Here is a 72,089-nt window from a genome sequence, read left to right on the forward strand (position 1 = left end):
TAGTAGTTAAAGCCAAAAATGCCTAATCATTGTTTACTTACAGTACTTTGGGACATTTCTTAATAAGCATTACTGTAAAGCACTTTTTAAAGTAATTATCAGTATAATCATTTACATAGTGACTTAATAGTGACTTGCATGTACATGGTTACTATAGAAATATAGAAGTTAAAAATTAAATGGTCACAGCACCTCAGAAGACATTGATAATGAAACTGAAAAATAATCCATCCATCCATTTTCCAACCCGCTGAATCCAAACAGGGTCACGGGGGTCTGCTGGAGCCAATCCCAGCCAACACAGGGCACAAGGCAGGGAACCAATCCCAGGCAGGGTGCCAACCCACCACAAGACACACACAAACACACCCACACACCAAGCACACACTAGGGCCAATTTAGAATCGCCAATCCACCTAACCTGCATGTCTTTGGACTGTGGGAGGAAACCGGAGTGCCCGGAGGAAACCCACGCAGACACGGGGAGAACATGCAAACTCCACGCAGGGAGGACCCAGGAATCGAACCCAGGTCCCCAGGTCTCCCAACTGCGAGGCAGTAGCGCTTGAAAAATAATGAACCCTCATAAACCAAAAGAACAGTAAGAATATCACTTGTAACACAGAACAGAGAATGGCTAGCCTTGGATGTGCTTACAATTTCTTTAAAATTGTGGCCACTTTCCACTATACACCTGAAATAATAATGGTTGTTTCAAAGCCAATTTTATATGATGTCACCTACCACAACTGTTTAAACAGAAAAGAAACAATGATATTTCTGAGACATTTAGGTTGTCATGCACATGGGCATTGCGAGAGTCTCACGGGGACCAATTTATCAGGACACTGGGAGAATTGGAGGGGAGTGCGCATTACAAGCTATAACAATTTCCAACTCAATTCTCATGACAGAGGACATCCTAGCCAAAATCGACTGACATCAGGCCTTGTGCTTCCTCACATCTACCCTATATTATGCTAGCGTGAACTAACAAGGAAATTTTAGATGGTCTCCGAGATGAGACATAGTCAAAAGGCAGAAGAAATGTCAAAACCAAGTGATCAAGGATTAAATAGCAAAACTGAAATGAGAGTCAAAAATCAAGGTCGAATGATTCAAAGTAAGTAACTAAAAATCCTTTTAAAAGAAAATGCTAGAGAGTCATAATAATAATAATTGACAAAAAAGGATTTTGTATCCATAAACTCGGTTGAGGAAATGCTCTGAAAAGGCAACATTTTAACAAGGAGGTCACAGCCTCAGAGAGCATGCCCCTAGCAACAATGGGAGGCACAAAATGGCAGCGCCCATAAATAAACAAGGCAGAAGTGATAAAGATCCAAAATAATTTAACAACTAACGTTAAAAACAGATTTTTTTGCTTTGGATAACTCCCAAAAGGAATGCAAAAACATGCTGCTTGATACAAAAAAATGAAACAATCTAGTTCAAAACAACATACTGCTCTGATTAACAGAAAATAAGACTGAAACAGAAAGCAGACATAAAATGACATACAGAGAGCCTGAGGGGCACATTACTGCTGTCTACTACTGTATATTTAAGACTGTGCTCTGTCCTTCTCAATTAAAAATACTTATTAAATGGGGATTCCCAATCATCTTTAAAAGTTATTTTATTTGTACTTTAACTTCATAAGGTCTTGTCTTTGAAAATCAATAGGATAATTTTGTTTGGCCAACCAAAGCTTTTCACAGCTATGGCATTTAGTACCGTCTGATGCCTGTTTTTAAGGAAGGTCATACATTGCATTATAAAGAAGAGGTAATGAAGATACAGAATATATCTAAAGGTAGCATCTGTCTCAGAGTGCACTGTACTACCTTGAATCTTTCTGAACTCTCAAAAATCCCAAAAATAGCTTGTGGTAGCTAATTTTACCTTTACATGTATGAATCATTTTCTGAATACAAATTGAATGAAACATAATTATCACCTAGCATTTTTGATGGCATATGATGGTAATTACATTTACATGACCATAAATATTAGCAGGTACATACGCACCTTTAGTGATTAAAGTACAGCTAGTATGTGTAGTTGAGATTTTGCTGTTTTGACTTTTCTAGTTTTATATGGAAAACACTCATTTATGTGATCCATAGGTCACAGAGGTCTACAGATATAACAAGCATGACCAATGCAACATGTAACCATGGATAACCAATAAAAACGTAAATGAGATGTGTTTACTTCATTCAACGGGTGATGGATATGTTGACCTCTAAACTCTCTTTGAGCAAAATGCTTATTTCTGAAGACTAGATCATTACTCAGAGCCTATCTTAAAGAAAAGTTGACTCCTTTTTTGTGTTAGTTTCAGTGTACTTTCTCTGAAGTTGAGGCCACTACATAGTGTAGGTGCATTATATTTTATTAGCACCTAAACAGTATGTGCAAATGCTTACTGCATCTTATACCTGTCAGATGTCAATCACACAATGCTATATGAAAGATAATGCATATGTGTGCTGTGAAAATAATACTACATCAAGAGCGCCCACAGTGCATTATAACAGAAAATAATACAGAATGTGCTGCATGGAGAGAGTTACATTATTCTATGGCACATGGCAGGAAGTGGTGTATTTGGCAGGAGCTTAGCTTACTCTTTTTTATGAAACCACCATGGTGGCCTCCTGTAACTGTACACTAATAGAAAATGCTTACTAAACTAGAAAATAACACTGTATTTGAAACAACTAAGGCAGCAAACTTTATGCCCTATGCTTAAAAAATACTATAGTATAGTTGCAGTTGCTTTCAGACTCTGAGGGGTAGTTAATGTAGTAAGGCACCCTGTGTTATTCTGTAAAATGAATACCTGATTACTGTGATATTAACAGCTTTTCATTTAAACACATTTAAACTAAAAATTAAAGTTGGCACATTGTCAAATCTCAAAATGTGATAAATGTTGATAAAGATCTGATTTCCTTGTGAAAAATATAATTCTATACAAGAGGCAATCTTTATAAAAATAATTGTGATGGAAAACCCTGACAAAAATCTTAAAAGGTTTAAAATCCCAACTTGCTTTTCAAGTCTGAGTATTTGTTTCAGGGTGATATCCAGAAGATAAGTGTATTAACAGTCCCCTTTCTGGCACAAAACATTATCCAAAAACGTGAAGACTCTCTCTCTGAATATATAAATTCTGGAAATCCATTATATTTATAGATCTTCTCAGTGAATACAGTAATATAAAATTCCTGAACAGAAATATTCTAGGTCCTTGTGGAATGGTTTATGAATATAATAAATTTTTTAAGATGTTGGTGACTGTATTTCTCTATCACACTAAATACATTCATTGATATACTGATTAATATCTTTTTATTTCAACTCACCAGTTATACATGAGAAACAAACTGGTTTAGTGTTGATGTTCATTATTTCACTGCTATGTTTTGATTTAAAATACTTGCTCAGACTGTGTGGAGTTTGCAAATTCTCCACTACTTTTCATTGATTTTTTTCTAAGCTTTTTTGTTTCCTTCCACATCCAACAGATAATTTAAATTGGCCTTTTCTTAGCAAGTATAGATGGGGGCATCAGCATGATCGACAGGGCAGTGTGGTCTAGTGGCTAAACTACTAGACTTGAAATTACAAGTCCGTGATCAATTTCTATCTGTGTGAGCGTAACCTTCCTATGTTGCAGCTGTTAATAAATAAAGTGTAAACAGTTATATTCCCTAGTCCCCTTTGATAAATCCTCCAGCCAAAACTATGCTTACCAGCTTCCAAAGGTATGTAACGGAGACCATTCTTAGTTGCCACAAAAATAACTGCTGCTTAGCTCATGGCTGTAAAGCCCTACAGAAGGTGATTAGTTGGCACAGAATGTTACTGGCACATAATTGCCTACTGCTCAGAACACATACTGTATAAGACGTGCTGTCTTAGAAATGAAAACTGTAGTATTAAAGACTATGTTCCTCCTAATTGCTGCCTATGAAAGTTAATACTGACAAATGGACTGCATGGTGCCGCTTTTAGACTTCTTGTGAAGGATTGCGCATAACGTAAGACTATAAATTGCACAGTACAATTACCCTTTTATTTAGACAGTTTTGTGTATTCTCCCAATTTGTATATAGTAGTTTATTCTCAAATATTTGTTTGTTTTGCCACTTACAGTATTTTCAATGGTAAACATTTAGTAACTAGTAATTATACATCATAAATTAAATCATGTTAACATGTATACCTTATACTGTACTGCATATAATGGAGGAATACCAAAGGGTTTTACCTTATCTTAAATGTTTAAACATTGAGTGCATTTGTCACTGCATGCCCTTTTCCTGTGTACAGTTCCCCCAAATAATCATTATTGCCAAAAGACACCTTTTCTAAATTATATAGGAAAAAGTGTGGCATGCAGAGGTCTCCAAGCTTAAGTTAATGCAGCTGTTTGATCATACATGCTATTATTTACTGTTAACATCAGTTATGAGCCATTAATTAAAGAAAGAAGTAAGTGATAAGTAGACCAATTGGAGTGCAATTGAATTGAACTGAGATTTTAGAAGAGATACCCACCACTGTGCCTTGTTGTTTGTTATCCCAAATAGGAGTTTGTCATACCAAAAATGATGGACATCACTTTTTGTGGCATTTTGCACATAGACTTTTAGAAACCAGTGATGTTTATTCATGCATCGTCCCTGCAGTAGAGTTGTTTTCAGTCCAGGACTAGGCTCTGCAAATAAAAGGCTCCGATTCCTCAATTTCCTATTGTGATGTAAGTTTTAAATATGTTATAAAATTGTACATTATTAATTACATAGCAAGATGTAAATAAAATGAAATAAAATGTGGAACAGAAATAGGAGTACTACAAAGGCATATAGAAGAAAGTTGTGATGGCAGGTGATTTTTTTATTGTTTATATGCTAATGCAATTTATAAAAAAGAAGCCAACAATAGATTATGCGCTTCTTGATATACACCCAAAACTAAAACCAGGCAGTGATGTAGTACTTAACGGTCTTTGGATTAACTGAAGTTGTTTTTTTTATTCCCGGCACTGAAGTCGCTTGAAATAGTGGAACTTTTGAGAAGCTCACTGTGGGTACAATTGTTTCTCTGAGGGAAATGGAAACCAGCAACAATGTCAGTGACAGGCAATCTAGCCAAAAACTGGAAAAGGGTTAAGCGAAGATTTCTGTTTTCTTCACTGCAAGTGGACCAAGATGGTAAGATGAAAGCTTCCTTTTTCTTTCTTGCTGGTGGTGAAAAAGCACTGGATATTTACTGCATAATTCCTTTTAGTTTGAAGAAAGAAAAAAAGTGAAACTTAAAAAGTACTTTGTGCCCTCAAACAGAAACCACCAAGTTGCAAGTAAAGTCTTTGTACAGCAAGAGTGAAGAATTAGTTCATATGGTAAAGAAAGCATTTCAGAAGAAAATGAATGAAACAAAGCAACAGAAAGAACAACATGTCATACAGGTTGAAATAAACAAATACAAGGATTGTCCTGTATATGGGAAAATCTGCATGGAATGTGGCAAAAAGAATACATTTGCTAGAAGTAAAATGGATGATTACCACAGGAAAGAGAATGAAGTAAACAAAAAAGAAGTGGCTGGTGCAGTTGAACATACTCTCTTAGCAGGTAAAGAATGGATAATACGTTTTTTAGTAAATGTTATTACAATACAGTTAAAGATTAACACAGGCATACAAGTGAATTCAATTTGGAAAAATGACAAAACGCTGGCTAAAAAAAACTAAAATTCATCCAACAACCGTAAAATTAATAGGCCATATAGGCAATTCCTGTAAAAGGAAAATGCCTTGTTACAAGAAACCATAAAGACAGACACTTTCATATAGCATTCATAATTGTAGAGCAAGAAGTTCAGCCAATCCCTGTAATTACTGTGTGTGAGACAGTAGATTAGGTGAAGAGATTTAGTGTGGGGAATGCTGAAGAGTAGCTAAGATATGAAAAGTTCTTTGAGCAATACCAAAATGTGAATGTCATGCCCGTGGTACCATATGTAATAAGAGATAAACTGAAGAAGAGCTCAAATAAACAGAAGAACTGAATGTCATCAAAAAAGTGGTTGAATGTGGGAATCCGCCTACCAGGCATTACTACTTTAAAGGGAAAAAAGTGCTAATAATAGGTCAAAGTGGACATGTGCGGAATAAAAAATTAAAGCACTTACCAGTTTAAATAGTTGAAGTGTGGGGTGCGCTTTCACAATCATTTTTAACTTTGGCTTCGGCAGGCTCACTCAGCAGAACGCTAGCAACAGGTCGGGCACGCCTCCAGGTTAGGCCTGCCGGAAGACACTGCACGTACCCCATCATAAAGCTGAGCATCTCTTTAGCCACCTGCAGTTAGCAAAGAGAAAGGTACAGAGCATTTAGTTAAGTTAGTGCATTCATTTGTTTGAGAAGGGGATCCCAGAAAAAGCTCCTAAGAAAAACTAACTTACTTTCGTAGAACATCAGGATGTGTTCAAGTTTGCGCTTGTACTTGCTCATGCACATGTGAGGCCGTTAGCCTATTTAATACCTGCCTTGCAAGGATTGAGGGGACCACCTGTGCAAAAGGTACCTGCGTCAGTCACGATTGGTGTAAGGGAGCAGCGTGTCACAGGATTGGCTGAAGATTTGATCCCCGAGTATAAGTAGTATTTCCTGCCTTTATGAGTCGTCTTTTGACTTAGTGGTGTGGATAGTGTGATGCTATCATGCATTCATTAGTATACCAAACAGCGACTTGAGAGTTTATTTGTAAACATTTTCTTCTATATAAATAGATATCGATATCTCATGGTTGTAATATTATTTTGATGGAGGTATTTATATAGGTTGGGGTTTGTAGTGCACTTTGTTTTTCTTGTATGTGCACTTTTTTTTCTTGTAAATATTCTTGGGGTTCTTTGGGCTCTGTTGTGTGTACCTCCTTCCTGCTTGTTTTCTTTCTTTAGAAAGACTACCATTTCGTGTATATACATTTTTGTCTTTATTTTTAATTTTGAGAATTCACTGTAAATATAATTCACTATTTTTGATTGGGACATTATTTTGTGTTTTTGTGCACCTGTAAATATAGCCCACTTTTGTTTTTGGAATTTATCACCTTTTTGTGTCTGTGTCTCCATTTCTGACTTCTCTTAAGTCTGATCCCAAACTACAAAACGCCCACTGCGTAATCTGTTTATATCTAAGAGACATCTGTGATGGTGTAGGTCAGCTTCACACTCCCCCTCCTATTTTGGGAGCCCCTTGAACCTGACCCCTTTGATAATGTAACCGGATGAGCCAGGCATATGAGGACACAACATGAAGCAATAGGGAGGTGTATAAAAGCGACAAGTGCTTTTATTCTAAACAAATCAAAACCACAGTGTTCAAATGTGCAGTGCAAAATCTTCCAATAAAAAATCAATAAATAGGTGAGCTGTGGAGGTTAAAAGCCAAATGACTAAACAGAAAATCCTTTAAATTGAGGTTAAAACCAACAGTGCAGGGAACTGTACCTTAAGACATGTGCCCTAGTGCAGTCCACCTTGCAGCTGAGGAGTCGCCTACCCAACACTCATCCTTCTTTCTTATGCGGTCAACGGGTCAGGATCTCTGGTGCTTTCATGGACCCACAGTAGGGGTCCCAATCCAGATCTAGGCTCGGGTACTTCGCTTCTATGGACAAAGAAAAGGCACACCATCTGAGCCTCTGTTGCTGACATCTGCTGCCTTCCCAGACTTACACTGAGCCACTCTCCTCCTGGCTGCTCCAGTTCTCTTAAGTCAATCAGTTGGAGCGAACCATCACCTCCTCCACAACCTCACTCCTGCACCAGCTCTTCCCTGTTTCCTGCCTGCTTCATTCCCTACTTTAACCTCCTTTCCTACATTTTTGTTTTTTTCTCCTTTTTGACTTGCAGACTGTTTCTAATTGCCTCCTTGGGCGAAGCATCTCAATCATGCAACGCAGGAAGCCGATGAAGCAATTGAGACAGATCGCATCCTCAAGTGCTGGTGCATCTTGCCCTAATCACAGCTGCGTGAGCACACACACCCACGAAGAATGAGCTAGTCAATTAATTATACTACAACCATCCATCCATTATCCAACCCGCTATATCCTAACACAGGGTCACGGAGAAGGCTATTATAAGAGAACATTTTAAGTTACCTACAAGAGAAGAAGTCATGACACAGATGTCTAGGACTAAGTGGTTAAGTAAGTTGGACTTGTACTCAGGCTTCTGGCAGATGAAGTTGGTAGAGGAAACTTCAAATTTTAAACACTCTATATGTCAGAAGACAGATTTAGATTTCTGCAGTTCCCGTATTGGAGTCCCTCTGTGCCAGAAGGTACACATGATGTTTGAACATCCCTTAGGAATTAAGATAATGATGGATGTCATAATTGTTGGTGGGTCTACTACAAAAGAGCATGATGCTAGTTGTGTGTGGGTCTACTAGAGAAGAGCATGATGCTAGATTGGAACATGTCCCTGACATAGCTTGTAACATACACATAAAACAGAACAAAGAAAAATGTGAGCTTGGACTATTGCAAATCACATTTTTTGTGGTGTCTCTACTGATGGTGTGAAAACTGATACAAAGAAAAATTTAGCAAATGTAAATATGGAGGATTCTGGTTCCAGAGATGATGTTGGATGCTTCTTAGGTATGGTCACATGCATATCTCAACTATCTGAAAAGTCCACTTCACTGAAGTCTGTACTTGAACAAAAAATCCCCATGACTCCAGGTCCTTTCAGGAAGATGTGGAGTAGCGGGGCCACAGCTCCTGTCAATAGGGCCAGTGTTAAATAAATAATCGCCGCGCTTGCAGTTTAGTGAGGGGGCGTAGTGGTTGTGTGGCTGAAGCGGTTCCAGGGGAATTCGTGATGTGGGTGTTTCTCACCTAAGCGCACAGGTGAGAAACCATCCGCATCCGTAATTGTTCCTGGGGGCTGAGCGAACAAGGAGCTGGAGTGACCGGTGATGAGGGACGGCTGGCCGCGTAAGGCCGAGAAGGCAGCGGGAGTCGGGAGGCTTGGGTGATGGATTCCCCAATGTGAGCGTCCTGGCCTTTGGGGAACCCAAGTCTCGGTCTGGAGAGTGCAGAACCGAAGCTAGGGATCGGGAAGCCTCCAGACCAGATGAGTGGAGAGAGATGGTCAGCTGCTGGACCCAGATGGGAGAAGCAGGGTAGCTACCAGGTAAAAGAAGACACCGGGCTTTGTGTTGTTTTAAAGGACTGCTTCCAGCATTGTTTTAACCTCGTTGTTTTAAAGGATTGTTTTTTTTTTTCTATTTTTTTTAACCTCCACTTCACAACTGTTTTATTGGGATTATTTATTTATTGAAGAAACTGTGATGCACTGCACTTATTTATTTTGAATACTGTTTTGTTGTTTTTAATAAAAGCACTTTCCACTTTTTGCACCATTCCCTTGCTCCATTTGTTGTGCAACACTGCCGAGCTCATCAGTAACATTACCGATGGTGCTGGGTTCAGAGCTCCCTGAAGCTCCATGGGAGCGTGGAGCGATCCTGCATCGTCACAAAAGAGAGTTGGTGAAACATAAAGAATTCCATTATTAATAAACCAGAGATGAAGTTCTATATCCAAATAAGCAATGTATGTTTCTGCACATGTTTCACAGCCTGGCTTAGAACAGGAACTTCTTCAGAATCATAAAGAACAGTGGTTACCTGTAGACTATGCGTCTTGTACGATGACAAATGCTGAAACCAGGTTTACACAAATAGGAAAAGAACTTCTGGCAATTACTTTTCCATGCCAATGTTTCCATCACTATGTATGTGGACAAACTTTTGTTGCTGAATCAGATCATAAACCACTGCTTAATCTACAGAATAAAGCATTAGGTGATTTTCCCAATGAGAATCCAAAGGATGTTCATCAAGTTGCAGAAGTGTGATGTCCAGTAGTCCTACTGACCAGTTCAGTACAAGTATGCAGCAGATGTGCTCTCAAGAGCAGTAGACAGAACTGTGATTAGAGACAAAAAAAACGAAATTAATGCAAAACCTTATGTGGATTTAATTATGACCTTTCTTCCAGTAACACCATCAAGATGATAGCAAATATGACATAAAACTGTGAAAGGTGAACTATTGCATATTTTGAAAGCTATGATGTTGAATGGGTAGCCTCTGCAGAAAAATGCATGTTCATCTTCCACTAAGAACTGCTGGATGCATAAAGGGAAATTAACAAAATGGAGTGATATCACTGCACAACAAAGTTTTTTCTTCTTGAACACTGTTGGGTGTTTCTCATACATTTTTGGGTGATGATCACGAATATTACATCAAAATTTACACATCACGTACCATTTCGGAGAAATCTTCAGTTTTGTCATGATTTTTTCTTATATTTGTATCTGAACATTTTCGCTCCCGTAAGTGACTTATCAACAACGGTTTGTGCAGCCTGGGCTTGTCCATGCATGGAATCAGGCCACGTTGGAAGCTGTTCTCTGGAAGTTGACATCCTGGGCATGCCTGGACAGGTCTGAACGAGCGTGACGCTGTCTCAGCCTACTATAAAGGTGGCTTGCATGCACTGATCCTGCTCATTTGGTTAATATAGGTAGTCAGTGTGTATGTATAGTATCAGTATAGTAAAGTATATTATCTGTAGCAATATAACAGTAAGTAAGCTTGATGCTATAGACGTTTTGGTGTCAGGCGATATGTCTCGTCATTGTTGTAACAGCCGCGATACATTCTGCTGGTGAATATACACTTGCGCCTCAGAGACGTTGGATGACTGCTCTTGTGAAGAAAGCTTATCATCTGTATTTCGGCTGCAAAATTGGTGATCAAGACAAGGAATGGGCGCCTCACATTTGCTGTGCGACATGTGCTGTCAGTCTGAGAGCCTGGCTCAGACGCACTCGAAAGATGATGCTGTTTGCTGTTCTCATGATATGGCGAGAACAGAAAGACCATGTGACGTACTGTTACTTCTGTTTGACTAATGTGTCTGGTTTCTCTGCCAAAAACAAGAAGTCAATTGAATATCCTAATCTGCCTTCAGCAATGAGACCCGTGCCACATGGCAACAGTCTTCCAATTCCGAAACCACCAGAGGATTGGACCTTAGACGAACCAGATGAAGAAACTGCAATGCAGGGTACTGACAGTGACATTGACACGGATTTTGAACCGTGCTCATCAGGCAATTCACATCTGATAACACAGTCCGAATTGAACGATTTGGTCAGAGATTTGGGTCTGTCAAAAGCAAAAGCCAAGCTGCTGGGTTCGAGACTGCAGAAATGGTGTTTGCTGTCACCAGGTATGAAAATTTCTGTGTTTCAAGGCCGACATCATGATATAACCAAATTTTTTGCACAAGTCGACAGTCTCTGTTTCTGTTGTGACATTGAAGGATTGTTCATGGCCTTGGGTTGTGATCACAACCTGGAAGAGTGGCATCTCTTCATTGAATCGTCAATGTTAAGCCTGAAAGCTGTTCTGCTACACAATGGCAACGTTTATCCTTCAGTACCTGTTGACTATGCAGCACACATGAAAGAAACGTATGAGAATATGGAACTGTTGCTGAAGCACGTCCATTATAGCTAGTACAACTGGAATATCTGTGGAGATCTTAAAGCTGTTGCTCTGTTACTAGGACTGCAGCTCGGCTATACAAAGTACTGTTGTTTCATCTATGAATGGGACAGCCGTGCCAAAGAGTCGCACTATTCTCGATTCAGCTGGCCACTCCGTAAAAAGTTAGTTCCAGGACAGAAAAATGTGGCACATGAATCCCTTGTTGACCCAGCAAAGATATTTTTGCCTCCTCTTCACATAAAACTGGGACTCATGAAGAATTTCGTGAAAGCACTGACAAGGAAGGCGAAGGTTTTTGTTATTTAAGACAGATGTTCCCAAGAATAACTGATGCCAAGATCAAAGAGGGCAATTTTGTTGGCCCCCAGATCAGACATGTTATGAGTGACAAGTGGTTTGAAGATCTGTTAGTTGGGCCGGAAAAAACTGCCTGGAAAGCCTTCAAAGATGTTGTTGACAATTTTCTGGGCAATTACAGAGCCCCAAACTACATTCAGCTGGTAGACAAACTTCTCAAAGCATACAAGACAATGAAGTGCAACATGTCACTCAAGATTCATTTCCTCCACTCACACTTGGACTTCTTCCCCGCAAATCTCGGTGCTGTCAGTGACAAACACGGTGAAAGGTTTCACCAGGACATTGCTACGATGGAGAAACAATACCAGGGCAACTGGAATCCGTCAATGCTTGCTGACTACTGTTGGACACTGCAACGTGATGCACCAGACATTGAATACAAAAGAAAATCAGGAGCAAAACACTTTTAATTCTGTTGAATTTAATAGCTTATGCGAAACATAAACGTGACTAAATACATTATTGTCAGTAAACATATAAATGTCTATTTCTCAGAGTTCCTACGTGATACAGTAAAACCAAAACTATATTTGTGCATACCCAGTAGGTATCAGCAGAAACTTTTCAGGAAGCAAGACTTTTCAAAAAAATTGGTGTGCAGTGTATTTAAATGTATAAGATTTTTCATTCCAAAGGGAATATGTGAAGACATGCTGAAAAAGATTCTGGAGGGGTGATTGGGTGAAGAAAATGCAAGAGAAGATCTCAAGAGGTGATCTATAGGTAGCTTATGAACTTATATATGACACATACTGTCAAAATAATGTTTGTTTGACTCATAGACAATTGTAAGAAAATAAGCCATTGCTAACTAACCCTGTTCATGAAAGACCATTTGTGAATGTAAATGCAGATCATTTTAAATACAGAGGCAAGATGTACATGACTCAGGCTTTCCAGAGGGGCGGACCTTGTTCACATCTACAGGCAAAGAGGTCATAGCATATAGGTAAGCATTGTTTGCAAGAAATTAAGTGCCTGATCAAATATTCTATGGACAAAGGGCAGCAGTTTATTTTTAATGAATTGAGATATGTTTTATTAGACTTGGATTTTATTCATCCAAGTTTAAATCCACAGTATCCACAATCTAATGGCAATAGAAGGGTGTGAAGACCTCTACAAAAGCTCAGCATTTTACAGATGTGTCTCTCTTTCCAATTGAATTATTCCTGCCCAAATGCTAATGACAATCTATTAAAATGAACTTACCCTTCAAAAGAGACCTTCTAAAAACTACTTATGCCATGTATATGCAATGTTAAAAGAATATCCAGAAGGAAAAGCAGAAAGCATCCTTTGATTAAAGAGCAAAACAAACTTTCTGAGCTATAGACTGGACATTTTATACACATATGAAACTGCAATAACAAACTGTAGTTGTAGGAAGGAACAACTCAAAAGGAGGTGTCTCCAATGCCTTCCCTGATTAGAACTGGCCTTGGTCAAGAAATTCAGACGAATCATGTGCACATTAGACCACCCTACAATCAAAAAGATGAGGAGGTAGTTGCTTGGTTGAGGTTGAATATTTTTTGTGTGAATTGTTATTTTTCCATTGTTTTCTTTGTAATAAATTTGAAGTAAATGGTTGTATCTGCTATGTTATTATTATATGTCTGAACTGTTAAAAGCCACTGTAATGTTTTAGACGTTTTGGAGAATAAAATTTAAAAAAAGAAGAGGAGGAGTCCACACAGCAGTCATGTCATGAGTTCCCTTTTTCCCATATTTTAACAGTTTCTGAGACAAACCAGAGTGTTCTGAAGACAATAGATAGATAGATAGATAGATAGATAGATAGATAGATAGATAGATAGATAGATAGATAGATAGATAGATAGATAGATAGATATTATAATAAACAAATACAAGAATTACTAAAAAGAAAGAAAACTTCGAACTTTGTTAAAGCTAAAAAAGAGCAGTCAAAGTTTCAGTGAAGCATTATGCAGGCATATTGCTGTTGGTATAAAGGAACACCAGTGGTGTTTCTTTACACACTTTTGCTAAACAGTTTGCTTGCCGAAAGTACTCAATGCTTGTCTGACAGAAACAGGAAGTGCAGCATTGTTCATACTGACACTCAGTTTTATCTTCATTCTTCTTCTTCCCTACTACCTCCAGCAGGTTGATGTAGTATAGTCAGTCCGTGGCTCAGAAAAAAATTGTTATTTTAAATAAATAAATAATTGGACGCACTAATGCTGGGGAGTGGAGCTGGTGTGAGCAATTATCTGAAAAGACGGCTTGTCTCTGGGTGGGTGCGAGGTGGTTTATTTATTTGAGGAGGATTTTGAGCACTTATTGAGCACTTTGTTTTTCTTGCAATGTTTTAATAAAAGCACTAGAGCACTTTTCACTATCCTCTTGCTTTGTGTGTGTTTTTCCCTCATCTTCTGGGCTCATCCAGTCCTGACCATTGAAGATGTTGGTTTCAAGAGGCTCCCAAAGCTGAAGTGGGATTGCAGGGCCAACCCACACCTTCACAGTTGAGAATACATCCCATCGCTGACCCTGTCTTTTATTTAGCTTTGTTGATTCAGTGGGCCTATCTTGAAGCAATGTTAGAGTCCCAGTACACCACAGCGAAGAAAATTGTGCATGCCAGTACAGATTAGTAGAACATATAAAGGATGTCTTCATAGAATGAAAGAAAAAGACCTGCAAAGCAGATCAAGTGTCCTGAAAGGCTAATTGAAACATGTTAGCAAAGGAGCATGAATGCTGAGGGCTCATGTGGAAGTGATGTACCCTAAAACTGTGTTTCCTTGTATAGGTGAACCTGAATGTTGATTATATTTTGTAAATAAACATCTACGTGTGAAAGTGTGTCTGTCTGTCCGGCCCGGAAGTGAGAGGAGGAGTTGGCGTAAGGGCTCCACCTCTGAGGATATGCAAGTGAGGTAAGCACATCCGCAAAACAAAACCTCTGAAGAAAGACACTCACTTAGACGCTAATACACAAGCGATGCAAGCATGTTGGCAAAACGAATCCTCCTAGGAGAGAGATGCCCAGAGTAGTTCCTTTCAATTACCTGGCATCTCAATTTCATTTCTGACGATTTCAATAGTTTCTAGGACCCCGGGCTTTTTACAGCACGGGCTTACACAACTAGTAGTGTATAAAATTGTTTTAGGATTACCATTTTAGGAAGGGTGATGTGATGTTAATTTAAAACATAAAGCTATAAGATTGTACAGTATTAATTACATAGCAGAATGTAAAAGAAATGAAGACTGTTTATGTGCTTCCTAATATATACAGAAAATGTGCCTAAAACACCTATATGATGGAAAAAGCTTTCAGAAAATAATAGACAATAGAATTGTTGAATGATTATCTTGCAAAACAGAAATAGATTAATATGTAATTTTGCCAATTTCTAAAAAGTAAATTAATGTGAATCATTATGTAGCATTTGAAATAATGGACACATATTAACAGAGTGTTCTTTTATTTCTTAATTGATATGCCCATCTGCTCTGTGCCATAACCGACATGGAACATTATCCAGTAATGACTGTAAAATAAGATTTTGACATAAATACAAAGTCAATAAACTGGGCCATCTGTTTACTTGTCCCTTGATTTGAGTTAAAACAGTTATAACTTTCTAAAGTAATCACAAAAGAAATATATTAAAAATTGAGTGAACAATGTATATAATATGGTTTTATAATTTCACCTGCACTTACTTTAATAATATCTCTATATTTTAGGTAGCATTTTTACTTATTATTAAACAAAAGGGAAATTTTATCAAATAATTTTATTATTTTGTTAATACAAAGGGACTGTTTATGGACCAGCTCTGCAGGATATGGAAGATCAGGGAGATAAAGGAAGATAAATTGCCAGGGGATGGTAAAAAATATGGCACAGAAGGGGAACATGGCAATGTCGGATTCTTAATAATTTACCAGACTGAGAAGTGGCTGCAGGAAATTCCATGACTACATATTTGCCCTTTTGTTATGTCTTATGAAGGGCTATGTATGTTCTATGCACTACATATAGGTTAACTAAACTGTATGTATGTGAATGGCTTCATAATGCTGGGGCACCTAGGAATTATAGTGGAAATTCTATTAGGAAAGGTCCATAAGTTCCAGAAATCCATTTTGGAAGTGGTTACTGGAATGATCCTAGTAGTGGTCTCCAGACTAGGCATAAAGGCTTCTACTAACAAAAAACTACAATAGTTTAATCAGAACAAAGGTTGAATGCAAATAGTAGAGAGGAAGAAAGGCATAGAAGCTAGAAATGAGGACTGTGAAAATGTGGTACTTAAAGGTTGCAACATAGACCAGCCGCCCTACTATTTAGATAGTGAACTCTCCTATACACTTGGGCCATTAAAGGCATCAGAGGGTGTTCTTTTTTAGTTTGTGTAAACCTATTTTATAATTTCTGATTTGTTTTTATTTTGTTAACTGCAGACATATGTTGTACAGTTTTGGTTGATTAACTTTTATTTAGAGTTTGTAGATGACTCAAGGAAAAACTAATCCTCCTCCTTAAGCATCATTGAAATTTATCATGATATTTATCATTTCCTTCTTTAGGCATGGCAAGGAATACAGATGGATCAATGTATTGTTATAGATTTTGGAATACATCAAGACAAATTGGGCCAAGAAAACATTTTCATTCTTCTGAATAAAGTATGTTCATGTACAGTATTCCTTAAAAACCTTCCTGGATTGCTACCAAATATAAAACAATTGTAACATTTTCAATTAGGGCTGACAGAATTGATAAACTGATCAGATGATAAACTAGCTGCTACTTTGAGTTGCTAGGGCAGAGTTGTATGTTTAGATTATATTTAAGGGTTGTATGGTAGCGTGGTGTTTGTGGTGCTGCCTCACAGTAAGGAGACCCGGGTTCATGTCCCGTTTCCACTGGGTGGTCCGATTTCTTTCCACAGTCCAAAGACATGCACCCTGCCATGGACTGGCACCCTATGCTAGCTGGATTAAGCTCAGGCACCCCCTGTGATCCTGTTCAGGACTAAACGGGTTAGAAACTGACTGACTGATTATATTTTTTTGGCAAACACCTCTCTCAATAAGTCATTGACATAGAATTGCTGTTGATGCTGATGATTATCATGTAGTGAAGTACCAGAAAATAACAGATACAAAATAGGAAGGATATTGCCAGAAAATACCCATGAAAATAATAATCAGTATCTCCCTTAATGCCCATACCAGTTACAAATTTCAGTGGTTTTTTTTTTTTTTATCCATGTTTACTTCACATATTTTGTACAGTTTTCTGGTGTTGTATATAATCAAGCCTTGACACAACAAAGAGGTTTGGGGCAGTCTCCCGTATACTTGAGAATTGGCTGCAAATCCAAAAAGTTTGAGAAAAATTGTCTTTTCAGACAAGAGTCTACAACAGAACTGAACAGGTTAGGAAACATGACAGATATACAGTAAAGCTGAAAAGCAGGAAGAGGAGGGATCTTGGGACCAGAACTGGAAATGAGGTCATTAGGAGATATCCTCTTCTGTTGGTATGGAAGTGACATTTTTTTAAAAACATTTTATTGAATTTATTAAAATCAAATAACATTCCATACAAACAAGTCCAATTTTACAAAACTAGGTTTGAATCAAATCAACCCCCACACATAAGAAAGAGCTAGGCCAACAGAGTAAAACTTAAATAGTAGGAAAAACAAAAAATAAATAAATAGAATTAAAAAAGGGAAGAGAATCCTCTAAATGTAAATGCTTATTCTAAAATGTTATTGATTAGATCCTGCCAGTTTTAAAAAAAAGTTTTGTATAGATAAATTTTATTTGATATTGGAAAAAATTCAATCTAACATTAGTTACCCACTGACTTAGAATTCTTCCGGTTCAGCAAGATAAGTCTACGTGCCAATAGTAAAGGCAATTACAGTTTGTTCGTCTTTCTTCACCTTTAGCCCATCTGGAAGTACACCAGAGGATTAGGAGACATTGTAACACCAAGGCTGTCTGAAAGGCACTTAAATATTTTGGCCCAAAATGATGTTAATTTAGTGCACACCCAAAACATATGGTCCAATGAGGCTTGAACTTGATTGCAATGTTCACAGGATGGATCTTGCCCTGGAAACATTTTGGACAATTTTTAATGAGACAGATGTGCTTGATATGTAATTTTAAGTTGAATAATTGTATGTTTTGTGCATACAGTATGGAACTAGAGTGAATTCTGTGCATTGCTGCCTTCTACTCCTTTCTGAAATGTTGAGTGAGAGATCATTTTCCCACTGTACTCTAAGATCATTGAAAAGGAGGGACTTTAAAATGTTTTTGTATATTACAGAAATGTTGTCTGAGTCCTCAAGACTGATTACTGTCTTTTCTGGAATAGAAGTAGGTGGGAGGTGAGAAAAATTGGGCAGGTTTTGTTTAGCAAACTTTATAATTTGGAGGCAGTGAAAGAACTGTGCTGCTGGAAAGTTAAATTTGGAGTAATTGTTCGCAGGATGCAAAGATGTTGTCTATGTAGACATCTCTAAGTGATTTAATCCCAAAGGTTTTCCAAACATTAAAACCTGTGTACGTTTGAGAGGGTGGAAAAAGGTGGTTATCATGCAGAGGTGCTGCAAATAAAAGCTTCTCTGTCTTGAAGTGCTTCCTACATTGGTTCTATATTCTGAGTGAATGAAGCACAGTTGGGTTGTTAGTATATAGGGGGTCTTTGGGTTACGACACAGTTCCATTCCTACAACAGTTATGTAACCAGAATTTTAGTGTCGAAACACACCCTGGCCTAAGTCACTTACCTATCCTAACACATTTGTAAAATCATAATCTAGAACATAAAAACACAACTAAGAAAAAGGAAAAGGACATAAATATACTGTACTGTACACTGTACTTTAGTTACAGAAAAAATGACAAAAAAAGAGTTTAAAGAAAAAATTCCTTACCTTCATTCCTTCTGATCTCTTTACAGTCTAATTTCACTTCCATCGTGATGGCTTTCCTCCTCTTTGAAGTACTACTATCTGAAGACTCTGACTTTCGTTTAGGAACCATGATAAGGGCCAAAAAGTCGCCAAACAAAGCAACACAAATGGAACACTTGTGCCGCGTGCAACCAAACTAATTCACCAACTCCCTCACAAGCCATGTACTTCCACCGTGCGCAACCAAACCAGATCGCCAAATCCCTCACTCATACGTGGTGTTATTTAATATTGTTCTGCCGCACGCAACCAAATTATTTCACCTACGTAGTCTGTAAGTACGACGCTAAAGGCGTAAGCCAAAACACTCACATCTCAATTTTTTTTTAAGTTTTTATGGGAGTGAGTGCCATAAACTCGAAACATCGTATGTTGAGATGTCGTAACCCAAGGACCCCCTGTATTGGCGATAACTTGTATTATTGGGGTACAAAGCAAGGAATATAAAGTACTGCAGGATTGTAGTTCTATTGTGGACCAAGCCTGTGTATGTTTATCTATTTGTGTCAATGTCCAGGTTTTTATAGCTTGTGTATTTACCACCCAGTAATAAAATTGAAAGTTAGGGACAGCCATGCAACCTTCTGCCTTAGACCTTTGTAGGGTTGCCCTTTGGATACGTGGATGTTTTGAATTCCAAAAAATGAGGTAATGATTGAATCTAACTTCTTAAAAAAAGATTTATTTGTTTATATTGAAATACTTTGTAAAAGAAAAAGAAGTTTGTGGCAGACGGTTGTGGATCCTGCCCAGCCGGGATGCCTGGAAGGACCGGGAGAGGGACAATACCTCCCCTGGGCCACAGGAGGGCAGACACCCTAGTCTGCATGAGGGCCACAGGATCAGAGCTTAAAAGCTCAACCCTGTTGGGGCTTGTGGCCACCGCCAGGGAGCGCCCAGAGAATTATGGAGCCCTGGACTGCAGCACTTCCTTCTTCCAGGCACACCCGGAGTGCTTTAGGAGATCATCATGAAGCACATGGAGCATATCCAGGGTATTATAAAAGTGTACTCCTCACTCCAGTAGACGAGCTGGAGTCGGGAGAAAGAAGACGGAGCTTGCGTTTGGAAGAGTGAGAGTGGCAGAAAGAAAAGAAGACAGAGAAAGAAGGGACTGAGTTGGCTAACTGAGCATTGTGTGTAAAAAGAAAAGCATTAAACGTGTGTATTTTGGACATTTGGTGTCGTGTTTGTCTGTGTACAGGGGGCTGTCATACCACAATCTTAGGAAGGATATTCATCTTGACAGTGTTAATTCTTCCAGCTAAAGTGAGATGAAGGGTAGACAATCTATGCAAGTCTTGCTTAAATTTTTCCATCCCGACTGCAAAATTGTTTTGATAAAGAGTTTTATGTTTACTTGTGATGTTTAACCCTAGGTGTTTAAACTGATCTGTGATGATAAAAGGGAAGGTGTCCAATCTAATATTGTGTGCTTGAGAGTTCACTGGAAAGAGTACACTTTTATTCAAATTATTTCTGAGACCTGAAATCTTTTGAAATTCTGTAAGTGCTGTTAGGACTGCAGGTAAATTATTTTGTGAGTCTGATATATACAGTACCATATCATCCGCATATAGTGAAATTTTCTGTTCAAGTCCTTCTCTAATAATCCCCTTTATCTCATAAGCATTTCAATAGTGGACTGCCAGTGGCTCAATGGTGATTGTAAAAAGCAGTGGCTACAAGGGGCATCCGTGTCTAGTACCACGTTCTAGTTTGAAGTAGTCTGAATTAATGTTGTTAATACAAACTGAAGCTTCTGGACTGGTATACAGTAGTTTGATCCATGCACAGATGTTTAGGCCAAACCAAAGTTTCTCCAATGTTTGAAAAGGTAGTTCCATTCAACCATATGAAATGCTTTTTCTGCATCCAACGATAATAATATCTACAGGGTGTTAGATTTTGTGGGTGAATATATTACATTAAACAGGCATCAAAAATTGGAAGCTGTCTGCCTTTAATAAATCCAGTTTGGTCTTCTGATATTTCCAAAAGCAGCACTTTTTCAATCCTTTTAGCTAGGACTTTGGAGAGTATCTTAACATCATTATTCAGAAGTGAGATGGGCCTGTATGAGATTGGAATATGTCCTTATTTTGCTTAGGAAAGATAGTAATTAATTCTTGGCGAAAAGTTTGTGGTAGAATTTTATTGTTTCTAGCTTCTGTAAATGTTGCTAGTAAAAGGGAGCTAACTTAATTGAGAATTTTTAATAAATTTGGCAGGGTAGCCATCAGGGCCTACTGCTTTCCCACTCTGAAGTGAGTTTATAGTATCTAGTAATTCTGATAGTGCCAGAGGTTTATCCAGTTACTCTGCACTGAGAGTATCCAGTTGTGGTATCTGTAATGTATCCCAAAACATATTAGGTTGTGTCTTGTCTTCTTTAAACTGAGTAGAATATAAGGACTTATAGTTGTCTCTAAATGTATGCATTATATTTTTATGGTCAATGAGTTTGTCTCCGTCTATGTTGATAATTGCTGGGATTTCATTACAAACTTCCTGCTTGTGGATTTGTTGAGCTAAGATCTTATTAGCTTTCTCTCCATGTTCATATTAATTATGTCTTGATTTAAAATGAGTTGTTCTGTTTCTTTAGTTGCCAAGAGGTTGAGTTCTGTATGCAGAGCCTGTCTTTTCCTATGAAGTGCCTCATTTGGACACCTGGTATGTTCTTGATCTATTCTAGTAATTTCACTGATTAGCTCTGATACCTTTTGGTTTCCAATTTATTTTTTTGGGAAAGATATGAAATAATCCGTCCTCTTAAGAAAGCCTTCAGAGTTTCCCAGACTATTCCTGCAGAGACCTCTGAGGATGCATTTGTCTCTAAAAAAATTGATTTGCTTGGATATAAATTCTGTACAGTTCTCATCTGCTAACAAAAGTGGGCTAAGACACCATCTGCGAGATGATTATGTGGGGCATAGTGATTTTAGCTCCATGATCAAAAGGGTGTGGTCAAAGATAACAATAGCGGTCAATTGTAGGAAAAAAATTGTTATCTATAAAGAAATAATCAATTCTTGAGTAACAATGATGCATTGGTAAGTAGAAGGAATGTGCTCTTGAGTTTGGGATTAGAAATCTTCAGGGTTCTGATAAGTTGTGATCAGTTGCAAACTGTGTAATTGCTTTTGCAGTGTTAGATGTCATCCCCCTGTGGCAGGAAACCTATCTAGGTCTTGATTTAAAACAATTCAAGTCCCCAGCCATTATGATTTTATGAGTGTTCACATTGGGAATAGATGCAAATATGTTTTGGATGAAGTGTCTATCATCCACATTGGGTGCGTAGATATTTATCAAAATCACTTTACAGTTAAATAAATTACCTATGACGATCACATATCTCCCTTCAGGATCAGATACTACATCTGATACTACAAATGCGATTGTTCTCTTATTAAGAATTCTCACACCTCTAGTTTTATTCGTAAAGCTGGAATGAAATATTTGGCCAGTTCAGTCTCTGTGAAGCTGAAACTGATCCTTGCTTAATAAGTGGGTCTCATGTAAAAATACTGTTTTACCATTTAGATCTGTTAGGTGAGAAAATACTTTCTTTCTCTTTAATTCATGATTGACGCCTTTAACATTCCAGCTCACAAAGTTAACTGTTTGATCATGGAGACATTGCTTCTGAATTTTTGTTGTCATTTTGGAGTCTAAATTTAAGATATTATTACATAAGACAGCTTTGACCGTAATTTCAAATTCTTCCTGGAGTTATTGCCTTGAAGCCTAATTTTATGTTGCCACTTATAATTATAAGGATTAAAAGGACATATTAGAAATTGCTTGCTCTCCTTTCCTCCCCCCCAGTTCCCCCACCCCACCATAGAAGTGACGTCTTCTGGGGCAGAACTGGAAGTGCCGTCATGAGAGCCAGGTGGAATTTCCTGCATTTGGTCTGCAGGGAGATATGAAAAAGGATTACTGCTCTCTGCCACCCCCTGGTCTGACCGGTAATTACCTTCATTTGAGCCCTTTAGCTGCCTCCCATGCACATGTGTTTGACACTCACTGTCCAGGATTCTGGAATTATACAACAAAATTGTTCTTTTGTGATGATAGTAAAAAGTGTGCTACTTATTCAATGTTTACAAACACATGTATGTTTTTTCAGATCTTTGATTTTTGGCTTAAATATTGGCATTAGTAGTTTGGTAATATTTTGACTTTGGCAATGACCCTTGAACTAAAAACATCCATCTCCTGGTTCTGTTTACCATTTTCATGTCTATTTACCAGTTAGGCATAGTACTACTTAAACAAAACTTTCTTAATTATCATACATGAGTCAGCTAACATGCTTCTCCACAAACCTCACTTTCTCTCCATTCCCCTTAAAATTCTGGAATTATCTTGGTCACTTCTGCACTAGTACATTGTTATTTTTACCCCCACCATCATGGTGATGCATATAGCAAAGTACATTCGTACAAAAATGGCTGAATTTTCCATTATTTATGTTGCGCTTTGTGTTTGTGCAGAATTTGCAATTAAAATTGTTGATCTTTTTCTCAATCATTATTGTATAGCATATTGCTACTGTATGCTGATTTCATACCTTTTATTAATGTACACAGTAAATTTCTTTATTACAGTAAAATGTCTTTAATTGATGACATGAGAAAAATATATACAAACTGGATAGCCTTCGCTGTTTTGTGGGATGTGTTTGTGGAGAATGGTGATATGGGTTAGTGAACCCTTCTTATTTATTTCAGCTTAAATATGAACATGTCTCTTCACCTCTGGTATTCATTTTCTGAGTGTCACTGTTTAATGTTTACTCCTACAACGTGTGATGCTATTCATTAATTTTTAAAAATGATATTTGTGCAGAAGCTTATGAACTTCTTTAATTATTTTAAAATGATTTCTATGATATCCACCTACCCTATGACTGTCATGATCTGGTTTTATAAGTTTATTTTGTTCCTTGTCCTCTAAAAATTATGAGTATGATTTTCATGGTTTCTGAGGTGAAGGAATTAAGTGGTTATATTCATCTTTGCTATGTTGAACTTTTTGGTTCATGTTATCCAGCTACGCCATCCATCTTATTTTTCTTATAGTTGGCTCCATGTTAAAGACTGGTTGCTAGGATGCATGTCCTCCTTGCTGCGAGACAGTGCACTTATATCAATGCATTATTGCATCACCAGCACAATGTTTTAAAAAGTTGCTACGATGTATACCTACTCATTCGAGATTTTGATTAGTGTAAGAAACACCTTATACTCATTTCACACAGTTAGTTTTTTTTTTTTTTTTAATTACTGGTTGGAACATTGTTTCCTGCCCTCAAATTATGATTTACTTCTCTTTCTTCTTGGCTCTGGTCATGTGTACCGTTTTTGGATTACAATTTTCCTCTCTTTTCTCAGACCACAATTTAGGCCACACATTCTGAGCTGTTATTATGTTCTTAATAATTACTTATGAATGCTTTGAAATCACTTCAATTTTGTTCTTATTTTTTTGTCCAGTGCCCCCTGACTCACTAGTATGAGAAAAAAACCCATATATGATGTACAATTAGACTCATTTTGATGTCTAGGTATGCAAGATATCAGGTTTCTTGGATTTCTCTCCATTGGCTTCTTCTTCTTTCGGCTGCTCCTGTTAGGGGTCACCACAGCAAATCATCTTTCCATATCCTTCTGTCCTCTGCATTTTGTTCCGTTATACCCATCACCTGCCTGTCCTCTTTCACCATATCCATAAACCTTCTCTTAGGCCTTCCTCTTTTTCTCTTGCCTGGCAGCTCTCTCTGACTTTGTCTCTCAACCGTCTAACTTGAACTGACCCTCTAATGAACTCATTTCTAATCCTTTCCATTCTTGTCACACCCAGTGCAAATCTTAGCATCTTTAACTGTGCTATCTTCAGCTCTGTCTCTTGCTTTCTGGTCAGTGCGACTGTCTCCAACCCACATAACATAGCTGGTCTCACTACTGTCCTGTAGACTTTCTCTTTCACTCTTGCTGATATCTGTCTGTCACAAATCATTCCTGACACTCTTCTCCACCTGTTCCACCCTGCCTGCACTCTCTTTTTCACTTCTCTTCCACAATCCCCATTACTCTTTATTGTTGATTCCAAGTATTTAAACTCATCTACCTTCGCCAACTCTGCTCCTTGCATCACCATTCCACTGATCTCCCTCTCATTTACACACATGTATTCTGTCTTGTAATTATTGACATTCATTCCTCTCCTCTCTAGAGCATATCTCCACCTCTCCAGGATCTCCTCAACCTGCTCCCTCCTATCATTACAGATCACAATGTCATCAGCAAATATCATAGTCCACGGGGACTCCTGTCTAATTTTGTCTGTCAACCTGTCCATCACCATTACAAATAAGAAAGGGCTCAGAGCCAATCCCTGATGTAATCCCACCTCCACCTTGAATGCATTCGTCACTCCAACCGCAGACCTCACCACGGTCACACTTCGTACCTCGTACATATCCTGCACAACTCTTACATATTTCTCTGCCACTCCCGACTTCCTCATATAAAAGCACAACTCCTCTCGAGGCACCCTGTCATATGCTTTCTCCAGGTCAACAAAAACGCAATGCAACTCCTTCTGACCTTCTCTATACTTCTCCATCAACACCCTCAGAGCAAACATCGCATCTGTGGTGCTCTTTCTTGGCATGAAACCATACTGCTGCTCACTAATCATCACCTCACTTCTTAACCTAGCTTCCACTACTCTCTCCCATAACTTCTTGCTGTGTCTCATCAATTTTATTCCCCTGTAGTTACAACAGTTCTACACATTCACCTTATTCTTAAATATTGGCAGATGTACACTTCTCCACTCCTCAGGCATCCTCTCACTTTCCAAGATTCCATTAAACAATCTGGTTAAAACCTCCACTGCCATCTCTCCTAAACACCTCCATACTTCCACAGGTATGTCATCTGTACCAATGGCCTTTCCATTTTTCATTCTCTTCATAGCTGTCCTTACTTCCTCCTTGCTAATCCGTTGCACTTCCTGATTCACTATCTCCACATCCTCCAACCTTTTCTCTCTCTCATTCTCTTCATTCATCAGCCTCTCAAAGTACTCATTCCATCTGCTCAACACACTCTCCTCGCTTGTGAGTATGTTTCCATCTTTATCCTTTATTACCCTAACCTGCTGCACATCTTTCCCAGCTTGGTCCCTCTGTCTAGCCAATTGGTACAGGTCCTTTTCTCCCTCCTTATTGTCCAGCCTCTCATACAACTAATCATACACCTTTTCTTTAGCCTTCGCCACCTCTCTCTTCACCTTGCGCCTTATCTCCTTGTACTCTTGACTATTTTCTGCATCTCTCTGACTATCCCACTTCTTCTTTGCCATCATCTTCCTCTGTATACTCTCCTGTACTTCCCCATTCCACCACCAGGTTTCCTTTTCCTCCTTCCTCTGTCCAGATGTCACGCCAAGCACCCTTCTTGCTGTCATCCTTACTACATCTGCTGTAGTTTCCCAACTGTCTTGTTATTCTTCACTACCACCTAGTGTCTGTCTCACCTTCTCCCTAAAGTCAACCTTGTAGACTTCCTTTTTCAACTTCCACCATTTGATCCTTGGCTCTGCCCTCACACTCTCTTCCTCTTCTTGATCTCCAATGTCATCCTACAAACCACCATCCTATGCTGCTTAACTACACTTTCCCCTGCCACCACTCAATCTCCTTCAGATTGACTCTTTTACATAGGATGTAATCTACCTGTGTGCATCTTCCTCCACTCTTGTACATAACCCTATGTTCCTCCCTCTTCTTAAAATAAGTATTCACCAAAGCCTTGTCCATCCTTTTGGCAAAATCCACTATCCTCTGACCTTCTTCATTCTTCTCCTTGACACCATACCTACCCATCACCTCCTCGTCTGTTCTGTTCCCTTCACCAACATGTCCATTGAAATCCGCTCCAATCACCACTTTCTGTCGCTTGGGTACACTGTTAATCACTTCATCCAACTCACTCCAAAAATCTTATTTCTCATCCATTGCACACCCAACTTGTGGGGCATATGCACTAACAACATTCATCATTACACCTCCAATTTCCAGCTTCATAATCATCACTGTCTGACACTCTTTTCACCTCCAAAACACTCTTGACATATTCTTCCTTCAGAATAACCCCTACTTCATTTCTCCTTCTATCCATAACATGATAGAACAATTTGAATTCACCTCTGATCCACCTTGCCTTACTCCCCTTCCATTTAGTCTCTTGCATGCACAATATATCAACCGTCCTTCTCTCTATCATATCTGCTAACTCTCTCCCCTTATCAGTCATACTGCCAACATTCAAAGTTCCTACCCTCACTTCCACTGTCTTTACCTTCCTCTTCTTCTCCTTCTTCGGCCAACAGTAGCCCAATTTCCACCAGCACCCTGTTGGCGAACAGTACTGGTGACGGTCGTTGTTAACCCGGGACTCGACCGATCTGGTATGGAATTTTGTATTGTTGTCCACATATTGATTTGGCAAAATTTTACACTGGATGTCCTTCCTGACGTAACCCTCCTCATTTATCTGGGCTTGGGACCGATACAAAGAAACACACTGGTTTGTGCATCCCCTGTGGCTGGATTTCTCTCCATTGTATAGACTTGAAAAACCTTAATTTTTAGGTCATGTTTGGAACATTTGTTGTGCAGGATATTACACCATCATGATAAAGAGTTAACCAGTAGGTGTTTTCAGAAACATGATGAAAAGGACTTGAAGTTGTATATTCTACATCAACAGGTCCCCGGAGGTCATTCCCTAATGGGATACAAAGGGTCAAAGTTACTCCTTTTTACAAAACTTCAAGAAATGGTGGTCAGTAATATACTGTATACATGTGGAGTGTCATTTTATGCTATTTCAATGTTGCTAAAAAAGTTTGATATTTTATTCTTTACCAGTGGTTCTAGCACTCTAAGAGACACTCCTAGATTGTTAAAAATGACAAATTTCAAACATATGCATTTGGGTTATTTCAAAATTAGTGATTATAAATATGATAATTTTGGATTTTTGATCCTTTACTTCTACATACCTCTATCAGAGGTTGAAAAAAGAACACATTTCTATTACAATTGAAAATACTTAGGTTAAACATTTAAATTGAAGCACACATTTTTTTTAAGATTTTAAATATTTGATGCAACTCTTCTTGTTTATTATGTACTTTTACCTTATGTATCAAATCAGTACATCTCTTATTACCAACACGAACCATGGCAGCTCATACTAATTTAGACTTTTTGTATTATTGTCTTCCCAGTTATAACACCTGCATGAATTTTGCCTTTTCAATTTCATCTCCTGACTTCATTTTCTCAAAAAGTACTATTGTCTTGAGCACTTAGTACTACAGTACTAAGTTTTAAACAACCTTGTTAAACATCTGAAATCATATTAGTCTGATATCTATCGACAAAATGTCTCCAAATTTCGATGCAATTGCAGAGAGTGTATTCTTTTCATTATTTACATTAATACCAACACTAACTGTCTGTCTTGGTGTAAAATAAAGTAGCTAGCCTATATACTTCTATTCTCAAAAGAATTTAATATAATAATTTAATCTCAGTTCATCTACTTTCTTGTCACTGTTGTTTCCATTGGCTAAAATTACTTGACTAGGACTTTCTCAGGGCTTCCTTATCCCGCCAAATGGCAAACCTGTTAAGCACAATAACAACAAATCAGCATAATTCAGCATTGTCTAACTTCTAAATATTACTCCCACATTCATTCTGGAGCCAATTGTTTTAATGTAACACTTTTTTGAGGTACATAATATGCTTGTGTTTTCTGCTACTTAAAATTAGGTGTTATGTATTTTAATACCTTCTTGTTTATCATGATGCCAGAGGGTGGTGATGTGTTGCACGTTGGTCACAGATGCAAGTTAAACATTTTATTGTGTTCTTTACTACTTATAAAATTAGCACTGACAGTAGTACTGCTACTATTACTGCTTTTGTCACAACGGCTAAGAAAAATTAAATACAGTGGTAACACACAAGCATTAGCTCCAGATGGCTACAGAAGATCATATCAGTATATGAGTGAAAAGAATTTGAAGTTAGTGTTATATGTTACAAAACTGAATTTATTGTAATACAGTGGTAGGCACTGCAATCTCAGTACTTCGAAGACCTGGACTATAATTCTGGGCTGTCACTGTCAGTATAGAATTTGCACATTCTTCCTGTCAGTTTTCTGTGTGTTCTTCAGTTTCCTCCAATATCTGAAGAATGTCCATGTTGCATTAATCAACAGCTCTAAACTATAAATGAGTCTGGTTGCATGTTTAGAAATCAACTTGCCTCCATGTCAGCATTTTTTTCTTTCCTTTCTTAGGCTACTCTGTTCCCTATATTTATCTAACACGATTAAGAAAATGGGTGAATGTTACCACATGCAATATGTACAATTCTTGTACAATTTTCTATTTAACTAGGCTTTACAATAATCAGTGCATCAAAAAATCAATGATGTTTTTCATAAATAATTAAATTTGTAAAATTTGCATTTTTAGTGTTAAGTATCATTGGCACTTCTGTAAATGATCTAGCACTTTGAAAGTAGTAATCCATTAACAAAAGTAATAATAAAATCATGGTGACTACCTGAACAAAACATTTAGAAAAGCAAAACAAGTAATAACATAAACAGAACGTATTAAAGAACAAAGCACAGGTTAATCCTATATAATATGCTGTAGTTAAAATGAGAAAAGCTCACACTGCACATATGTCAAAGAGTTAGTTATAAAGTAATTTATTTTATAATACATAGTATGCAAACCTGCTTCATCTATTACAATTTCACAGATGTTTGCTTTCCTTTATTCATAAAAATATCCTTTGGATCTGAAAAATCTAATTTAATATATCTGTATATACTCTAACTATAATAAGTGTACATTGGAGAAGCCAAAATATTAAAGGAGTTTGCTGTTACAATTTGCCGTTAACCTAAATCAAAACCCCTAAGTGCTATCTAAGGACAGGAGTTTAATACATTATTCAGCTGTAAGTATATAAACTTACAGGACACCAACGTTAAAAAAAAGGAAAGAGACATAAATTAAAACACTCCTTTGTAAAACAAATTAGTTTTCAAATCTTTTAGATATGCTATGTTTTATTTATCCCCAATTACACATATATATGATTATGCCTACTATGTTGTATATATATATATATACTGTATATATATATATATATATATATATATATATATATATATATATATATATATATATATATATATATATACAATACATAAAAAAGCAAAGTAGGCATAATCACAAATATGCAGGTTTGTGTTTATGCCTGACATACTCAGTTTTGGTTAAAAAGAAACAGCAAGAAATAAAAAAAAACAACTACAGCACAATTACAGTAGAAGCAACAAATAAAACAAAGAAACCCCCTGTCTGGCATCCACTCCTACCTGTCCACTTATGTGCTGTTTATTTGTATTGTTTTCCCAAATCCACTTTTTCTAATCTACTTGTTGATTTCTGACCCTGAGTCTCTAGTATAGAATGACAGGTAGGCATCCAAAAAATCAGGTGTTAATCACGTATGAAAAAATCACTCCTTTGCATATCAGTCATGTACATACTGTACCTATGACTCAATGTCATCAGGTTATGTGATGGTGTGTCCCAGGAATATTACATGCAATCATAACATGTAAAAAATAGTTAACCTTAAAAGCCTTTCAATAGGATTAAATAAATTATTTTTAAAGATGTCTAGGTCATAAATGTGAACTTGGGTGGCAATGCAACAGAAAACTTTTGCACCCTCATTTTGTCTTGCTATGAGGAACATTTGATGTGAAACAGCCATAAAATCTAAACATTTATCTTGCAAAAAATACTGATATTTGTTATGAATAATTTTATTCACAATTTAATCTTAAGTGATAAACAAAGCCCAGTGTTATTACAATAGTAGCCTTTTTGCAAATGTTCCACATCACTTAAATCGAATGACAAAACCACTAGCACCAATTTCTCATGTATAATTAGGCATTATGAAACAAGTTGTAGAGAGGAGAACACCTGGGGATTGTGTAAGGTTTACCCCAGATGTGTCAGTGTGACTAATGTGCAGCTCGTTTCACTATCCCAGTCTATCAGAGATAATCCATCTGTCAAGCAGACACTGCTGTTCTTCAGAGTGGATATTGAGCACAAAAATGAATTGTTAATGGCAAAATGATAAGAAGACAGTCTGCTTCTGAAAAAAAAAGTTTTTTTGGGAAGGTAGAGAAATAAATGATGAGCAATTATGAGTCACTATTAAAATATTACAGTTTTCCACAAATTTTTTACTTTTCCTTTGCCCAGCTGCAAAAAGCAAACTTTGCACAGAAGTGAGTTGCCCTTTTGTTTAGTCCACAAATCCCTTAAATCTAAACTGCTCAAAAAAAATTAAAGGAACACTTTGATAATACATCAGATCTCAATGGGAAAATAAAATCATGCTGGATATCTATACTGATATGGACTGGGTAATGTGTTAGGAACAAAAGGATGCCACATCTTTTGATGGAAATGAAAATTATCAATCTACAGAGGGCTGAATTCAAAGTCACCCCGAAAATCAAAGTGAAAAAATGATGTGGCAGGCTAGTCCATTTTGTTGAAATTTTATTGCAGCAACTCAAAATCTTACTCAGTAGTTTCTTTGGCCTCCACATGCTTGTATGCATACCTGACATGGTCGGGGCATGCTCCTAATGAGATGACAGATAATGACCTGGGGGATCTCCTCCCAGATCTGGACCAGGACATCACTGAGCTCCTGGACAGTCTTAGGTGCAACCTGGCGGTGTCGGATGGACTGAAACATAATTACCCAGAGGTGTTCTATTGGATTTAGGTCAGGCAAGCGTGGGAGCCAGTCAGGGTGAACCTGCTGACATCTATGAAAAGTACTGGGCGCCATTGGTGGAACTGCCAATTCTGGTATTCTATGGCAAATACTAATTGAGTTCCACAGCCAGGCAGTGAGCACAGGGCCCACTAAAGGACGTTGGGACCTCAGGCCCCCCTCATGAAGTCTGTTTCTGATTGTTTGGTCATTAATATTCACACCAGTGGCTTGCTGGAGGTCATTTTGTAGGACTCTGGCAGTGCTCATCCTGTTGCTCCTTGTCCAAAGGAGAAGATACTGGTCCTGCTGATGGGTTAAGGACCTTCTATGGCCCTGTTCAGCTCTCCTAGAGTAATTGCCTGTCTCCTGGAATCTCCTCCATGCCCCTCGAAACTGTGCTGGGAGACACAACAAACCTTCTGGCAATGGCACGTATTGATGTGCCATCCTGGAGAAGTTGGACTAGTCCAGGTATCGCCTCATACTACCAGTAGTGACACTGACCATAGCCAAATGCAAAACTAGTGAAAAAACAGTCAGAAAAGATGAGGAGGGAAAAATGGCCTCCATCTGTTAAACCGTTCCTGTTTTGGGGGTCGTCTCATTGTTGCCCCTCTAGTGCACCTGTTGTTAATTTCATTAACACCAAAGCAGCTGAAACTGATTAACAACCCCCTCTGATACTTAACTGACCAGATCAATATCCCAGAAGTTTCATTGACTTGATGCTATACTCTGATTAAAAAGTGTTCCTTTAATTTTTTTCAGCAGTATACATTGAATGTTATATGTGTAAAGCTCTACACATTATTACCACAGTATTTTAATAATATCTAGACATAGGAAGAAACTGTATTTTGTCATGCTTCTGCATCTATGAATAAAACTAAATGAAATAAACCTGCTCACATACAGTAGGTCTTGTTCAAGCCATTTAATCCAAAAAAAAAATACTGTTGTGGCAGCAAAGCAAAAATAAATTATAATAAGCAAGTACTTTTGGGTGTTTGTAATTTATAATCAGCATCATGCACTGTCATGCTTTAACTGCAATAACCGAAAGAAGGAAAGAAGAGTCTTGTAATGAAGCAAATGGAAACAGTTTGAGATAATCTAAACTTTTTAACATTTCACATTATTCTTCAAGAACTGTCAGTTTTATAAAGGATAGACAGTGGCCATAAGGGATTCCATATGGCCAGTAATGTTGCTTAGGTATGCTGATGTTCAGTTGATATTAAATGGCCTGATGTGTGCCAGGAAAACATTCTCAATTCATCAATACCACCACCAGAATGTCCCTTTGACACAAGACCCAAGGATGGATCCATGGATTTATACTGTTTATACCAAATTCTAACCATACTAATTTTTTAATTTCATTACAAAAATCAAAATTTGTCAGGAGCTAAGTAGTGAAGGAGGGCCACAGGATAGAAACATGGTTGCACTGCTTCTTTGAATAAAGATGAGATAGTAAGGTAGTTTGGGCATGTCATTAGAATGTTCCTGGGCACATCCCAAGGAGGTGTACTGGACATATCTTACTGGATTAGGAACCTTAATAAAGTTTGCTGCTGCTCATTAAGCCCTTCTAAACACTCCTGAGCTTCACTCCTATTCTACCAAGAGAGTCAGGAGTTAAACACTAGAATACCTAATAAGTTACCTATTGCTTTCACCTTTCTGAGTCTTCCTGTAAGTAACACTTCTGAACCTCTGATGCATTTATTGGACTTTTTACCCATCGGGAGCTGCATTCTTTCTGTGAAAACAATCTCAGCAGGCAAACAGCATTTGCTTATAGGGCCCAAAATTATGGATTAGCATACCATCTTTGGTTCACAGTACTGAGACAATTACAGTTTTCAAATCTAGGCTTAAAGCATCCCTTTTTAGTTTGGCTGTTAATTAGCTTTTATTTCTGAACCAGGTATATTGTATTGATTTACTTTTTCTGCTGTTGATGATTTATTTTTTAGTTTTAAATTTTTTTGTTGATGATTACTTCTAGCTGAATATTTTATATTGTCTTATTACTTTAAGTTTTATATTGTTTGCTTGTGTTTATCTGGAAAGCTACTTTGAATAACTTTACATTATAGAAAGCGCTATACAAATAAAGTTGCCTTGTCATTGCCCTGAAGACATCACGGATCATGTGATTCTGGGTTGTTGTCAGGGAAACATATCAACAAATGGCAACTGTTGTGAGAAAACAAATGAAATAGCATAATATTATTTTTAATAATGAAAATGAAACATCAAAATCAAAATTTCTGTGATCAAACGCCTTACAAGGTGACAAAAATCTAAAATAAAAACAAAGGAAGTGAAGAAAAATGAAATAAGAAATGGCATAATAACAGTAATGTGTTGCTTTTGCCTTGTTTCATTTTGTGTTTTACCTAGAATACATTTAGAAATGTGCATTTGAGTAGTATGCAATATAAAAGATGTGATTTTATTAAATTTTCTATGAGCTGTTTTCTCTTCGGAGGATTTAACTTTAGGTGTTGATTTAACAGGGATAAAATAATATCTTAATTCAGTTTTAAAAAGAAAAATGAGAAGTAATTAGAAGAAGTGGGCCAAGTGTCTGATTTTCAGCTACAAGATGAATTAGAACATTAGAGTGATAGTATTTGTAATAAGAACAGCCATAGGGGTCATGAAAGCAAATAGTGAGTCTAGACTGATGTACAGTATAAAGTCTGGCATCAGACATAGAAAAGAAGAATCTAAGAGAGGGACAGAGATGAACTGGAGAGATAACAGAGAGAAGGAGTGATTCCTTATGTTGATGCTACAAAAAAAGAAAGACAAACAAGTAATTTTTCTCTAAAACAATCAGGCTAAATCATCACAGCCTACAATGGAGAATAAAGGGCAAGCACTTTTTCAAGAAAGCAGAATCTGACTGTATCTAACATGAAGTTTGATTTGCCTTACTCCTGGTATTCTAAAGAATAGCAGATTTGTACTTACAATCTGTGCTGTGACTTTAAGTTTTGACTGCCAAAATTTCATCAGAGCAGGCTAGATTAACAATTGATTTCAATGTTTTTTTTTACCTTCACAAAGGTGGAATTTTCTTCAGTTATATAAATTTAGAGGTTCAGGGTGTAAGAGGTTTTGCATCTGGTGGAATATTAGCCAGAGTCACTCCCTGTACTTGTACTTTCTAATTTAATGGTTATCCAATCTACTGGTTATGGCTAACATTATTAACCATTTAAACTTATGACTTAGAAAATGCATACACTTCCTTTTAAATCATACCACCATTTATTAAAGATTATCTAATTATTTATCAAGAAATATACCAGAATAATTTCATATAAAAATTATTTGGTAATACCTTTACAGACATCTGCTTTTTGTTGATGTTGTTGTTTATGTACCCAGTAATAAGGGGATATTTAAGTATAACAACACTTAGTCACAGCAGAAATAAAGGAGGTCATGCATATAGTAACTCCTCAGAAGACTTAAACATCCTGAGCTGATCATGCCTAATTACTATAACATGCATATTTCTCATCAGAATGACATCTGCTCATTTTTGCTGCCACCACATATTGCAGACTGCAAAATAAACCATAAAAAAGCAGATGGGAAATGATTCTCAGATGTTGTGGCTGAATAAGCATAACTGAAAACAGACATAAAAAACTTAAATGTCTGTTCATGCATAGCATAAAGTTGTTTAAAATAGCATTGAAATTGTAAGCAGAATAAATATTTCTACTTAATATTATTAAAGAATGAACATTCTTACAAAATAATGTTGGTGTATCACATCTAATCCTTAAATGAAAAAATATTAGTCTAGTCATGCAAACCTGTCAAGAGAAGTACAGTTATCGAAGTAAATTGTTTATGCAATCTCAGCATAATAAAAGGTAGCAGCACAATATAGGATTGCATTTGAAAAACAGGGGGAAGAGCTTCAAGAAGACTTAGTAAGGAATAATAATTCTTTTTTACACCTTAATTTCTGGTATATGCATTAGGGTTTGGTGGTCTATTTTTATTTTAGATTACAGTAATCCCTCCTCCATCGCGGGGCTTGCGTTCCAGACTCCCCCCAAAGCGAAAGGTGAAAATCCGCGAAGTAGAAACCATATGTTTATATGGTTATTTTTATATTGTCATGCTTGGGTCACAGATTTGCACAGAAACACAGGAGGTTGTAGAGAGACAGGAACGTTATTCAAACACTGCAAACAAACATTTGTCTCTTTTTCAAAAGTTTAAACTGTGCTCCATGACAAGATAGAGATGACAGTTCCATCTCACAATTAAAAGAATGCAAACATATCTTCCTCTTCAAAGGAGTGTGTGTCAGAGAGAGAGAGAGAGAAAAAAGCAAACAGTCAAAAATCAATAGGGCTGTTTGGCTTTTAAGTATGCGAAGCACCGCCGGACAAAGTACTGTAGCTGCAAGGAAGGGAGAAAGCATTTTTCAGCATTTTTTAGAGGAGCGTCCGTATCCTCTAGGCCAGTGTTCGAACAGCCCCTCTGCTCACACCCCCTCCCGTCAGGAGCAGAGAATGTCAGAGCGAGAGAGAGAGAGAGAGAGAGAGGAAAGCAAACAATCAAAAATCAATACGTGCTGTTTGATCTTTTAAGTATACGAAGCACCATGCGGGAAGCATATCGCTTGCAAAGCAGCCACATGTAAGCCCAGCAAAGAAGGGAGCAGTGTGAAGGTAATCTTTCAGCGTTTTTTGAGGAGCAGCCATGTCCTCTAGGGGTGCAAACAGCCTCCGTACTCACAATATATTTGAGGAGTTTTATTTAATACATAATACGCGCTGTGGTTGGGTAGCTTCTCAGCCATCTGCCAATAGCGTCCCTTGTATGAAATCAACTGGGCAAACCAACTGAGGAGCCGTGTACCAGAAATTAAAAGACCCATTGTCCGCAGAAATCCGCGAACCAGCAAAAAATCTGCGATATATATTTAAATATGCTTACATATAAAATCCGCGATGGAGTGAAGCCGCGAAAGTTGATGCGCGATATAGCGAGGCATTACTGTACTGGTTTTTGACATTTTTTGTTGTTTCTTCCATGCTCTGCTCCAGCACCTTCCTTCTGTTTTTGTCCTGCCATTTCCAGCAAGCAGAACAGAAAATGTTCTGCATATTGTGCCCATACTGAAAGACTTGATAAAGGATGGTTTTCCTGCCAAGGCTCAAGATGTTCCTCAGGAGCACTGGGTAAGACAGCTTCCTGCGTGGGATGGAACCTATGGGCCTGCCCTGTCTCAGAGTGGGCCTATATTTCCTGCTGCATATATGTTCATGGACCTGACAATTTATTTTAAACAGTAAAAGTGTGTTGCCTTCATTCTTTGTGCATATACTTACTTATCCCAAACTAGGATTGAATTTTGTTTTGAGACTTCATAATATAATTTTTGGATACTGTGGTGATTAGTTGGGATACATCTTGAGACATTTCTCAAAGGTAGAAAATTAAGAACATAAAAAAAATCCTTGAGCTTCTATTTAACATAATTAAGTACAAAACCACCAAAATAATGATTATGTTATCAAAGTGCAAAACTCAAAAGTCAGAGTTGGACAATCATTTGCCTCTTTGGCACTAATTCTCTAAATAAATAGTTAGACGGTCATCCATAAAAATTACTGCATGGAAGGGTTACCACAATCACAATAATAAAAAATAAGGACACCAAGATGAAATAAGAAGGTAATTGTTTTGTTTGACTTCTCATGATGTCAGTGTTTGACATTGTAAGATTATGGATGCTTGCAATGAAAAGAACTGCATGCCCAACATGAAATATGGAAGTGGATTGCTGCGGCATTGAAGCCATTGAATTGAAGGCTGTTGTTGAGATCAATGGCATCAAGAACTCTACCATTTCTGGCCAAAAACCAAATCGTAAGGTGAATCTAGATGAACCTTCCAGCATGACAGTGACTTCAAGCACATCTCATCATCTGCTAAGGAAAAACTGACAAAAAATCAAAATTAACATTTTACAAAAGCCACTTCACTCTTTAAACCTGTAACCTGAATTGTGGAGGAGTTTCCATAGGCATAGACCTAAAGATATTGAGCATCTGAAATATATGAGATGTAATCCATAGACATGACACACAGGTGATCTGAAAATTCTGATTACTATGCTTTCAAAAAAGTAAAGCAATATTTTTTATTACCTTATTTTTAAGTAGTTGTCCTAATATAGGCATTTATAGTTTTTTGATTTCCAGGGGCTTGTTTTTGCTTATCATTACCATAGGTAATCTTTCTTACACCCTGGGTATTTGTGTTACATTTTGTACAGCGCATATTATAATCTGGGCTCCTTAGAATTGTGATTTACATCACCACTGCACCAGGCATTTAAGCTTACTTTGTGTGCTTTTGTACTTTGATGATTAGAAGTACTTGTATTTGATCCATATTGCACTGTAATCTCTCCTAACCAGACCTGCCAACACTGAACTAATCAGAGATGTGTACAAATATGAAGCACACCAAACAACATAAAAAAAATCCCCAACATTATTAACTAAAGGTGATAAAATGTGATTAGGAAATGTGTGATGATTTATTATTTGTGACTTTAGGTCACATTGGATTGAAGTAAATATGTCATCATTTCTTGCTTCTTTTAATGCCAAAGCAATAAAAATAGCAGATTGTATTAAGATTTAGCATTTTCAGAAATACTGTGATAGAGCATATGACAAAATCAAATATTTAATACTATTGTCTTTAATAAGAATTCATGCAGCTTGAAACAAAGGCATTCACTGTAGAATCTCATTTTATTTTCTGCATATGAAGTGGGACCAGACCTGACACCTGACCCTGCTTGTGATGTCCACTTTAAGCACAGAAATAGTAATAGCAATAATATGCATATGTAATGCTTGTGTAAATCAGTTTTTTGCCATTGCAAGTTTGCAGAAATCATAAACCTACTGAATACCATAACTGTATCTTAGCATAACTATGAACAAGGAAGGAATAAACATTTAAATTACATTATATTATTATTATTAGATGTTTACGATTTGAATTTGTTTACACTGTTCACTCAAGCATTTAGTGCAGTGCTGAGCATGTATATTAGCATACAATTAATAATATTGACAAAAAAATTACTGACAAATAACAAAACATAGTTCGGCTAATTTTCTTTTTTTTTTTAAAGTCACAAAACCAAATCAGTCAAACCATTTTTTAAATTGTTGTATTTAGTTTTGCATTCAGCTCAGGGGGTTACCCTTAAATTTTGATAGATCAAAATGCCCTTTCTTAGGAAATGCCTAATCCTTTGAGTTGCAATCCTGCCAAACTGCAACAATTTAACTAAATAAGAAATAGTGTTTTTTGTTGATGAGTAAGTGAGTTAGTCAGTCAGTCAGTCAGTCAATCAACATTGCATTTTCCGTATATACTGTATTTATAGATATAGAATATACTGTATATACCTGTCTATATACAGTAGAATGAAAGAGAGAGAGATTTTAAGAAAGTAGTTTATACCTGCAATCTAAAATAGGAGACACTGGGCAAACACCTACAAACACAATAGTGACATTTGTGAAATAACATTTTTCACATTACATAATTGTCTAGCAGCTTTGCTGTCATAGAAATGAGGAATTGAAATTGCTTTAACAATCAGTTGCTGGAGCACTGTGCAACAAGATCATTATTTCAGCATCTTGTAAATAATATTTTAATTTTACAGAACAGTTCAAAACATAAAGCCTCCTCAATACAGTAATGTATTATTCTTACATTATCAGATTGTTGCATTCTGTGAAAGGACTATCTACAACATATTAAAATAGACTACCTGTTGGGATGTGATTCTTTTTAAAATAAGTCCATTTGAGTTTCTTATTCATTCTGTCTGTCCTTTAGGTTGTCTCCTGCCTTGAAATCTTTTGAAAATTAAAAAAGATGATTGTCTTTGTATCAGTAGTTGAACATTACTAACTAAGATGAACGGTATAAGACATACCATACCTTATCTCTAAAGAAATCTGTTTGGAAGTAATGCTTTGTAATGTTTTTAAATTTGTTACAAATGTTAAAGGAAATATTTTTAAAGGGCATAGGAGGGTACAGAGCCTCATACAGTTGTGTTTATTGTGATGATGTCCACCCCCCCCCCCCCCCCCCCACATCCCCTGCCCCTGAAAAGGATAACCATAAACATGAAATTATTCAGCCCACATGTGCAACAATAAAAGGTATTTCCAATGTCCAGCTGTTAATCTAGGTTGGAATAGAAACACATTTCATTAGAAAGACAAAGAAGAGAGAGAAATTGGAATCACTTTAACTGGCAATGACTTATCTCTCTATTTCTTTATTTTCTCTGCCAGTTCTGGGCCATTTTCTAAGTTGCTCAGTTAGACTAGGTGTCCCCCGAATTGTAGGGGTATTGGAGCAAAAAAGTTTTATGGTTCTTGACATTATCTTCCTTCAGTTGCTTTTAATAACGCTCAAGATGAATGGTGACACTAACTATAAGAGTAGGAGAAGGGCATTTTATATACAGATACTGTATATACAGAGAAGTAGAGATATTCTGAAATTGACTAGAAAAGACATTGAGGTGGTTGTAGGCATGTAAAATTTGCACACTTTCTCAATGAAAATAGCAAGGCACTTGATGCCTCAAATCTTTCCAGGAGCTCATGCAGTATCTTTACACACAATATGAAACAAATATATGGTATGCAAAATGTCTGATTCAGTGATAAGAATAACAAAACCACACACTTGAAGACAAAATGTGGTGTTTTCAGGAGGATTCACTTATCTGAGGGAAGGAAATAAAAAGGTAATTAAAATATTTTAATGTTTACCCAGTATAGGCTACTGTACTATCTTGAACTTACAACAAACTATGGACATTCACATATGTATTAAATTATGCAAGAGTAAAATTTTATTTTAAGTAGAAAATTAAAAATATAAATCAGTATCATGCTGCACGTCTTCTCATGTACTTGGGTAACCCTTGACAAAAGCTATGAATCAGCCCAAACGTAATTTAATATAAAGTGGCATACAAATTAGTTGAGACAGCTGCTACAATATGGACTGAAGAAGTAGAGCCCGTAATGTGATATGATCATTTCTTTTTGCCTTTCTTCCCCGCTGCTTTATGTATTTAACATTCTGTGCTTTATAATTGCTACAGAGTAATATTAATATTTCTCTGCAGCAACATAATCTGTCTCTGTTCCATTTTCTTTTTTAGGCTCAATGAATACAAGTCACATAAATTTTACATTAAAACTATATTTAGATACAGAAAAAAAATGTACTTTTCTTAAGTGTTTCACTCAGTGGGAAAGAAGATCTGGCCTTCTACTTGCTTCTTGTGACCAATTTACTTTTGTGTGTGTGTGTGTCACAGAAAATAAGACAGCATTTTGAGTCTGTTACAAGAAGGTCAGGAAAAAATCATACAGATCACTCTTCTGCCACCTCAATTAATCACAATAAGAGTTTCTCTGGTTTGTTTGAAAAATATGATTTTATAGATCTTTCTCAGCCATCATTATTTACTTTGGTGACACATGTGTTGCAGACAATAGTTTTCCATGCACACTAATCAATACAACTCAACACTGAATGAAAACTTACTGACCATTACCCACAATTCTGATGGGTATTCAGAATACATACAATAAATAAATCATAATGCAATTTGTAAGGTGTTTTTTGCAACCATGGAAGTCCATTTTATAGAAAATTGTTTGTTTTGAAAGCACATTTTGTATAGTTGGAGGTCATATAATATTGCAGAACTACAAATGACAAAAGTGTTCACCTATATGGCTTTAATTTATGAAATAACAGAAAACTAAATATATTATGTACCAGATATTAGGTTACACTCGACAATTAAAATGCTAGAAATGTTTTTCATGTTATATTTTGGAAGATCATGAGCACTAATATAAACTATACTGTAGCAAAGTAAAAAAAGTCTCTTTAATTTGTCCCAACTGATTAATTGGCATTTGTATTGTACAGAAACAATGAACAGCTTTAAGTATTTAATAATACTGTATAATTCCAAAATTCAACATAAAGTCTGAGAATATTTTGGTTTTGGTTTTTAAATTGAAGGACAATGGGTAGTTATTTTTATAGTATGATGGTAATGTGTCTATTGTCTTTTTTTGTTGTCATTCTCACATAAAAGTATTTTTGTCTCTAAAATGGCAGGATGCTAGTTTATTACAATACACATTGTCATGACACATGCGCGTCAGAGGATCTCCCCCAAAGTGCTACCCAGGTATGTGATGCCAGCCCAGGCCAAGACAGGACACTGCTGCTAACCATCTTGTCTTTTTCTTCATCCACAGTACAGAGAAACCACACAGTGAGGACAACTTACTCAACCACTTCCACTCCCTAGACTATAAAAACAAGACCGCCTGGAAGGAGACATTTCTTCTACACAGAACGGCCAGAACTAATAAACTCCGAAACTTTATGAAAGCAGACCAAAAAGCCTAATTGATTGCAGCTATCTTATTTTGTGGCAATGTTTTCGTTTCCTTTTACGTAATCATGCATTTGTTTTTGTTTGGACTAAGAAGTAGTGCAGGTTGTGCCCCAAAAATTCCCTCTCTTTCAAGCCTGTTATTCCCTTGGACAACCACAAAATATCTACACTTACTTATACCAAGGGAAACATTACAACTAGTAGAAAGGAGAAAACTTGAAACCCAGCCAAGAAGACAGGTCATGCATTTGCTAGATTTTTACAAATAATCACTAGGAAAAATATTTTGGCCAACCAATGAGAACAAAAGTTATTTAAGTGGAAATTACCTGATGTATCAGAACTGTATATTCACGAGTAAACGATGTACAATATAATGTGAAACAATAGATAGACAAGGAAAAAGTGACTATGCAGTTTGGCTGGTCTCTTTAAGAGTACTGATTGGCACATATCTGTATCTAAGGCAGCTGTTTGCCACCCTCTATAGCTCTTTGTCGACCTGAGCCAAGCAAGTGCCAAGGCAGGATATTATACAGCCACTGAAAACAGACTCACTTTTAACCAGTACACGTTTTTGAGCATAGAGGGAGATATTTGAGCTTTTCTCAGATGATAGCCAATATGTGTTACGGTCATCAGTGTTATCAGTACAGTCATCATTGGTCATCAGTGATGGTGACACCAAATAATTAAAAGCTTTTGAACACTCTCTAAAGCTCTGCCTGCTGCTTCTTTAAATCTATAAACCAGCTCCTTGGTCGTGTTGATATTTATGAGGACAATGTGAGAATCATATATGGCCTAAATGTTTCAGAAGGTAAAGCTGTCATATCACCATAGCTAATCAGAATCAGATTTATTGGCCAAGAATGCTCGGATACAAGACTTTTTTTTTTACGACTCTTCAAGTGTGCCAGACTACACACAATTGATAAATACACACCTGATAAATGCAAAACAAAGAATCCAAACATATGTAGACATAGTTCAAGGCAGTGCAAGAAATATGAAAATAAATACTGAGTTAAGCCTTAGCTATATGTAAGAATGGTGCTCAGACTGAGCAAGGACAGTGGAAAGAAACCATTGTTCTCTCTGTTCGTTTTGGCATAGTTTAGTCTCTAACACCTGGGGAGTATTTTCCGTACGTCGCTTAAATCATCCGTGATCAGATACCTCATCTTGGATGAGTTAATGCCGGTGAAACTCATCCGGGATAAGTCGGTTTTTCAAACACAGCCGTGTAGTAGATTAATCTAGCTGGATCTAATCATCCGAGATGAATGCGCGCACCCGTGCTGATTGAAAATCCCATATATATTGAGTCTAGAAAACATGATCAGCAAGTCTTTGATAGGCTGTAACAAAATGACGAAAGAATGGGCGCATTTTTTTTTCACACAAGCGGAGCAAGACCTTTTATTCGAAGGACATGAAGAATTTCAGGATTTAATATGCACAAGGGGTAACACAGCAAAAGCAGCCCAACCAGAAAAGAAGGCTGGCAAATTCTCCTGGGTATGTTTGATTGTAGCTGAACACCAAACGACAGGGCAAATAAATAAAAATAAACAGAATACTGAGACAACTAAACTGAGGCTGCCATATGCAGCACCATCTTAGTCCGTGTGTTAGGGTACTCTAAATCCTCCAAAGGACTGTCCGTACTGTCCTAAAATAATTGGGGCTGATCTTCCACACCTTTAAACCATCTACTCAATCAGATGTCTAAGAAGAGGTGAATCCATCATCTATGATAACAACCATCCAGCTCATCCCGTCCTTTAACTTCTGCCTTCTGGAAAGCACTACTGAATCCTCACCACCTGCTCCACCCAATTCAAGGACAGCTTCTTTCCCCAGGCCATAAGGTCACTGAATTCCCGGTATCCTGATCCTACCTGCCTTGCATTGTGTACTATGCTGTACCCACCTGCTGATTTACAGTATGTGAAACTGTACTGTGTGTTACATTTTTTCCACTCTTGTTTACTGTATTTATATATCTATGCTCTTTTTTATTTATTTATCTTCTGCTACTCTAATTTATTTACTGATTTTATTTATACTTCACTACAACTGTGGCACAAGAATTTCATTGTGCTTGCAGAATATGTGAAAATAAAGATCTCTAATTTAATTTAAACCTCTTAAACAAAGAAATTAGAAGCAGAACAAAGTTCCAAGTACTTCAAAACTCCAGCGTGGCTTCTTCTTCTTATTTCAGCTGCTCCCATTAGTGGTTGCCACAGCAGATCATCTTTTTCCATATCTTCCTGTCCTCTGCATCTTGCTCTGTTACATCCATCCATCACCTGCATGTCCTCTCTCACCACATCCATAAACATCCTCTTAGGCCTTCCACTTTTCCTCTTACCTGGCAGCTCTATCACTAACATCCTTCTCCCAATATACCCAGCATCTCTCTTCTGCACATGTCCAAATCAACATAATCTCGCCTCTCTGACTTTGTCTCCCAATCGTCCAACTTGAGCCAACCCCCTAATCTTATCCATCCTTGTCACACCTAATGCAAATCTTACCATCTTTAACTCTGCCACCTCCAGCTCTGTCTCCTGCTTTCTGGTTAGTGCCACTGTCTCCAACCCATATAACAAAGCTGGTCTCACTACCATCCTTTTTACCTTCTCTTTCACTTTTGCTGATACCCATCTGTCATAAATTACTCCTGGCACTCTTCTCCACCCATTCCAACCTGCCTGCACTCTCTTTTTCACCTCTCTTCCACAATCCCTGTTACTCTGTATTGTTGATCCCAAATATGTAAACTCTTCTACCTTCACCAACTCTACTCCCTGCATCCTCACCATTCCACTGACCTTCCTCTCATTCACACACATGTATTCTGTCTTGTTCCTATTGACCTTCATTCCTCTCCTCTCTAGAGCATATCTCCAGGGTCTCCTAATCCTGCTCCCTACTTTTGCTACAGATCACAATGTCATCAGGAAACATCATAGTCCACGGGGACTCCCATCTATTCTTGTCTGTCAACCTGTCCATCAATATTGCAAATAAGAAGGGGCTCAGAGCCGATCCCTGATGTAATCCCAACTCCACTTTGAATACATCTGTCACTCCTAATGCAGACCTCATCACTGTTACACCCCTTGTACATATCCTGTACCACTCTTACATACTTCTCTGCCACTCCCGACCTCCTCATAATATTGGCTTGAATAATATAAATTAAAAGATAAATGAATGTTATAATGTTAAGATTATATTGTCAAGACAAACATTACATTATGTAACTAGTAGACTATCCAATAAAATAAGTGGTATAATCAAAGGTTTCATTCAATATTTTAATTCCCTGATCTACTTTGTTCTTTTTCCATTTTTTTCAACCAAAAAAAATACATTGTTGATTGGTATGTCCCAATGTGCTCTGCCCTTAGAAATCCAATTGGGAAACTGAAAAAAAACAAACTTCAGATGCCTTAAAGTGTGTTCTTCTCTCATTCTAGGTTGAGACAAGAAACACTAGCGGATGGGCATGTCCCAGGAGGGGAAATCAGCAGGAGGGCTGACCCCTAAGATCAGAAACAAGAGACAACATGTCAGTCTCAGTTTCTTGACACAGAGCTACTGTAAAAGAGAGACTCTAGAAAGGGAGTTCAGTTTACTTAGACACGTTACACAGGAAATCTTCTAAGGACCAACCTGAGGTGTATCACTAGGGTGTTTTAACAAATCTGTCCTTTTACATGTACTAGTTAGGTATTTAGTAATTAGTATAATCTATACTTGTATTTTAAATGTGAATAGTTCACAACCCTCTGTGTCTGCACTTAGTGAAGAGTGGTATTCAAAAAATAAGTTCTAATTGTAATTGTAGTCTTCCTCTGAACCTTATATGGTACTAAACACTAAAATGTGCTATTTGAGGCTTTGACTGTGAGCATTACCCGTACTTTTACTCAATGTATTCTTAATAAAGGCATTCCTTATTTCTGTGATGGAGATTTCACTAAAAAAAGGTGTCAGGATGTTCTATCAGATGGTACACACAGCTTCACAACTTCAGGAGACCTGGGTTCTGCTCTTAAACTGCTAGTTGTATGTATATATTTTCATGTTCTCTGAGGTTTTCTTAATAAGGTGATGTTTTCTCCTACATCCCCAACTTGGGCATTAAGTTGCCAGGGTTTCTCCAAAGTTCTATCTTAATAAGGACATTCAGAAGTGACCTGAAATGAGTGCAAATGTGTGTTTATTTTAGCATTATGTAATGAATGGCTGGCATGCCAATCAGGGCTGATGCTTGTCCAAAATAGGTTATGGGTACCCATTATACTGTAATAAAAATGTTTGGTTTAGAAAATGGACAGATGGTTTGTGGATGTTGCATATTGTTTGCAATACTGAGACTTATAGGCCAGTTATTATTAAAGTAACAAGTACCCACTTGTTTTCGTACAAAAACAAATATTTATAACACATAACAATAACTAAAAACATTTCTAATTAGGCAAATACATGCCCTGAGCTGAAAATTTCTGTTTACAGTAGCAAGTCCTGTTCTCAGAGAGGAACAAAGAACACAGTACAGAAACATGTGCTTCGGGGGATGATGTTCATTTTCGCAGTAGTTTTACACCAATTATGTATCTAACTTTGAATCTAATGGATGTGACAGAAATATTTTGCCTGCAGAATTAAATGTAGGAAGGGAAACATGTCAGTATCAGCATGTCTGTGTTGTTTAAGAAATGACATATTTGACAGAATGTCAGACACACAGAGTGCAGAACTGATTTTTTTTTAACATGCAATAAAATTTTGAAACATGTCATATGGTTGAATAATGTGTGTTAATACTGCAGGGGTACCCTTAAGGAAGAAGGAGAAGTCAGCTATAAGCGATATGAAATAATGAGTGTTTTTGTTAGTTAAAAGGGACTATAAATCTTTAAGAGAAAGAGAAGAAAATTAAATATTTTTTTTTAATAAAAGGATCCTCATAACTCACCTATTTTAGTATAAGTCCAAGTTTCTATGTGGATTAAACATTGTCAGTAGAAATGCAATGTTTATCATTTAATTTCCAAAAATGCTGCCAAAATGTAGTTGTCAATGGAACAGGATGCTAAATAGATTAATAAATCTTAAAAAATCCAGTTAACTACCAGGCATAAAAGTTTAACTGACAATGTAAACTAATAATATAAAAATTTGGTGAGTGGGCAGTCTTGTGAAACAGAGAGCAAGAAAAGTGAAATAGAAGAAAAGTGTTTTATTATGCCGTAAAACCCAAAATGAATGGTACAACGCTTTAGAAAAGTATAAGTTGTGGCATACGTCAGGGCCCTTGCCTGTCCAGGATGCCTCCATAATGGAAGGACTGGGGAGAGATCTTATCCAGGACATTACCTCCCCCAGAACGCTAGAGGGCAGTCACCCTGGTTTGCAGCGGTGCCATGGGTTTGGAGCATGGAAGCTCAGCCCTGATGGGGCCCATGGCCACCACCAGGGGGTGCCTGGAGAATTGTGGAGCCCTTGGTTGCAGCACTTCCGCCACACCTGGAAGTGCTGCCGGAAGAAATTCTTCAAGCACCTGGAACAGTTCCGGGTGCCCTATAAAAGGAGCCAGTCGGGAAGAGATAGGCAACGTTGCTGGAGGAGGTGTGGCGACAAAGAGAGAGGAAGAGAAAGAAAGAAGAAGAAGGAAAGAAAGAAAGAGTTTTGTGTGGAGTGTTTGTGCTTGAACTGTGCTATACAGGTGGGAAATGGGGGAAGTCGATTCCCACAAGGAAAAAATAAATAAAGAATTAAAAATGTGTCCTGAATTTGTGTCCTGTGCCTGTCTGTGTCAGGTTTGGGTGGCAGGAGCATCCTCTGCAGGGCACAAAGTGAATGATCTATGTTTATTGTTAGATGTATCTGACATAAGCAGGAAACTGCACCACACACAGAAACACCCCAAAATAATTTCATACCACTGTGGATAAGCCATCTTGATGGAAAGTAGCAGTACCTTCAGGGTTGGATGAAACAAGAGCAGCAGGGCCATCACCCTATAAAGCACATAACTGGTCTGGAAAACATAAACTGAGAAGTAAGTTTTTGAAGAAACTTGGCATCCTCTGACAAAGTTTAGGGCTTATGCAAAGGGCATGCACTAGACTCTGGTTAAGCAACAAAAGCAGGAGTGGAGAACAACAGTTCAATAGAAACAGCAATCAGGGAGGGAGTGGTTGGTTTAAAAATATTGCAGCTCAGATAGGAGATGGTGCATCAGTAAAACAAACAGCATAATTGAGTGTTCAATCATCTCTGTGACGAAAACAGAAATTGGTGTCTAAACCCAAACCTAGGCAACTTTGATGTAACAGAAGATAAAGAAAAACCTTTCTTATTTTGGAGAGAATTTGCCTTGTGCACAACATCAACATGGAGGGTCTGCAGAATGGCTTTAACATTCTAAATCAACATCCTCAGACACTCAAATTTTAGGTAATCTGCTCTTTTCATTATGAGATTTAATTTCTAAAATTTTATTTAAAAAATTCAATAAAGCATCATGAATGTATTTTAGTTTCTTATACATCTACAAAAAAAAGAAGTCAACTGTATCAAGATTATTAAGAATTCAAATAACGTGAAAAATGATCAAATATTTTAGAAATATCTTTTAAGAAAGGCTTAAAGTTTTTGTTTGTAGTGGAGATGATTATGTTGTGAACTAAGAGGCCCATACTTAGCCAAATTGGTGTGTGTCCTCCAACAACACTTGCCAGGATCTTCACTGGGCAGAGACTCCCCCCAGACTGCTCACTGCTAGCTTTATCTTGGTTAGGCCCAGAGTGGGGAAAACTGACTTAACTGTAAACCCCCAACTTTTATACAAAAATGCAAATAAAGAATCTTTATAAATAAAGGGGTTATTAGAAAAAAAGGAAACTAAGCCAAAAAAAGCAAAAAGGGGTTGTCTAAACATCAAATCTACAGCAAACAATCCCAAAACATTTATACAAAAATGCAAATAAAGAATCTTTATAAATAAAGGGGTTATTAGAAAAAAAGGAAACTAAGCCAAAATACCAAAAAAAGCAAAAAGGGGTTGTCTAAACATCAAATCTACAGCAAACAATCCCAAAACATATTCCAGCATCAAAATCCAACAACAGAACAGAAAATGCCCAGACACCAGAAAAATTGCAATGCTGACAAAACAAAGAGCTAAAGACAAACACAATGATCTACTAAATGGTGCTATCAGGGTGTCCCCACCTCTTAAATTTAAACCTACAAAGGTTTCAGCCAATTTGAATGAAATCAGTTTCAACAAGGTTAGTATTTTGGACTGAATTTAAGAATGACTGTGTTAGAGAGAGTTAAAAGAACTTGTGGATTGGTTCTAATTATATTGTATTTACATCATGCTTTCAGTACTATTTCTCACCGCTGGGAATTGTGTCATTTATTCTCAAATATAAATGCTATGTAGAATGTAGTTTTACCATATAGGGAAAGTAGAAATAATAGTTTTGATTGAGCATTTTTTGCATATCACCCATTCTCATGGATTAGGTGTAGTGAGTAACACACATCTTGTTTACCTGATGTTACTGTGGCATTGTTGTGGAGTTGTGTTTTTTAAATAATGAACATGCTTAAAGGTCACCAGTGTTTACCATGAAGCCAGACAGAGAATGTAAGTAAGGCAGAGCTGGCTGGCTTTTTGCCCTCACCTACTGCAAGAAAGCCTTTTAGCAAAGGGAGGATTTGTCATGGTGTTGCCAAATATTTATATAAGTCCAGCTGTAAGAAGAGGAGAAAGAAAAACATGAAAGGTGTTCTGAAGCTGACAGCAAAGAGAAACTCATAACATCAACAATGTAAAGAATATAATATAATCCAACTGATTATTCAGTTTTTATTAACAAGCTGCGTATTATTATTTTTCATAAATTCTGGTGTTAAAGTCTTCAGAGGAATCCATTGTAGAAAATGAACCAGACAGTTTTAAAGTTCATATGTTCTTTACATTTTGTTCTTGTTCTTGTCCTTGTCTGAGGTGATAACAACATGTTCTGTAGCAAGTTACACAATATAGTGTGTGTGTCTACTGTAAGTAGGAGGATTCACACCGTTGCATTTCCAGTTTCATGAGCATAAAAAACATTTAATTTGCCTCTTATTATTTGAGTTATTCACTCACATAAGTTAGCACTTTTGTTTCAATTGTCAGATATTGGTTTAAAGGAAAGAATAATTAAAGCATTGCTTTATAGTATAACATTTTGCTCATTGAAAGTTATTATGTGTGTGTGTGTGTGTGTGTGTATTCTGGAATATATATATATAAAGTAACAACGTGTCTTCAATTAGATTAAAAAGAGTTCAGAAATAATGACTTACCTAGAAAGCACAAATAGAAAAAACAAAGAAAGAAATCAAAATCTCAAATACAACAAAAGGCAAGCAAAGTCTTTCTTGTCAAGTGGCCTTTCCAAACAGTTGACAGCTAGAACTTCTGCAGGTTTTTTAATACAATAGCCAGTGCCTACATACATTTATATATCCTCCATTGTCTTTCAGCTTTCCCAGAATACACCTCACAACTTGACAAGTTTTTCAGGCCTCAGCCGTGTTCTTGAAATCTATCAGTTACAAAGATTAAACTGCCCTACATACAACATCATAAGCTGATAATGGTGCTGTTTCTTTCTTTTTTTTCTGGGTGTAACTTTTATTAAAATCATTTGGCATATAACAATATTTATTAAAACGTACTTTAAACTGCCACATATCTTTCAGAGAAATTGAAAGTTTTCCCTCAGTGAGATGTGGAGCACTGCCAGGAAACATAAGAAAGCAAAACTGGCCACAGTGGCTGTTTAGGAAAACACGGCCAGCTTAACCAAACAAAACAGCTTCTACTCAGCGAGTGCTGGCCAGCCAACTGGGAACAAAAACAAAACAAAAAGCCTGTAATGTTTTTTTGTAATCTGTGGTCCAAGTCAATTAACTGAAAGACAAAGTAAAATCAGAATCCTTCTTTTGTTTCAAGACTAAAACCCCAAATAATTTCTTTTTTTAAAATATTTTGTCTAACTTTAGCAATGTTCCAACAACAATGCTGTGCCTGTATACATGAATTTGTTTTTTTTAAATGTGTATGATAAAAATACCTAGATGCTGACATAACAATAAAAACATAATCTATGGAGTTATGTATTTGACTATATTTTTTTAGTCTTTTATTTTTATTTTTTTAAAGGGTTAGTCAGCAATTATTTTATTTTGAATACTACTTTGTGTTTTGGAATACAGTACCTACTGTATATGCTCACGTATAAGTCAGATCTTGAAACCCGAAAAATCAATCATAAAATCAGACCTCAACTTATACACCCGTTCAAAAATGCAACACTTATTTTTGTTTACTTATTTTTTTACATCTTCTTGCCTCCTCCAATCTCGCATCAGTTTCTCAGATGCATCGAATTTTGTTGCAGCAGCTTAGTTACCAATTTCTTTCGCTTCTTCAACAACGTTTAATTTAAAACCAGCTTCATATTTTCTTGTGATCAAACGCTCCATCGTAGATAAGGGATGCTCTTACTATAAAGGTGTATGACCGTGTGAGATACAAAAAACACAAATCAGTGCAAACGTCGCTTCAGAATAATTTGGGTATTACCGTGTGGTCATGTAGGCACTATAGTGAGAGAGAAGTTAGGAGTACGCGCTGATACAGCACATTGCCGCACCCACATAGAAATTAAAGGAAGTGTGCTCCATGGTTACTCTCTCAGGTGGGCATATCATAATTGCTTGTACCAATAGCGTGAGTTTTCTGCATTTGACTTATACGACCGACATTATAAAATACCAGAAATTACACTGTAAAATCAAGTCACTACAAAGCGGGAAATCATCAGGCCCTGATGGTTACCCCGTAGAGTTTTATAAGAAATTCTCCACTCAGCTAGCTCCACTCTTATTGGTAACATTTACAGAAGCTAAAGACCACCAAATACTACCTCAAACATTTCGACAAGCATTAATCACCGTCTTTCCTAAACAAAATAAGGACTTGTTACAATGTGCATCATATAGACCAATTTCACTCCTGAATAATGATGTTAAGATACTCTCAAAAATCCTAGCTAGAAGGATGGAGAAAGTGCTGCCCTCGGTAATATCACAAGATCAAACTGGATTTATTAAAGGCCGACATCTATCTTCAAATCTCCGACGCTTGTTTAATGTTATATATTCACCAGCAAAATCAAACACCCCAGAGATATTACTATCATTAGACGCAGAAAAGGCATTTGACATGATCGAATGGAATTACCTTTTCACTGCACTGGAGAAATTTGGGTTTGGCCCGAATATTTGTGCTTGGATCAAACTACTGTATACCAGTCCAGAAGCTTCAGTTTGTATTAATAAAATTTGCTCAGACTACTTTAAACTAGAACGTGGTACCAGACAAGGATGTTCCTTGTCGCCACTGTTGTTTGCAATCGCTATTGAACCACTGGCGGTTCGCTGCCGAAATTCTTATCAGATAAAGGGGATTGTCAGAGAAGGACTGGAACAGAAAATTTCTCTATATGCAGATGATATGGTCTTATATATATCGGACCCAGAAAACACTGTCCCTGCTGTTTTAACAGCACTAACAGAATTTCAAAAGATATCTGGTCTTAGAATTAATCTGAATAAAAGTATACTCTTTCCAGTGAACTCACAAGCATATAATATTAGATTAGACACCCTACCTTTTACCATAGCAGATCAGTTTAAATACCTAGGGGTAAATATCACAAGTAAACATAAAGCTCTTTATCAACAAAATTTTGGCGTCTGTATGGAAAAAATTAAGCAAGACTTGCATAGATGGTCAACCCTTCATCTCACTCTAGCCAGAAGAATTAACATTGTTAAGATGAATATCCTTCCTAAACTTCTCTTTTTATTTCAAAACATTTCAATATATATCAATAAATCGTTTTTTAAACAGTTAGATTCAATAATAACCTCATTCATTTGGAACTCAAAACACCCACGTATCCGAAGAGCGACCCTACAAAGACCTCAGGCAGAAGGTGGCATGGCTTTACCTAATTTTCAGTTTTATTACTGGGCAGCAAACATACAAGCCATAAAAACCTGGACACAAATAAATGCACATACCCAGGCTTGGTCTGCAATAGAAGTAAAATCCTGTAGTACTTCTTTATATTCCCTGCTCTGCTCTCCAATAAATGAAAGTTATCGCAAATATACTAATAACCCAATTGTGCTTTACTCACTCAGAATATGGAACCAAATTAGGAAGCATTTTAAGATGGAAAATCTTTTATCAGTGGCACCTCTGCAAGGGAACCACCTCTTTCAACCTTCGCAAGTATATCCAGTTTTTAATACCTGGAAAAGTTTTGGGATTAAAATGCTCAGAGATCTTTATATAGACAACATATTTACATCTTTTGAACAATTATGTTCAAAATTTAACCTCCCAGCTACACATTTCTTTTACTATCTTCAAATTAGAAATTTTGTTAAACAGAAATTGCCCGATTTCCCCCACCTTGCACCCTCCACAATGCTGGAAAAAATACTGCTCAATTCCGAGGAAACAAACACTATTTCCGCAATATATAAAATCTTATTAGAGTCCCTACCTTTCAAAGACCCAAGAGGACATTGGGAAGAAGATCTCTTAATCAATATATCAGAAAAGGAGTGGAAGGTAGCAAAGCAGAGAATTCACTCGAGTTCTATATGCGCAAAGCATAGAATTATTCAACTAAAAATTATATATCGAGCTCATCTGTCTCGCTTAAAACTGTCCAAAATGTTTCCAGGCCAGGATCCAACCTGCGAGCGCTGCAACCAAGCTCCTGCCTCACTGGGTCACATGTTCTGGGCCTGCACCAAACTAACATCATTTTGGACAAAAATTTTTAAGTGCCTCTCAGACAGCCTTAGTATCACAATCCCTCCTAACCCACTAACAGCTGTGTTTGGTGTCCTTCCAGATGGACTGGAATTGGAGAAGGACAAGCAAACGGTGATTGCATTCACTACACTCTTGGCACGCAGACTTATTTTGTTAAATTGGAAGAATCCTAATTCTCCTCTTATAAGTCAGTGGGAAACCGATGTTTTATATTATTTGAAATTGGAAAAAATCAAATTTTCAGTTAGAGGATCTGTACAAAATTTTTTCAAAACATGGCAGGATTTAATCAATATTATTTTAGAATAAGAGAAATAACTATTATTGCATTTAACTCCCTTCTCCATCTCTTATTTATATAGATATTTACTTCTCCCCTTCTTTTGTCTAATGTTGCCTTATTAAAAAGCTTAAAGAAATTTTCCTTTAGCTAAGCTCTCCTTCTCAGGGGTGGAGTTTGATTTGTTTTCAAATTTGTTGGGTTATAAATTGATCTGTTTGTATGGAATGATTACAATGAAAATTAATAAAATAAAAATATTAATAATTAAAAAAAAAAAAAAAAAAAAAATCAAGTCCCGACTTATCCGCGGGAGAACTTATCTGTAAGTATATACGGTAGATGTTTAACTGCCAATATGTTTCATGCAAAAAAAGCTTAACCTGTAAAACTTTCAATGAACAAAATGTAATTCATCAGCAGCCTCACTGCAATCCTTATTATGTATTTGTTTAACAGAATTGTCATCCAGAAACAATTATTGTGAACCAAAAGTCTTTTACTTGGTACCATAGTTCATTAATTTGTATTGCAACTATTTGGAAAGGGAAACTGGTTTACAGTTAGAAACTTGCTACAGATAATTTCCTAGAAAAAGGGGGAAAAGTTGGACTTTATCTACTCATAGCTCTAGAGAACTTCATTGTCAGATGTATCTCCTTCCAATCTGACATGAATAAATGGATATGAATGTTCCATTATGTGTGTAGAAGAAGTCAGGAATGCACAGATAATGTTTTGTTTTTCATATGCTGTAGATGATGTAGTTCAGTTTTGTTGGGTGCCAATGTCAGCTCATGTTGGGATTTTAGGTAACAAAAGGACTGATTTTATTGTGAAGGAGGCAATTAGAAGTTCAGAGACTGCTGGAGAATTTACTTAAGGGTGGCTGGTATTAATAAATGGTAGATAGTGGGAGTTGAAGGTATGATGGGAATCTGGTATTGTGGATTATGTGAAATGGTTCAGAAAAAGTATTTTGTAATTAGCAAAATGAAAGAGATATTGTGGGTGAAGAGAATGAGATTTGGGCACACTGGTTTGAATTCAACTTTAACTATTAATGGAAAACATAATAATGGGATGTCTCATTTAAGTAAAATACCAGAAACTATGGAACATGTGCTAATGGAATGCTAAAAGTACTGTGTGGATGCAGATTTCTAGCTATGATCCATTCTTGAGATAGGAGGGGTTTCTTTATCATATGTCTCCCCTTCCATAGTTATTTCTTCTCACTAACTCTCTCCAACATTAACAGTTTTTGTATATGATTACAATAGTAGGAAACTGCATCACCATCCTAAAATGTGCAATTTACTGCTCCAATTTTAAATGATATAAAAAGGAAAATGATTGATACTTTAAATGTTAAGGAAGCACTGTAAATGTCATTGTTTTGCACTTTAAATCATTTATGATTTGCAAAAAGCAGATTATAAAAATACAGCTAGCATTAGGCAAATAATACACCATAAGGCATAATGATGGTGCAGGGTGCAGAAGTTTTAAAGAATAACATTTCAGGAGCTAAACAGAATTGGTTGTCTAAAATGTATTCCCACCCACGTAAACACAAGGAGAGAAATAAAGCAATAAAGATTGACATATGCACATTTCCTTTGTAATGATTGACCGGTAGTAAAAAGTTGGAGGGATTAACTTCTGTCATTGTAAAAATAATTGACAGCTGTCTCATCCCCTTCCAAAGCATCTAGTTTGCTTTTTTCTCATTTTGTGTCTGAAGTAGAAATGAGATGACAGGTTTTGGCTGAGGTCATAGGCAGGAATGAGATGGCATTTTGTCTGAATGGATTGTCTGAATAGAGTTGACATTTTGCTGAGGTGTGAGGGTGAGAAATGTTTTGTCAGAAGACAATTTGAAAGAGGTGCAGTAGGATGGAGAATAGAGTTGGCCAGCATGAACTACCCTGTTTCTGTTAAATGATGTATGGCAGGGCTATTCAATTACAAACTCAGTTGGGCCAGAGTTTCAAATGAAGAAATTTAGCTGGGCCAGACATTTTCAGAGGCCAGTAAGCAGCAGGTAATGACAAATTTTAAATCAACACAAATAAATGTATTGAAAAACAAGTAATGTTTATTCATTGTTTCCCTTATAAATTTGGTCACATCACAAAGTGTATTTAACAGAATAAAAGATAACTATTAAAGCTATCAAAACAATCAGTGCACAAACCCACAATAAGTGATAGCAGTAACTAACACACGTCAATACAATGTCTACTGTACGCTGAGGGAACACAGGTTTGTTTTAAATCAGCACATGTGTGAATAGGCATGGTTTTGTTACATATCCTGTATTATGTTGAAATCGTGACGTGTCTCACTACTGCATATACTATGGGGGATGGAGTCTTGGGGGAAAGCGCTTTGAGAGGGCTCAAGACACCTCCCTAGGGAAAGCTGAGTGACAAGATCAGGGCGAGAGGGAAGTGAACGGTAAAAGAGCAGGAAGAAGAAAGCTACCTTTTCTTTTTTTTTGGAGCTGTTCCTGTTACCTAAACAAGGAGCAGCATGGCACCATTTATAGCACGGCACACCAAATAAAAAAGCCAGCAGCCATTTTAAAGATTCCCCTGGAGAAAGGGCTCCTTTGGGTCAGGCCAACACAGAATCACAGACTACTACCTCCACTTCTAGACACACAACAATGTGCTGCATTGTGGATTGAATGTTGCTAGGCTACACGGAGTGTTGTATTCATGGTTTGTACTACTGTAGGAATATCTGAAGGCTCACAAAATGTGTTTTTCTCTGCTTTTCTGGCAGGAACAGGAGGTTGCTTCCAGGCCACATGTGGCCTACAGGTCACCTTTTGAATAGGCTGGCTATATGGTCTGCTGTTCCATTTCTTTGTCTTCTTTGTGCTGTTTAAATTTGTGTAATTTGTCCTTTCATTAGTGTTTTATCTCAATTAAAATTTGATCACAAAAAAAGTATTGTGGAACATGAAAAACTGTTTTGGTAAGCAAGGGGAAGTGCAATAGCACTTGGCCTGATTGGTATTTTTGTTGTGATGGAAAGGTTGCATAAGATAGGCAGGGCTATAGCAGAATTATTTTCTTAAAATGCTGTTTTGGTGACAGAATCTGAATCTTACACATCTACTGGACACTCCATTACTGAAGGCAGAGTGAATCCAACGAAAAAATCAACAAAGATGATTAGTAGAAGGCTAATGGGCGTTGAGTCAAGAAGTGCATAAAGACAAGCACTCAGGTGGTGGGGTACAGAGAAGTAGAGGTGTGGTTGAATTTTATTTGTGTTTGGTGATCTAGAAACCTCCCACTTCAAAGAGAAGCCCGAAGCATATTTAGAAAGGTCGAGTGTGAGGCATTAGAGTTTTTATTACTATCATATTTATTTCATTAGTTTCTATTTTCCTGTGTTTATTTATTTTTGACCCCTTGATTTACCTTTTTTCTGGGTTGGGTTCAGAGGCAACTCAAGAACAATCCTTTAGAGACTATGCAGATTTAAGAGTTTTCAGTTAAGAATTTTTTTTTTAATTTGAGAACATGAAATGAAGAAATGTGAAATTCTCATTTTTCTGTTTTAGTGCACAGATTATGTTGAGACATGAAACTATCATCTGTTTATTTTAGTCTAGGTATGTATTATAAACAAGCTATTAACAATATGTAAACTTTTTGACTAATAAATTATCATTAAAATAAAAGTTAATGTAATTTTTAATTGTTTTATACTAGGTTAAAAAGGCTTATATTTTTACAACATGATGACTTTTAGTAACTACTCAGAATGAATACCAAAACTAAAGTGTTACCCATCTTACCAACCTCTTGCAATGACTTTTTTTTTTTTGGAAAAAAGTACATCACTGTAAACTGTTATACATATGCGCTTTACATCATTGGCAATATAATTAAGACAGAATTGAAAAAGAAGTGGTAAATTAGCTAATAGCAATGTCAAAGGCTGAATTATGCTTTTCCCATTTCTTGTATTCTAATTAAATTGTAAGTTCTAATTCAACCATAAGACTTGTTAGACCCAGTTTATTAAAAATCATAGATTTTTTTTAACTTAATTTACGAGGGATGAGGTGAATGATAGAGGGTAGCTACTGTTGATATTATTTTTTCCCATTGTGTTAATCAGCACAAGTTAACCATCATGTCTCATTATGTAGAAGAAACTACAATTACGATGCTCTGTAATAGAATCTTCCAAAGTTAGATGACAAAACATAAAATCTTTTCCTTCCCTGTCCTCAATCTCCTAAATTGTGACTTTCAGAAATGTTCTTTTTATGATTACAATGAAGTTTCATATAGAGTTCTTCCTAAAGAATTTTTGTTATATCTATATTCACAGATATTTTCCATTATTGGAAACGTTTCTTTTTCTAAAATCTTTGCATATTTCAGTTTAAGACTGGCCACTTTCACCATTAAACAGGCCGAGAACTTCATTAGTTTTTTGCAACGTTTTTTCCATAGATTTGTGTTTTTTTTAGCTATGCAAGAACCTACCCAAAATCTTTCTAAAACTGGAAAGAGGTAATCCTCACTTTTGCTAAATTTCCATGGCTTTCATTAATAAATAATAATACATTTTATTTCTATAGTGTTCCCTTTTCTTTTCCTGTACTTGAGTTCTTTTGAATGCCAAGTCAATCACTTTGTAGCAGATATTTCTGATATCATTACATTTTTAAGATTAACATTTCCTGAAAACAGGGATTAGCGTTTCATTATTCCACCTTCAGTCTGTTGCCAAAGTTTTAAGATTTAATGATGCATTCTGCAGATTACAATCCCCTTTCCAAGATTTGTAATATTATGGATGGCGACAGATTTACTTTCTGGAGCTTTACAAACAGCTTCACTGCTAAAAAATTTAATCTAAGCAAGTGGAGAAGTATTTATATCATGACTCTAAATCTTATTTTCCTTATTGTAAGAAGTATTGGTTTATCAAAAATTTGTAATTACGATTATTTAGCTTACTTTAAAAAATCTTGTCAAGTAAATTTTCTTTACCCCATTGGCAGATTTTTTTGCTAAATAAAAACAAAACAATTCCCATTTAGATTTTTTGTCTAGTTTTTGCACATGCATTCTTGCAGTGTATAAATTCTTATAAAACATATGGTAATATATTTGACAAAAACATTGTCAAAGCTTTTACTGTCATTAGAGAAATTATGAAAGCATTAATAACCCTAACTGATAAATAAAAACTGAAATGCAAATTTAAGAAACTAATATTAGGACAGCCAGAATTACTTCTGCACGAAACAAATTGTATTATTTCATTCAATTTTAAATACTATTTTTTTTGCTTATCAATTGCCTTTGGGTCATCATCTGTTGATTTAGAAATATTTTAATGTCTGTCTTTGTGTATGGATATCCACTGACTATAACTAATGAACAATGAACATTTTATGCTTTTATGGCAAATATCTAAGGAGTTTTGAGGATGAGCGCTGCTGCCTCGCAGTTGGGAGATCTGGGGACATGGGTTCGATTCCCGGGTCCTCCCTGCGTGGAGTTTGCATGTTCTCCCCGTGTCTGCGTGGGTTTCCTCCGGGTGCTGCGGTTTCCTCCCACATTCCAAAGACATGCAGGTTAGGTGGATTGGCGATTCTAAATTGGCCCTAGTGTGTGCTTGGTATTTGTGTGTGTCCTGCGGTTGGTTGGCACCCTGCCCAGGATTGTTTCCTGCCTTGTGCCCTGTGTTGGCTGGGATTGGCTCCAGCAGACCCCCGTGACCCTGTGTTCTGATTCAGCAGGTTGGAAAATGGATGGATGGATAGTTTTGAGGATGCCTGAAGACATGCACACAGCCAAGAGGAGGGAGCCCCCTATTGCCTGTCCAGAAAATTGGATTCAAAGATTAGGACAAGCAAGGAGAGTGATCATAAAGCAAGATCAAGGCAGGTAAAGACAAAATGACTTAATAGTTAGGCAGAAGTCATAAAACCCAAGGATTAGGCAAAAACCACAGAGCCACACAATACCAACGTGCAATCCAGAAAGACAGCCAACTCTTCAAAACACTGAATTCAAGACAAAGCAAAACACTAAATTGTATACATTTCACAAAGGCCAAATTGTTCAATGTTGCATTACTAAACTAAGATAAAATTATATATTTATTTCCCTTGTCTTTGCCTTCAAGCAACTCTAGCATAATTAGAGATGCTAAACAGCATTGTTAGATAGGCAGGGCCAAGTACAAACAGAGCATCCAAGTAGGCCCTGATTCTATTTTGACATCCACCTAAATGATGAAGTACATAGCCCTAAAGTTAATTAAGTTTGTATTTTTGAGGCTTTCTGTTTGAGGCAGCATGGTGGGGCTGTTGCTAAAACTATTGTCTTACAGATGGAGGGGCCACATTTTGATTCTTTACATAATCATTATCCAGAGAGTCTAGAAATTGTGTCCATGTCGATATACATTTATGTACATATGTTACAGTATATGGGTTTGGACATATATGTTAGATTGAAAGTGGATGGTAAACTTCCCCTATATAAGTGTGCGAGTGTCTGTGCGTGCAGGCGGTAATGCTATCTGTCTCATCCAGGATGTGTTCCTGTCGTGTTCTTAATATTGCTCAAGTAGACTCTGGCTCCTGATGAACCTGTCAGAAAGGAAATCGACGGATGGAGTATATTACCCTTCACTGTTTTATTGTACATGCTTTGTATGTATATTCATTATTGCAGCATCTGCCTTATAATCATCAACTTCTGTCTCCTCTCACACAGTTCAAAAGAATGCAGGTCTGCTGTCAAGATGCTGTCCAGACTGTAGTAAAAGACAAATGAGAAAAATGTGGAGTAGGGCAATTATTCCGGTTAATCTGTCCAATTTATTATTTAATTGTAAAGAGAACTGTAAAAATTGCTAATACCTAAACATAAAAATGCTGTCAACCTTGCACTCATTGTTATTATATACATTAAATGTATGTATGTACTGTATAGTTAGTTATTTAAGAATAGAACATTTTTAAATAAAATTAAAATAATTTACATATTTATTTTAAGTTATAAAAACCCATGGAACGCCTCTTTTTTTTTCCTAAATGGAATAGGAAACATAACTACAAGCTGTTATTATAATTAGATTTGTTGTTTAACTGTGGTCACATAGTAGAAAATAATATTTCCAAATGCTGTATATGTTATGAAAATAAATTCATTTTTCATGCATTTCTTTTTATCCCCTTTGCTTCCATAATCGTTTTTTTTACATTTGTCAGTGATAATTACCTTAGTTTCCTGTACTATTGTTCAGCAAAATGTGCAAACTCTACTTAATTAAAAGCAGACTCACAGATTGGTTTTGATAAAATATTTCCATTTAAAGTCCTTGATGTTCAGCTGGTGTTTTTCATTTTCTGCATTTGCTGATTCTATTATTTGACTCTCCTCCAAAAACAAAGCAAAGCCAAGAATATCAAATTCTCTTCATTCTAACTGTGTAATTTACAACAAGCAAAACATTGAAGCCAGAAGAGCACATACCTTATTTTGAACTTACTTTTCACACACCCCAGTGTTAGTTTCAGTCACATGTGTACAACTGCACAAAAAAATGGCCAAAACTGGAAACTGTCTGCCTTTTTGCAAATGTGCCAGCCCAAGTGCAAAATTCCCTCATGAGTCACTAACCATAGAAACTAATGAAACACAGATCTGTTGAGGAGAAGCTCTTCACTTTTATTCTCTTTTGTTATTTTTCTCTCTAAAATTTAACATCTATGTTTAGTATATTATACTCTCACCAGGATTATTTTTTTCCCAAAATATAATAGATTTTACAGATGCAGGTACTTTAATCCTGCTGAACAAACAAAGAAAATACTCTTCATATTTACTGTGAGATTCCACTAAGATGAAAAGACTAATGGATTAAAGAAATGGGAAGCCTCAAAAGCTGTAATGGGGGTCACCAGAGGAAACAGCACTGATGCAAAAGCATAAGGCAGGGTAAAATTCAGCAACAAACCTGCAAAGGAGAGAGATCCATACTGAAAATAATGGAGCATATAAACAATTACATAGAGGGGTGAAAGTTGGATTTCACTGAGAGTAGTACATCCTGTTATGCATGCTGCCCTGGAAGTATAACTTGTATGGAAACTAAAGCAAGAGAGGTATACAGCAGTGCTCTGAAAAAACAGGCCAGATCATATGGGACAACTTCAGATAAGACTGTCCACTTAGTGGGGTAATGAAACACTGGTTGGGATTGGGAGGGCACAGAATGTCTGTCTGATGACACAATGGGGAATTGGGAATCTGATTATATCTTTTGTTATGGAGCCAAGAAGAACTTTCCCAGCACAAAGTCTGGCTGTGTGGTCCCTTTAGGTGAAATGCCATGGAGACCTGGCCCTTACAGATCTCACATTGATCCTAACTGCAAATCGTGTGATTCTAACATCTGATGATGTTGTAGGTCGGAGGTGCTGTTGTGGGTGAACATGTAGTGTTCAAGAAGGGTGTTACACTTTCAAATCATGAAGTCCTTCAATTTAATTTCATTGATCAGTCACTCAGCACTAGAGACCAGCGAGGCATGCACTGCACAAAAAAAAGAGTCTTCTTAGAAGACTGCAGGCTAAAATCCTAGTTGCGAGGGCACATTCTGCCAATGTACAGTACTTCCTTTGTGGTCAGATGCAAGGCTAGATTTTCATTACTGAGTGCAGATGAGTCTGTCATTACATTGGTACCTCTGGTCACGACCGTAATTCGTTCCAAAACTCTGGAAGCGACCCAATTTGGTCGCGACCCGAATGTAATTTCCACATAAGATTGTATGTAAATTCAATTAATCCATTCCAGACCGTACAAACTGTATGTAAATATATATATATATATATATTTAAGAACAAAAATAACTAATTATACCATAGAATGCACCGTGTAATAGTAAACTAAATGTAAAAACACTGAATACAACAGAGAAAACATACATTGTAAGAGTTTGCGCTAGACCCTTACGAACCGCTCGCTGTAAACACTTTTTTTATGCACAGGGAAAAAAAATTAAATGCCACTTCTCTTGCAAAACCTTTCAAACCATCCTCTGCTGGCTTTAAATTCCTCACCTTCGCCACTCAAAGAAGGATTTTTTTTCCGAAAAATCGCCATGAATCTTCCTGGCTTTCTCGCATATGATCGGCTCGCTTACGCTATCCCCTGCAAGTTGCCTCTCGTTCAGCCACACAAGCAACAGTTTTTCCACCTCTTCCAGCACTTGAGGCCTCTGCTTGGTTAACATTATAACTTCTTTTGCAACATCGGCTGCTTTGTTAGGCCCTGTATACGCAAACAAAAGAAAATGGGAAACGGAGAATGGCAAATTATTGGTGCTTACGAACGCGCATAGGGAAACTGGCCGCCAGTGTTTTGTTCGCCACCAGAGCGTTTGGTTGTGAACAGATGCATAATTTTGGCAAATTTTTTGATCGTAACCCAATTTGTACATGCTCGGAAACGTTCGTGACCAGAGGTTCTACTGTATTTGGTTATGCTTTACTTCAGCACTCATTTCCGTTATGATTCTCTATTCTCATTATTAACTTAGAAAAGTTTCTCTGAGAACAGTTTAATTTGTATAAGGAATCTGAGTTCACTTTCATTTCCCTCATTTAATTTTGATTTAAGAGTTGCTACTTTATTATTTTTCTTTTCATGTTTTTGAAACAGTGCAACCCCATCTTAGTTTTTAATGGGCAAGACCACTTTTTAGGGCCAGTTGCTATTATACATCAACCTGTTGCTAGGGGACATGGCCCTAACCTTTGTGGCATTGGATGACATCAGCACCACAGTACTTAAACCAGCATCATGCATCTTTCATTGTCTAAACGTTTGCACATTCTGTATAAAAACATTTATGAGGGCTCTAAATAAAATTCACAATTGTTGACTTTGTCACTAGATAATTTTGATTTTGAGTTATGTTTTTTGCTTTGGCTTTGATGCATGTTCATTTTGTCTTTCTGGTGTTCTGGCCCCAGTCCTCTTTGCTCACCTCTATCTGCCAGTTTCTATCCTGTACCAGAACAATGGAAAGCTTTCAAGAGTGAGATATGACACAGCAGGCACTTTTTTACAGAAGTATCTCAATTTGGAACCTACTTTGTAAAATCACAAAGTCAATTTTAAAACACTTGTGGGAAAAACCTTTTAATAAGTATGCTCATCAAACACTTTACTGGTGTGTATATTTTATTTGGTAGCTAATTTTATATTGCAATGTTATGAGGGACATTTAAAAAGTTTCTGCACTTTTGTATTTTTGTTGGAAACGGTGAAGGCGGGAGGAGTAGTAATTGGACATCAAAAAGTTGGTATAACGCCGGGAAAATTGCATTGCAAATGAAGGTGACTATGTAGAAAAGTGAATTTGTTTTTGAAATTCTTAATAACTAGAGTTATAAAAAAGTGCGTAAACATTTTGAAAGTCCCTCGTATATTGCATCTCAGAGTTTATTTTCTTTGAAAACAAGGTAAATAAAATCTAACCTTTGAGTTTATTCAAATGATTTTTGCATCCACAGATTCACATCCCAGTGTCAAGTTTTCCATTTTATTACAGAACTTTTTTTGCTACGAGTCAAAGAAGACTGATGGGTAATACTTCAGGGTCAGTATAAAGCAAAGAGTTGCCTTTCTGCTACTTCAGTTTCTAGGGTAAACACCATATAACATGTAATGTGGCATTTGGGATGGTATTAAATAGGATTTTTAAATGCACTTCATTTTAATACCACCTATATGCTCAAAGATGAGATTCACAATTTAACTTAAAGAATTCTACTTGTATTAACTATGTCTTAAAAAAGCAATGTTGATGTCTTAGAGATATTTGGAGACCATTGCTAGGTCCCTACATAAAGTAAACATTAGTTTTAGACACAGGAGGTTAATTTCCATGTCAGGGTAGGGTATGACCTTTAGTTCTGAGATATACTTACAGTAGTTGGTCATCTCTGCACAACATTAAGAGCAGTTAGGACTTTTTGTAGAATGACAACCAAAACTATACAAGGTCCTCTCAAGAGTACGGAATAGTTTGAACATAATCTACCTTCATTTACAGTCAACACAATTTACATTTTATTTGCATGTTTATTTGCTTCTGTGTTTTTCCTGTGGGATCAGTCAATGGAAGGACTGTCAATGGAAACCTCAAAAGCTTTTTTCAGTGTTCTTCTGTGAGTCAGTATCACCATTACATGCCAGGGTAATAGGTAAAACTTTTTCTTAAACAAATCAGAAAAAATTAATAATTATAATGAATGTGAAAAAAAGATACAATATTTAAGATAAATATATTGTTTAGTCAATTGTTTATTATGATTAGAGTTTGAGATATTGGTGTGGACTTCTCTCAGGTAATCAGGATCAGCAAATTGAAGGGCAGTTCTGTTTAGTCTGATCAAAGGAATTATGATCATTTTGTCAATGATAACTTTTTATGAAAAAATAAATAATTTCAACATTTTCAAGAAATATAATTCCAATATTTGCATCATTTAATTAGAGGAGTTATTTTGGAATTTCATAGATACAAGGGAAAATATATATTTTAACAAAATATTACTGTTATATTTATCTATATTAAAATTAACTTAAGTGAATAATTAATACTGTTAAATGCATTATTTACAGTAACTAATTTGTGTTCATTAGAATTATGATGGCTTTACACCTGCACCGGTTTAACTTAAAATTTTGATCAAACTTAATGAGCTGAAGAGCTGCTTGGCTCAGCATTTTGTTCTGGGTGAGATGTCTAAAAAGAATAACATGATTCCCTCTGAAAGCTGAATGCATAATAAGTTTCTGTTCCCTAAGGTACTGTATAGTATAGTTTTTTTATTTAAATAACAGGTGTACTGAGTCAAAAAGGCAAAGAAACAGGTTGAGGTCACCTCAAACCCCATCTTTTAATAAATACGCAAAAGATATAAAAGAAAATGCATTGTACAGCTAAATGATGAGTCATTCTGTAATTTAGTCGGACTGCCCAAGATGGTGACATTTTGCTGGATTCTGTGAGGAAGAGGCAGGTCCGGGTGGTCTAACCCAGGAAGTGGCATCACAGGTGGAAACACATCAGTCTCCCCTTCCGCAGAAAGGAAATGAGAAGAGCAATCATTATTGCACAGTGCCCCCTCATGTCTCAGAATTACAATCAGATAAGCCCTTAAGCTGTTCCCCAAGCACACATGTGTGACACAAGGTAAATGAAAGCCTAAGACATTCCGTGACAGAACTAAAATCTTGTGTTAGAATATACTCCTCAACTAATCTTTGTTCAGTACCAGCATGTCTTATTTTCAATTCCAGACATCATTGACATATTCATTCAGTGCAGTCAGACAATACAATTATATACTGGTTTTGAACAGACTTGACTGTCCACATGGCATTCTACCTTATACTTTTTCCTTAAGCAGCAGTATTACAGTGATAGATGTATTCAAGCCAAGACAAAATATTTGAGTCAAACACAGGATTGATTGTTCATTTTGTAATTTCAGTCAGAGATATACAATAGACTCTCATATTATCTAGTGAATTTTTACTAATGCAATTGTGGAGAAGAGTTTGTGTTGTCTAGTTTTCACAATTAGCCAGGTAATATTTTCAGAGTGTAGCTCAGCATTGTGACCATACTAGGTAGTCAATCACATTTATTAATAGCTCATGGTGTTTGTGAAATAAATATTATTTAGTCTTCCTGTTTGTTTAATATAGTTTTGTCACACATCAGAGACTGGTTTAGTAAGTCTTCATCAGAAAGGAAACAGATGCCATCATACAAGTTAACTATTCATCTTTAGAAAATTAAATAAATAGGTAAAAGTTACACCTGTTTAAACTATGGTTGTGTAGACCCCAAGACATTTGATGCAGATCTATTAAAGAGCATCCACACTCACATTCACTTATAATGCAATGCTTTTCAATAAAATACAAATTTCTTGTATGACTTTGAGAATTCTGTTTAATTTTTCAAGAACTATGTTCGTTTAATAATAATATTTGATAACTTAAGGTGTTCAGATCTGGGGTTCTTCTTCTCATTTAGTTGGAATTTGTGGTCCGTTTCTTTGTTTTGTTAATGATTTAACACATGCAATTTGATGTTATTCCCGGGTCCTCCCTGCGTGGAGTTTGCATGTTATCCCCGTGTCTGTGTGGGTTTCCTCCGGGCGCTCCGGTTTCCCCCCACAGTCCAAAGACATGCAGGTTAGGTGGATTGGCGATTCTAAATTGGCCCTAGTGTGTGCTTGGTGTGTGGGTGTGTTTGTGTGTGTCCTGCGGTGGGTTGCACCCTGCCCAGGATTGGTTCCTGCCTTGTGCCCTGTGTTGGCTGGGATTGGCTCCAGCAGACCCCCGTGACCCTGTGTTCGGATTCAGCGGGTTGGAAAATGGATGGATGGAACTCAATGTTAGGTCCACATCATTCAAACTGGTTTTTGGCAGTTTTCTTGCCAAATTTGATCTGAGAGCAAATGCAGTGAGGCAAGTGTGGGATTTCATTCTTCTAGCCAATGGGAGTAGTCAATGCTAGCCAGACAATCACACTCAAAATGTAACTTGTGTTTACAAAATGCACTTAAAATGTAACTCTCACTTGTAAAATGCATTCAGCATTTAACTTGCACTTACATAATATGTGGTACTTGGACACGTACATTTTGTAGTAATCAAACTCCTTATATTGCTTCCTGCAAGACTAGAACTACTTAATCCATTTATTTATTTATGAAGAACTCAAACAGGCACAGGGAAAACCTGAAAACATTCACAATTTCTTTAGTTTGTTCTTAAACAATGTGGAAGCGTAAAATACGCCGAAGAGTAATTAATTTTATTGCAATAAACGATAACACAGACTCAACACAATTAAGCCAAATTGAGCTGAGCCCCGAACAATCACAGTTTATATAATAATTTTTTATCACCTTGACCTCACTCATAACAATGCATGTGCTGTCTATTCTGACTCCCTACTCCAGCTGGCTTCTAACGGGCCCTTTCTTGGCCACCAATATTGTTCTCAGCTTATCTGTTACTTTCATTCTTTACTTCCCTGATTTCCTAACTGGCCTTCAAACAACAGGGGTGCTCCCTTCTCTGACCTCGGGCAGTTTTTGTTCATCATTCTTCCTTTTCTCTGTTTTCCTGAATTACTAAATATTGGTGGTTTCTCCGTGAGCTCAATTAAAAAGAAATATGGCATATGCTTTTATTTAACTATTTACTTGACATAATTAATGCTCACAAAAGTTCTTACTAAATTTATATTTATTCATGCCAATACATGACTTTTTATTTTCTATAACAACTGGTTTAGATATCATGAGACTGGAGCACTATAATTCAGAATTAGCCTTTGAAAAACCAAGTTTAAAATCTATAGTCAATTTTTGTGTAACAATTATGTCATAATAAATGTGACTGAATTTTTGTGCAGAAAATTTGCTGACACCACTCTACAACCACTTCTAGCTAGAGTTTTGTATTTATTTATTTTATTTTTTGAATATTTATGCAGGCAGACCTCAGTAATTAATAGAGAGAATACTTCTGAAGTGAACTATTTATGCCCTTTTGCTTAAGCTTTTGTTACCATTACACAGCTAATGCCTTTTGAGAGGTTTATGTATCTAAATATTGAGATACCCTGCACTGTGCTTTGACAATATTGTCCCCTTATTACCTATTGTAAAATAATGTATTCATAAAAATGAAGAGCTGAGAAAAAACATGCAAATATTTCTGAGAGACAATGTGCATATGGCATTAGGACTAATAAACAGAAGAGAAAGAAATATTCACTTTTTAAGTAACTCACATTTCATTTAAAGTAGACTGAATATAGAAATATCTAGTTTATTACCACATTATAAATGCATCTGTGTGTGTGGGTGTGTGTGTATGACCTGTGACAGACTTACATCTCATCAAGGGTTTGCTCGGGCCTTAGCCTTGGTGTTTCTGATTCTTTATGACCCTGTAATTGAAATTGTGAGAATAGAAGATGGATAGATGAATGAGTGAAATCCATCTATGACTGATAATTAATCTCCTTGAAATATAAACATGGACCATTCTACCTGGATAACGCAGGTTGCTTCAGAATGAAGTACACTTTATACATTTTTTTCTTATATGGGTAAGAAGCACAAATAAATTGCTTCTTTTTTGAAATATTTTTGAAGATATTTCATTTCATTCATATTTCATTCATATTTTAAATTCTCTGTCTTAAATGCCAGCTGGGCTACATCTTCATGACCCACATTACTTTTTGACAGAAGTAGCAGAATTTGATTGCTTTATTTATTATTTGTGTAAAAATATTTGTTTTTCTCTTCCTTTTCAGAATTAATTGTTTATTCCTTTTTTCATTTTTAAAACTTCTACTAGATCCAAATTTATGTTCAGTCCAGTAAGGGGGCTAATAAAAATAAATAATGCATTCAACTAGTTCAGAGTTACACAGAAAAATAAGCAAGCCGGATTTTTTATATAGTATATTTCCATTTTTAAGACCATCTCAAGGACAGTGCTGTATATACTAGAGCATAAGCAGTGTAAGTATTACAGAGTAATTTATCATGGTAGCAGTAGTGTTTGTTTGCTTTATTTATTATTTGTATAAAAACAGAACCAGCATCTGGTTTAAACTTAAGAGCCTTTCAACCACTCCAAATTTTCTGTCTTTTGGACTCCTCTGACTGCACTGGATGGTGTGTTGGTGTTCACATCTTATTGTATGCTTTTGCCCAACAGTTTTTCACATATGATAACGTCTGTGGACTGCAGTCTCCTTCTATGTCACTTTAAGTGTGTACAGTATCTCTCAAGAGGACAGCAGGGCAAGTTTTTCCAACTCTTTCCCTACCTCTTCCTTAAATTTAGCAACATTGTACTCAAGGTGTTGGATTAGCCGTCTTCCTGATCTGAGCTCTGAAAAGTCCAAATTCAAACAAGACTGACATAGTTTTGGCTTCATTTCTAAATTTGTTTAGATGAAACTGTTTAACACTTTAAAATTATACATTAAAGGCTGGCCAATGCAAGTATGACTTTTCTAAGCATACAGTCCACAAATCATTATGGATTAGTTTAATATTAAAGCAGTAGCATACTGATTTAACTTTTGTAGCCTTTGTTATAAATTATGATTTTTATGCTTTAGCTAAACAGAGTCATAGGACATATGCTTTTCAAAGTTAGCATCATATATGATGTACCTTAAGAATAAACGTTATCTGATTATTCCTGGCCATGTTCCACCTACATTCATTTTACACAATGGATATCAATTTAAATATACCTTATATAAATGACCTTTCAGGTGCAATGTTAATATGAAGTTTGAAATTTAGACTTTATGCTGTTCAGTGAAAACACTCCCATGTTTGTATCACAAAAACACATTTAATATCTTTCTTATATCCAGTACACAAACAGTGCAAAAGAAAGAACACCGCCACTTAAATGATCATTCTGTATTATGCAAGATCAATATACTTATGCTGCCATTGATGGATTTGTGAAAGAATATTTAACTGCTTGCAAGATACTAAGGATTAAAAGCTGTTTTATTATAATGGCAGGTTATTCATACAGGCATCTGTCATAAGATAAGGTAAAATAAGCTGAACTTGGGTAACTTCCTTTTTAGGATCGCGTCCATTAGACACAGGAAAGATGACCTGTCCTTCTTTGGGGCCCCTCTTGACACGTACACAAAAAAGAAATGGTTGGCCGATTTGAGGAAATGTTTAGATGCTGTTTCATAAGTAAGGGGGAGGGAGGAAAATGAATATTAAAAGCTGATTGAAACCAGGAAGTTTTGCTCTTCTGCTTTGCAAAGCACGAATCCACATACTCATCTGTGACTGAATAAAGACAGATTGATTGAACTATTCCTGTCTTCCTCGGGGGTTACTTCCACGGATTGATGCCTCTCCACTGTGCCTCTCCACACTAAAACGGACACAACAACCACCTATACTAATCACCTCTGACAGCTGGTTAACAGAAATTCACTAATAAAAATCACTAATCTGTGCAAAACATGAAAGCAAATTTCAAAATGTGGACATTTATCTCAGTGTGTGAAGCCAGAAGCAAGAAAGGCTTTACTTAATATTTGAAAAATCTAACATATTTAGTACTTCTGGATTTGAAAGAGTAGTGTATAAATAAATATGATAAATAAAGAAAATGAATTCAGGATTAATAATTAATAATAATGAATTTTTAAATAGAAAATAAAAAGCGCGTGAGAAAGCTATGTGACTATAGTAGTGTTGGATCGGAGCTAAAGTATCGATACCTATCCTCAGTACTAAAATGAACTGAAGAAATAGCAG

This window comes from Erpetoichthys calabaricus, chromosome 5 (genome assembly GCF_900747795.2).
Source record: "Erpetoichthys calabaricus chromosome 5, fErpCal1.3, whole genome shotgun sequence".
NCBI lineage: Eukaryota > Metazoa > Chordata > Cladistia > Polypteriformes > Polypteridae > Erpetoichthys > Erpetoichthys calabaricus.